Source organism: Dryobates pubescens, chromosome 22 (genome assembly GCF_014839835.1).
Source record: "Dryobates pubescens isolate bDryPub1 chromosome 22, bDryPub1.pri, whole genome shotgun sequence".
Classification (NCBI taxonomy): Eukaryota; Metazoa; Chordata; class Aves; order Piciformes; family Picidae; genus Dryobates; species Dryobates pubescens.
Window position 1 is genome coordinate 15,493,655 of NC_071633.1, and position 68,329 is coordinate 15,561,983.

At 47.0% G+C, this 68,329-nt stretch overlaps 1 protein-coding gene and 1 long non-coding RNA gene across 4 annotated transcripts; one reads left to right on the top strand and one right to left on the bottom strand.

Annotated features, from left to right (window-relative positions):
- The first annotated feature begins 17,601 nt into the window (after positions 1-17,601).
- On the top strand, positions 17,602-39,763 carry TMEM86A (transmembrane protein 86A). Of its 3 annotated transcripts, none has more exons than XM_009900024.2 (3): positions 17,602-17,698; positions 33,637-33,901; positions 38,068-39,763. In XM_009900024.2, the coding sequence occupies exons 1-3, from the start codon at positions 17,678-17,680 to the stop codon at positions 38,493-38,495; spliced, it is 714 nt and encodes a 237-aa protein (XP_009898326.1). In that variant the 5' UTR covers positions 17,602-17,677; the 3' UTR covers positions 38,496-39,763. The 3 variants fall into 3 exon arrangements, with proteins under 3 accessions (XP_009898326.1, XP_054027965.1, XP_054027964.1); XM_054171990.1 differs by lacking the exon at positions 17,602-17,698 and adding an exon at positions 18,384-18,760; XM_054171989.1 differs by lacking the exon at positions 17,602-17,698 and adding an exon at positions 18,807-18,885.
- A 10,481-nt stretch (positions 39,764-50,244) lies between these two features.
- On the bottom strand, positions 50,245-51,887 carry LOC128898361 (uncharacterized). The gene is made up of 3 exons (XR_008462818.1): positions 51,833-51,887; positions 51,323-51,506; positions 50,245-50,371 (listed from the first exon to the last, which is right to left on the bottom strand). It is a non-coding gene; the product is annotated as an uncharacterized LOC128898361 (long non-coding RNA).
- Between the last annotated feature and the right edge of the window lie 16,442 nt (positions 51,888-68,329).

The following is a 68,329-nucleotide window of genomic DNA, read 5'->3' on the forward strand; positions in this document are numbered from 1 at the left end:
GAATGGTCCCAGTCTGCTTGCTGAGCTGTTCCCAAGCCACTGATGCACTGCCCTCAGCTCAGTGTCCATTGCAAACCTCACTTGGAGCTCCCCTGGCTCAGCAAAGTGGCCCAGACCCTGTGTAACAGCCTCAGGTCCAAGAGCTTGGGTGAGGCTACTTCCACCACTGAGTTAACAGCACATCTTCAGAACTGGTTCTGAAAAGTTTAAGGATGAAAATGGCCACTGTCCACTATTGGGAAGGGGAGAATTTTTACTTCCCTGTGTAAGATTTAATTCTAGGCTTGTGACTTTGCAGGAAAAATCAGTCAAAATCACCTCGTTAGGATTCCTCTCACAGCCTTTGCTTTCTTTTCTGTCTTGATTTCACAGGCTCCTGTTTTAACAACTGTTTGCAGTTGAAATCAATGCCATGCAACACTGGAAAGGCTGAAATCCCAGCTTTCCCAAGGGAAAACATTTCCCCACCCATCCCTATGGGACTGGGCAGTGCTCAGCCGTGTGTCTGTCCAACAGCTCCGGATGCCTGCTGGACATGCTGCTTTCATCTTGCCTCCTTCCCCATGTTACTCTGCACATGGAAATTCACAGCCACAGCACATTTACAAACCTCCACACACACAGATCTGCCTGAGTGCAAGGACCTCAGAAAAGCTGAGCTACAGGGAGATGTGGTCCTTCAACACTGGTGTATGTATTGCCCTACTGGAGTCTATTTTCAGCAGCTGTGGTTGCAACCCTAAGTCACCTCTGAACTTATAGTTGCAAAAAGGAAACTGAAAAACAAATTAATTGGATCCCCAGACTGGCCCAAAAGGAATGCTGTCTCAATATTTATAGAACAAATAAACATAAACAACTGTAAAAATGTCTTTTTGTTCTCTTTGGTTAAACATAAACCTCCTCTGCTGCTGCTCTTTTGGCTGTGCAGTAAATGTCCCAGCATCTGTGCTGGGAATAATTGGTGCTGGGAGTTGTTGGGGTTTTTTTTTCTAGGTCAGTGCCACAAAACTGTTGTGGCTATTGCAAAGTGCAAGGGCTGGCTGCCAGGCTTTGCACCCATTCTTGTGGGCATGAACCTTTTTTCACTGTAGTGTACCTGTGCTGAAATGAGTTGCTCCTGATTTGCAGTGGTGGCAGTCAGAAGAGCATCAGTCTGCTCATGAGCAGCCTTCTTGGCCAGTCTGACAGTCAACCCAAATCCAAAGAACTCTCTAGCTGGTGGAGCAAGGTGGTTTCTCCTCTCAGCAGGTTGCTCTTAGCTTTGTTCTTTGCTGTCTGTGAATGCTTTTCCACAGGTCTGCTATTTGATTTTAGGTTTTCTCACACCCAGTCTGTCTGACTGCCTTTGCTTTTCCTTCACTGTTTCTCCAAAGGGCCCCAACCACCCTCCTTTGCCATCTCAGAGGAGAGGCACAATTGCATTATTGTCCCCAGTGAATGCATTTTCTCATACATGTAGCTGAATGGGAGATTCTTTAAATCTTAAGCACTCTCCTAATGGGAATGGTGACATGCTAGGAATGGGAGTACAGGAGAATTTGTATTCAGACTGCTGAACTTCAGTGAATGAGTAATCAACACTCCATCCATTCCTCTAAGGTTAAACAATTTTGTAAGCAAGTGGTTACCATAAAGACACCATTTGACTGCATTGGACCATCCATTTGACCATTGACCATTTGAAATAAGCAAACAAACAAATGGAAACCCAAGAACCTTTAGATCATGTGAAAGCTCTCCTTGCTGCCCCACCAGCCCCTGCCCCGTGCCTGTCCCAGTTGCCCAAGGATGTAGTTGAGTCTCTGTCCATGGAGACATTCAAGATCAGACTCGATATGGCCCTTGGCAGCCTGATCTAGTTGGAGGTGTCCCTGCCCACTGCACAGGAGTTGGACAAGATGTTCCTTGAGGGTCCCTTCCAGCCCAATGCAATCTGTGAATCTGTGAATCCTGCCTCTCCTCACCTAGGGTTATCTTGGTGCTGATGTCAATGCCAGAGCTCAAAAGCCAGATCAGGGTGGGGGAGATCTGGTTAAAAAATAACCCAGCAAAATATGTTTTCTTGCATGCTTGTTTGGAAGGATGCTTGGTTTCCCTTTGTGACTCATGGAAAGTCTGTACCAAGCTCTGTACTGGCACAAGAGCAGGAAGGAGCAAGGAGGAAATGCAGCAACCCAGGAGCACAGGAGGAAATTATTGCTGATACTGCTGCCCAATATTGTATCTTCTGAATCCACTGCCCTAGACCAGAGCAGCCAAATCAGCACCAGTAGTTTATCTTAGCAAGGCTATCCCATCTTCACATCTTTGCTTACAGTCTTATTCTTATCAACAGGTTGGTCAGTTTATTGCTATGGAGTCAATTATCTACAGCTATTCAAAAGTCAGTGTAGAGTCACCTATTCTAATCTAATAATTTCAACACACACACACACACTCTCATTTTCCTGTCATCATAGTCACAATAATTAACCAACACTTTTGATTACTTAACTAAAAAAAGCCTTTCAGCAGTTCTGAGTGGTTAAGCTTTGTTGCTGCTACTCTCTTTTGCATCCTCCAGAACTATCCTTTTCTTTTTACTGTTTCTTTCCTGCAAATTGTTTCTGTAATTAGTCTCACTGGGATCTATCAGAAGCCCATGAGGTGAATGCATAGACTTTCATTAGCTTGAACAGGCTGCAGATCAGGCCTCCTGTAAATGCTTTAATAGGCACAGGTCAAGGACTTGAAATGAAGACCACCTGTTTTAGCCTGTGTTTCTGCTGTTATTTCAGCTAGCTCCATCAGACTAATGGTGTTGATGGAGAAATGCAAACTCTGGTAGGCACAGCACTGGAGAGGAAAAGCCTGTGCCACATTTATTAGCACAGCACTTAGAAATGCCAACCACAGCACAGGGTACCGTGTGCCTCACTCACGCACCCTGCAAGAGACAGACACAGAGAGACAAAGAGGCAGTTTGTGGCAGAACTGAGACTTCAGGTCATGTAAGTGCAAGTTTAGTGTCTGTCCCCATCCCCACTCCCAGCTAAGCCTCCCATTCTGCTGAGGTGCAACAGCACATGTACCTGCACAAGTGCAATATTCTCTAATCACTCTCTTGGCTGATAACATTAGAGGAGGCAAAACACTAATCCAAAAGGGAGGGCTGACCCTTGGGTTGTTCTGTCAACCCCAGTGCTCTTAGCTTGCACAGCAGCACTCATGGACTCTCCCACTGACAGCAATGAGTAAGTCTTTCCAGTGTTTCCCTCATAAGAAGACTCTTCACAGAGATCATGTGTAAGTGTCTCACAGGGCTCAAAGTTTCCTAAGCCTTTTGGCATTCCACTTTTCAGCATTATCAGACGTGCTGCCACATCCAGACTTAGAGGAGAGGCTTGAGCTGAAGGGACTTTTGATGCCCAGTTCGTATTGCCCTGCTAGAGAGCAGCCATGCATGAGGGAGTGCAGTAAAACCACAAAAATTCCTGCTCAAGGTGAAGTACATCCTTGTTCCCATTAATTACTCAAAACAGAACACGACACCACCCCTGCTGGAAGCTGTGCCATGCTCTCATGTAAATGCAAAGTTAGCCTTAACTGCTAAAAGAGCTGTAGTTTTTCACAGGAGCAGCATGAACACACATGAGTTATCATGAGATGAAAAGCAGGCACTAACAGTGGACTGTCAAGTCAGCAGGTCTGGACAGACATGCTGATCTCAGCACGTTTACTTCACAGCATAACTACACAGTTGTCTTCTGACTGTTCCCACCACAGGAAACCAAATGAATGTTAACCATCCTTAGAGTCATAGACTCATAGAATGGTTTGGGTTCGAAGGCCCTTCAAGACCATCTAGTTCCAACACCCCTGCCATTAGCAGGAACACCTTCCACTAGATCAGGTTGCTCAAGGCCTCACCCAGCCTTGAACACCTCCAGGGATGGGGCACCCACAACTCCTTGGGCAACCTGTTCTGGTGTCTCACCACCCTCACAGTAAAGAATTTCTGTCTAGTATCCAACCTAAATCTACCCTCTTTCAGTTTGAAACTGTTGCCTTTTGTCCTATCACCACATTCCCTGACAAAGATTCCCTCTCCATCTTTCCTGTTTTAATCCAGAACAACTGAAAAAGCTGTAAAAGAATGTTAAAACCTAATTTTAGCAATGAAGATAAGTTTCAAATCTCTTCCTTAAGCTTCTCAAACATTTGTAATTCACCTCTTGATCTAAGTCCAGATGCAGTTATTTCTGCTGGATTAATTGCCCATTATTCTTTGGCCACTTGTTGATCCTGTCTCAGAGGCTACAAGAACTCTGGTGACAAACAGAGCTTCCTCTGTGCCAAACAGGAAAAAAACCAAACCTATTTATCTGATAGGACAATGCTGATAATAGTGCAAAGAAGCACTTTGGACTCCTCCTGAAGGGTATGCTAAGCTTCATCATCTTCTATTTGCATTTCTTTCTGCCCTATGGAAGAAAGATTAGGAGAAAGGCAGCTTAGCTCTGTGCTTAGCAGGAATACAGAAGATGATAGCTGCAAGGACACATTATTTACTTGATCAATAAGAGTGACTTTGGAGTGCAGTCTAATGTGCTTTCTGAACAATTGTCTTAGACTTCAGCTCCCAAAGGCTGCCCAGCTCTCAAGTGGATTTTCAAATGGCTTGCCTCCTACAGCTGGTTAGTAACAGGAGCAGGGATTTGTAGGCACCATCTGGATCTTCCTCTGTGAAACAATTTCTCTTTAGCTAGAAATCTGCAATAGCCTAATCACAAATTGTAGTTTAACCATCTCAGTCTTGCAGAAGGTGACACACAGGACAAGCAAAAGGTCAAATGACATCAGAGAGATTGGCTCCGGCCCAGCGAGCAAGGTACAGCTGTTGTATTCTTTGCTAAAATAAAAAGTGCTTGTCAAAAAGCTGTCTTCTTCTCAGGCAGCCAGACAGCCACCTCAAGAATGGAACCACTGCTAACCAGATCTTTATGTTTCTCAGGGCCTCAGGTTGTTTTCCAAAGACAGCAGCTAAGATCAGCGCTGCCTGTTTCTGATCTAATTTCTAATGTTCCTCTGTGTCTCACCCCCAGGCAGATGCCTGAGGGTTGGACACTTCTGAGGTTATACCTCTGGAGGAGCTGAAAAAAAAGGTCCCAAATGAGCTTAAAATATTCCATACTTGCAAGAATGAAAACTAAAGACTGAATTGCCTCAGATCCCCATGTTCCTGGGACAGAGCTTTTACAGGGGCATGCATGAGCTTGCTGATGCCCAGGGAGCATGAGGTGGGTCAGGAGGCAGCCTAGCAGCCTTGTTGTGCCAGCCTGGTGCTACCACACTGCTGCTTAACCTAAAATGTCCTCTTATTTTCACTCTCTGCTCTTGGCAGCTGTGGTAAAGCCTTGGTGCTCCAGGTGGAAAGGACTGGCACCAGCACCTCCCCTTCCCCTGAGAAGATTTGTGCCCTTTATTTGCAGCATTTGTCCTTTCTGTGCCCCTCTCAGAACCACAAACACTGAAGTACTTTGAAGTCCAATGGCTTGGCAGAATAACTGAGATGTTAAAAACCCACTAAGAGTGGCAGGGGAAACTCATTGTCTCTGAGGCTGCCATCTCACATCTTTATGGTAATAAAATGCTGGCCCAAATTCAAGGCTATGCCCTCTGGTTTAGCAGCTTAAGTCAGGTGAAGCACAGGGGCAGTGTGACTGAAAAAGGAGCTCCTCCTGGGTTTGTGTGCTGCAGCACCTACTACATTCACAGACAAAAAAGTGCTACTCCAGGTAAGAGGGCAATGCTGGTAGCTAGCCCAAGCTGCTCTCCAGATGGCTGCATGGGTCCATGTCTGTCTGCATTTGCCTGTTGAAACTGCCACCATGCTCTGCTCCAGTTCTGGCTGGAGGAGACCAGAGCAACCACGCTGGGAGCAGAAGTTCCCAGGCTGGGCCACGGCGTGACCAGCAATGCTGAACTGCACTGCTGGAAGGGAGCCCAGGGCCTGACAGCATGCCCAGGAAAAGAGAAAACCCTGAGGGAAAGAAAGCAAAACACACCAAAAATAAATGTGAGCAGAAGGTGCCTGCAAAGGCTCCTTACATGGGCTGGCTCACCCCTTTGGTCCAAGGGTTCCTGGGGGTACCTGAGACTCAGAAAGCCCCTTCCAACACCGACTCTGTCTTCTCTCCCAGCCCCAATCACATCATACAGGTTCCCACCTGCCCTGTAGGCGGTGTGTTGGCCTTGGAGAAAGGGTAGCCTCTGACATTTGGGCTGGGAATTGCCCCTGTGCTGCAGAGCAAGGTCTCCACCAAAATTCTCCAGGTGAGCAGGTGCCTCCTGCAGCGGCACCTTCCCACACGGGTCGCTCACGGAGCTCCCCAGGCTGCTTTCAGGGTCTTCACAGAGCCGTGGGCTTCATGGCAAGATCCTGACACAGCAAGTGGGAAGGAGTGGTGAAAAGGCTTGAGAGGTCAAAGCAATCAGCGTGGCCACATGATAACAGAGCAGCATTAATGCTCGAAAAAGCAAGCCCAGCTGCTTTCTCCCAACGCTTTTGCTGGATCTGTGCTGCATGGGGTTGTAACTTCTCTGTTCCTCCATTTCTTTCTCCTAAGCTTGAATGTATTGTTTCAGGATGTGATGAGGGAGTGGGGTTTGGGTTCTGAAATTTCAGGGAGAGAAGGAAACACTGTGTCTTGTCTTTCCAGCTCTTTATAATTATTTGGCTTTCTGAATCTTCCCTGGGGGAGTTTTTGCTTCCTTCTGCCAATCACATACGGAAGCTAATCACACTGATTCACATCCTGAACCCTGGCATGTGCTAATGAGTTGTCTTGTAAGGCAAGTGAGGTATGTTCTACCTAGGGCACCCTGAACTCATCCCAGACAGGCAGTTAAGTGAGGATTTCCTTTAGTGCTGAAGTTTGCTCATAAACCTCTCTCCCTTCTCCTCCTCAGGCTGCTCACTGACCCTCTCCTAGACTTCTCCAGCCCTCAGTTTTCCCTTTTTAATTCAGCAGAGCCCCACAGAGACTTCCATGAGCACAATGATGAGATCAAAGAAAGGAGCAAGGATGGCAGGGAAGGAAGTGCCTGTCCTCACTGAGCCTCTGCAAAGGGTTTTTAGGTTCCAGTGATGTCTCTGGGGCTGAAAACACAGGTTGCAAGTGCTTTGCTGTTCCCAGGTGGCAGTGATAGTGTCAAGAGCCAGGTGTGATTCTCTAATTCATAAAGACTGACCATTAAAGTGAGGGCTGTGCCACCATGTCTCATCTGGGATCAACATTCACATGGAGGTCCCTTGTGTCATTTTTGCAGTGAGTGAGAGGCCTAAAATGCCAGGTTTAGCTTTCTTTCTTATGACTGGCTCACTGGAGCCAAGCATGACCTATCCAGAGTGTTATGAACACAGCTGAGTCTGAACTGTAGGCTCCAAGACAAAACCATTTTCAGAAAGGACCTTTTTATAGCCCACACATGGAAAGAAAAACTCTTTTGGCTCCCTTCATCTCTTCTGGGTTTGAATTTGACTGTGAACAGCCTGGCAGTCAGGTATGATGAGCACACACACACGGGGGAAAGCCCCCCCGTACTGTTATCCTGCTCCTTCAAGAACTGCATAGTAGCTGATTCTCCCATATCTAAGCTTTGACAAGACTGTAGAGACCAAAGCCACCTGAAGAAATATCTGCTGAAGCTGCTTCACATCACAGATTAACCTGAGCTGCACACAGTTTTATTGCATACCCTGTGGCTGTCCCCAGCGGGCCACATGCCAGCGGGAGGGACAGACCACAGTGCTACTTTCACACTGGGTTTTGTTCCTCTCAAGCTATTTTGGGGGTCTTCACTGCTGACTTAACAGCTCTTATCGTTTCTGTCCATTATCTGTGGAAAAATTGGGTGCTGATTCAGCTGTGGCTCTCTCAGGAAGGGGAACCTGAGTTTAGGTTTTGAGGAGGCAAGGCAGCCTCCAGGAGCCTTCTCTGTTCCCAGGGGAACTCCAGAGCCAGGGATGAAGGCAAAGTACAAATTTCAGTTTCAATTCACTTTTTGGAAATGCTGCCTTTTCAGAAACCAGTTTCCATAGTGACAGGGAACTGTGGCACCATTGTGAAGGTCCAAAAAGCCCTGGCTGAGTATTAGCCAGACATTTCAGCAGTGTGGCCAGCTCCAGAGCAGCCTGCCCCCAGCCCCTGCTGCCGTCACAGTGGGGCTCTGCTTCAAACGTGTCCCTGCCCACCAGCCACACTTTCAGCTGCCTGTGGGCTGTGCTAACCCCAGAGCACTTCAGCTTTGCCTAATCGCAGGTGAAATGTCGTGTTTCCAGATATGCTGTGGTTGGGCTTAGCTGTGTCCAAGCTTACTTTGCCACAAAGAGAAAGGCCAGGTTTGCAGATAGCCTTCAACCATTATCTCCTGCTGCTGACTGGTGTGTAAAATAGGCAGTGTGCTCATGCTCACCTGGCCAGTCAGCAGAGGAGAAACCCAGCTGAAAGCCCAGGCATTTAGTTCTTATTTACCAAACACGCTGCCTCCCACCTTCCCTCCTGTTACCTGTCATACTGGGTACCTCCACCCTTCTGCATATCCCAGACATCCCAGAAGGACCAGAGAAACCTCACACAATCATATCATTCTCCTGGTCCTCGCTGTAACACAGCAGCAGCAGCGTGCCAGAGGGGCTCGCAGCGGCCGCCAGGTCCGGCTCGGTGCCAGGTGGCGGAGGTTTGCAAGCGACGGGTGCCGCCACTCATTCACACTGCCCTCATCCCTCCTTATCTGCTGGGTTGTGTTGCACTCTGTAGTATGCAGAGAAACACAACCCCAGCACGCTTACAAGTCGAGCCTCAGCTAAAATTACAGGTACCTGCCCTGTGCTTGTGCTGCTGGTAGCCGTTAGCTAATGTGAACTACGCTTGTGGGAGAGGTGGAGAAAAGAGCAGTTGTGCTCTTTGTCCTGATCTCAGGAACTCTTTCAGTAGGGCTGGCACTTATGCCTTTCCTCAGGACTACATGAGGCCGTGGACATCAATGAGGGTCTCTGTTGCCTGTGGTGACATTCAGGGTGAATAGTGCTTTTCAGCAGACCCAGCCAGCCAGCCGGGGACAAGGATGCCTGCCCGGGGGCACAGGACATAAGGGCCCCAGCAGGTACTGCTGTGCATGCAGTGATTTCCAAACAGAGAGGAGCTGCACCATGGAGCTGGCCAAAGCTCTTCTGGCTCCTAAGGCAAGCCACCAGCCACCTCCTTCAGCCCCAAACCAAGCTCTGTCTCTCTCAGTTTTATGATAAACCAACGTTTTTCTTAGCTATTTTACAATCCTGGTTCCCTTCCTGCTCCTATTTTTTGCCCACATGTCCATGTGATGCTTTCGGGGCTGAGGCCACAAGCAAGAAAACAGTAAGGCTGGTAACAAATGTAGTTTTTGTCATGTTGCTTCCTGGTAAACCATTGGAAATGGCATAACCAACCCAACAAACAAATGTCCTCTTCTGGTGCAAGGTTTTAACTCAACTGAGAAAAGGCATGTTCTGAAGGAATGAAAGCAGAGAGGCAAATTTAGAGCAGTTCCTATAACACTGTTTCTAATGTAAGGGTAGATAGAATAGAATAGAATAGAATTATCCAGGTTGGAAAAGACCTTTGAGATCATTGAGTCCAACCTATCACCCAACACTATCAACTAAACCATGGCACCAAGTGCCTCATCCAGGCTCTTCCTAAACACCTCCAGTGACGGTGACTCCACCACCTCCCTGGGCAGCACATTCCAGTGGCCAATCTCTCCTTCTGTGAAGAACTTCTTCCTAACATCCAGCTTAAACCTCCTCTGGTGCAGCTTGAGACTGTGTCCTCTTGTTCTGGTGCTGGTTGTACTGCACCAAGCCAAGGGTTGGTCCTAAGGCTGACAGCAGCTAACTACTGCAGAGCTCCAGAAGAAGCCAAGAGGTTGGATATGTTTGCTTCGTATATCCCCAGCCTCCAGCAAGCAGCAGCTCAGGGATTTAATAAGATGGAGGTGAAGCTGTGTACATACTGCCAGGACATGCTGAGTAAAGTAAGATTTATGTATGTCTTGAAAATTCATCATTAGGATTCACCAAGACTGAAGGAGTGCACCACTGTCTGATGCTTGTGAGTGAAGGCATTGTCTTAGGGAGGTATTTCCTGCAAGAGACAACATTTTCCCTCGCTTCCTCGAGACCTTCAAGTGACCCTACTGAATTGCTAAAATTCCATTAGAAAGTGGCTGCTGGGAAGATGTGCAATAAATAGCTGCTAAGATCAATGGCAGTCTTGCTGATTTAAAATCAATGTATTGCTTGCTGACAGTGCTGGCAGTGCTGTCCTCTGGGAAATGTAACAGTGACTGGCTTTAAATAAACACAGTGCTAAAAAACTTTATCTGAACTCGTTAGTGACTCAGGCTGATTTTGAAGTAAGTCAGATTGCCCGCAGACAAGACTTTGAGGTGGTCAGTGACTTTGGATGCTGCAATATAGGGTGGGCCACTGGAGAGTATCATAGAACAGAGCAGAACTTCTGAAAATGCTCTGTGGGACACAGGTACTGAGATCATCCACGGCAAGCCACTGGTAACGTCCGAAAACTTCAGACAAACAACACCAGGTTACTACAGCTCTACTGACCACCAGTCACCTTTTCCAGGCTAGCTCCTTGCTGCCCTCCTACCTTCTGGCTGGCCCTCATCCTGTGTGTTGCCATGCATTCATGATGGGATCAAGCCCACCCAAACCTGAAATGCCACTTAAAGTTGGTCTCATCAACCAGTCACCATCATTTAGCTTTGGGGAGGGCTGGGATACTCTCCTCTTTAAAAGCTATCACTCATCATGAGTACAATTCTTCTGCCAGGTGCTCAGCTAGATTGCTTTCATGAAAATAGACAAAGCATTTCCTCTGCCTAAGTTCTCTTTTGTAATCTAACTATTTCATTGTGTCATGCTCTTTCCCTACAAATCATTAATGATGTTTCACAGGACAAGCCTTCACCTCTCTTCATGCATGTTGTAACACTACAGCTATTTACACCTCCTGGTTGTAGAGAAATATATCATTAAATGACTAGTGAATTGATCACTTGGATAAATGAGAGCTCTTCTTGGTAGGTTTCTAACTTGGGAATTGGGGCAGCCACGTGAAGAACAGCAATTGGAACTGCATCAGAACTGCTGGGTATCAAATGGGAGGAGTTTGAAGCCACTGTACAGCTACAATCTAGTTGTTATCACTGAAATGTGGTGGCATCAATCACACAACTGGAGCTCTGCAGCCAACTGTTCAGAAGGGACAGGTAAGGACAGAGGAGCAGGGGAGCTGCTCTCCATCTAAACAAAAATAAAATGGATTGACTGCACAGAACTGTCTTTGAAAAGCAGTGATGAACAGGTTGAGAGTTTATGAGTAAATAATGAGGGGCCAAGCCAACAAAAGAAACGTTGTGGTTGGTGTTTGCTGCAGGCCACCTGAGCGAGGGGAGCCTGTTGATTGTGCTTGCGTGCTCTGATCCTGCTGGGACACTCCAATCACACTGACACCTCCTGGAAAAGCAGCACAGCAAGCTGTAAGGGATCCAGAAGACTCTTGGAGCGTGTGGAGAATGATTTCGTAATCCAGGTGACAGACAATCTGACCAGAAGAGAAGCATTACTAGACCTGTTGCTTACCAACCCAGATGAACTAATTAGAGATGACAAGGCTGGTGGCAGCCTAGGCTGCAGTGATCATGCCCTGGTGGAATTCACAGTCTTGAGGGATATGGGATAATGAAGAGCAGAGTCAGGACCCTGAGTTCTAGGAGAACAAACTTTGCATTAGTGAAGAGGATCACTAAGGAACAGCCCTCAGGGATAACAGAGCTGAACAGAGCTGGCAGCTCTTTAAGGAGATTCATCTTAGAGCACAAGACCTGCTGATTTCCATGTGGAAGCAGGAAAGGAAGGCAGGGGACCAGCACAGCAGAGTAAGGAGCTCTAGGTCAAACTGAAGTTTAAGAAGTCAATGCACAGGCAATGGGACCTGTGACATGTATCCTGGGGAGAATAGAAGATGCTGCCTGGATGTATAGGGATGGAATGAGCAAAGCTAAGGCTCAGCTGGAGATGAATGGGGCAAGGGATGCAAAGAAGAGTAAGAAGGTCTTCTACAGGTATGTTGGGCTGAAAAGTCAGGTTAAAGAGTTTGTTTTAAGCTGAAGAGGAAGGACTTAGACTGGCTATATGGAAGACATTTTTTAATGATGCAGGTGGTTACAAACAGGTTGTCTGGAGAACAAACAGGTTGTCTGTGGATGTCCCATGATCAGAAGTGTTCAAAGGCCAGATGGACAGGGCTTTGAGTAACCTGATCTAGTTGAAGATGCCCCCTGCTCACTGTGGGAGCTGTCTATAAACTGTAAACATTTTAGCTTTTATGATTTGCTTCCATACTGTAGGGTAGAGAATTTCAGAAAAAGGAAAAGTATTTTTCCCTTCCCTGTTAACACTTTTCCAGTATTTTACCTTGTTTGCTTTAGTGCCTTGTTAGGAACCAATCACAGAGAAGTCAAGTCCCACAGAGGACCTGCCCTCTGCATCCTGCTCAGCTCTACACACAGTAACCCTTCCCTGCACATGTACAGACATGCACACATGCAGCATTTATTAATCCCAAACAGCAAATTGATTTTATGCCTGGGAAGAAAACTTATGAATTCAAAGCCTATAAAGAGATGATGAGTTGCCTTTCTGGCTCAGTAAATAGCCTGGAAAAGTGCTCTCAGGAGGGGTGAGTTTGCAGTGTCCTCCCCTTTATTTCACTGAGATGTCAATTCTGCAGTCTACATTTAATACTTTATTATCATTATAGGAATTGCAATCATGCAGGAAGCCAAAGCACTTTTTGAGTTTCTCTAGGCATCAGGAAATCAATCTGTACAGAAAGGAAACAGAGCAGCATGTCCTCACGTGCAGGGGGAAACACCGGAGTACTTGCCACGAAAAGCATCAGGAACTAGTTAGATGACCAGTGTACCAACCACAAGCAGGCCTAGATAGAGTTGGACATGACCACACAGAAAGGCACTCTGGATGTGTCCTGCAGAGGACAGGAACGCTGCTGTCCCAGGATCTGGGTGCATTGTGCTTGGAACAGCCAGCAAGGAGATAGCTCAGGAACATAAGCTCCTGTAAGGAAGAGCTGATAAACCAAAGAGCTTAATGGTTGTCCCAAGATTTTCCTATAAACACCCATATATTCCATGCCATGTCAATATCCACAGACCCTTGCACTGCAAAGGCAATCAGGTTTGGGAGAAGTCTGCCTTTCCTGGATGTGGTTGAACTGTTTAACAGGTAGAGTTCTGAGTGCTCCTCACATATCACAGTATCACTAAGGTTGGAAGAGACCTCAAAGATCATCGAGTCCAACCTGTCACCACAGACCTCATGACTAAACCATGGCACCAAGTGCCATGTTCAATCCCCCCTTGAACCCCTCCAGGGATGGTGACTCCACCACCTCCCTGGGCAGCCCTTCCAATGATGAATGACTCTCGGTGAAGAACTTTCTCCTCACCTCGAGCCTAAACTTCCCCTGGCGCGGCTTGAGACTGTGTCCCCTTGTTCTGGTGCTGGTTGCCTGGGAGAAGAGACCAACCCCTTCCTGGCTACAACCACCTTTAAGGTAGTTGTAGAGAGCAATGAGGTCACCCCTGAGCCTCCTCTTCTCCAGGCTAAACAATCCCAGCTCCCTCAGCATCTCCTCATAGGGCTTGTGCTCAAGGCCTCTCACCAGCACTGGGCTTTGGGAAGGGAGGGACTGGTGGAGTCCATGGACTGACATTTCTCCAACAGGAGAATAAACCAGTGGGGGGAAAAATACAGAGAGGGGAAGAACAAAGGTCAAGCTATTATTGAAATGTAAAGTGGTTCATTTAAAAAAGAAATAATACACCAGCATGAGCCACAGAGCTACTGCACACACACAGAGCCACAGGGTTAAGTGCAGTAGACTGAACAAGACAGTGTCCTCCAGAAGATAAATGGCTCTGTAGCAGCCTAGCTGAAGACAGAGCTTCTCTTGCTTGCTGTTTCTTTCCTCCAAACACCAGAAACATGGCCCAGCAGAAGCATTTACAAACACAAACATGCACAGAAGTACTTGATGCTCTGTTTTGCTGCACCCAACCCCCATGAATTTATGCTCTTGTAATTACTGCCCTCTGTTTGCCTACTGACAGTGAGCCAAAAATACCTCACACCCCCCACATTAGAAATATATTCTATTTTTTGTTAAATCCCTGCATTTGATACAGAACAAGATGTTGTGATGAGCCACATGAGATCTTTCTTGCCTGTACTAGTCAGGAGAGGAGACTACACCACCACCAGCAAGGGAACCCCACCAAAACCATGGCGTGCCCAGAGCAAGACAGATTTGACCCTGTTACAAAGCCATCGATCCTCTAGTCCTTCTGTTTGCTTCATCTGTTGCTTGTTTCTACAGTGGGGAATGGATTTGTGCTCTATCAGAGCTTGCATTTAGACAAAATGTAAAAGATTTCTGCTCTACCCAAATTCTGGCCCTAGCTTAGATTAAATGCAAAATATTTCTGTTATGTAAACTGATTCTGTTCTATCCACGTTCCTCATTTATACTGCAGGGTGTCTCTCACTTACAAGGGATTACTTATTGTTGATGTAGCACTTGTTGTGACTGTGGAAAAACGGACATCATCCCATGAATAATCTTGTGCCCCATGTGAAATTAGTCTGGTATTAAAGAACAACAAAAAATTGTCACCTCCTATTCAAGTTGTAAAGCCTTTGTCACAGGAGCATCTCTTCGATACACAGAAATAGCAGATTTGCTGTTAGGGCTTCAGAATCTCTGTTTCTAAAGGTTTGTGGCACAAACTGCCTGGCAATCACAAAAGGTCAACCCCCTCTCAAGCAAAACTAATGAGATCGAGCTCCCCAGTGCCTGTTTGAGATGGGAAAGGCAGGAGATGCACACCGATCCCCCTTCACTTCTGATAGGTTTCTTTGAGCATGAAAATTCACCCTGAAGTGTTAAGGTATTTTGAATGCTTGTATCAGTATCACAGTATCACCAAGGTTGGAAGAGACCTCAAAGATCATCGAGTCCAACCTGTCACCACAGAGCTCATGACTAAACCATGGCACAAAGTGCCACATCCAATCCCCTCTTGAACCCCTCCAGGGACGGTGACTCCACCACCTCCCTGGGCAGCACATTCCAATGGCTAACAACTCTCTCTGTGAAGAACTTTCTCCTCACCTCGAGCCTAAACTTCCCCTGGTGCAGCTTGAGACTGTATCCTCTTGTTCTGGTGCTGGTTGCCTGGGAAGAGACCAACTCCCTCCTGGCTACAACCCCCCTTCAGGTAGTTGTAGACAGCCCAGTGACAGAGAAATCCCTCGATTGTGAGACCAGGCCAAGCTTCAGCTGGTAACCAGTGAAGACAGACACTGCACTAGAAATAAAGAGAATGGAGGCAAAGCTGCATCCATTCTAATATCATCTCCACTTTTGGAGCAGCAGAAACAATACCCGAATGCAAATGTGCCCCTAACCACTGCGCTGCCTGGCTCATCACTTAAATAAAGGCCAGGAAAAGCAAGGGGTTTGGCTGGGGACCAAGGAGATTTCACTTCATTTTTTATTTTTAAAGTATTTAAATGCCAAGACATAATCAAACTCCCAGAAGGATTTTCAAAAGTAATTAGGAACTGAAGTCCTGAGAGTCCTTCTGGAAATCCTCTATGCTATCAAATTAACTGCATCCTTGGACATCTAAATACCTCTGTTTCCTTGGGCTAGTTCTGCTAGGGATGGTCCTCCTCGATTGCAGCAGGAAAAATCTGCAGTTTGTGAAAAGCTGTGAAGTTTCTTCCTAGTCTTGTTCACCTGGCTGCCCTGAAAAGGGGAAGGCTTGTCCTTCTCTTCTTCCCTCATGGAAATGTGACTGCCCTGTGAAGTATTTTAACTGAAAACATTAAGAGCAGCACTCAGGCCCCTGGCAGTGGCCACACGGGCTTTTGCTGTACAGAGAAGAGTTTGCTTTGATCGGATTGAGGTTTACTTGCCACAGATTGCACTGCAACGCCTCTCTGATCTGATAGTGCAGGTTTGCAGCTTCTTATATTCGTGCAGAAATCCCCTTCAGAATGGAAAATGACACAAAGATTGCAGCATCCATCTCAGTCCCATCAGATGCTGATGGGCCAAGAGCTGCCCCCTATTTACACGTCTCTGGTGATATAAATGGGGTTGCCTGTGTGGGATCTCAGGGCTGCTGAGATACATTTTGTCCTCAGAAACATGGTACCAATCTATTGCACAAAGACTGCAGAAGTATTGCATTGTGTGAGGGTTTTTTTTCTATAAAGTAAAAAAACCCCACCATTCCTCTTGATGTGATAAATAACATGACTTTTGCTCAGGCTGTAAATAGCAGGTTACTTAATCATCTGCTGTTTAAGTACCTGTTTTGTTATGAAGTGAAACTTTTGAAGAGGATCGTATTACATGTATAGAAGCTTTCTGCATCCTTAAATATTAATCCTCAAGTGAAAACACATTGAACGTAGTCCCACGGTCACCTTAATGAGCCTGAGCTGCTGCGTCCCAGTCTCTGGTATCCCACGTAACACGTTCCTTGCCCCGAGTCGGTGCCAGCACTAACATTTTTACAGCCTCTGGATGACCTTGGCAGGAGGCTGGGGATGGGGAGGTGAGGTGGGAGGGACACGCTCCTGGGGGGCACAGGAGCAGGGACAGGAAAACATGGCTAGCTCTGCAAGGAGAGGGGCAGCAGGGCACCTGCCTGGCTTAAGATAGATGGCAGTAAGGGGGAGTTACAGCAGCAGTTGCTAGAGGGATAAGCCCCTGGAAAGGGAAAAAAGGGGAAACAGAGGATGGCCAGAAGTCAAGGTAGATGAGACAGGGTGGAAAGGTGCAAGAAACAGCATTTTATCGCAAGGAAGAGGAGCACGGTGGACAGGAAGCCGCAGGGAGGCTGGGGAGAAGGGCCCAGGCAGGTGCCGAAGTGCCGAGGGAGTGATGTGAGTGGGGTGTGTGCTGCCCCGTGCCTGGTACCGCCGGCACCGCAGCTCAGGGCGATGCCAGGGCAAAGGCCTGCCCGGCCCGGGGAGCCTGTCCCTCCAGCCTCCGAGAGAGCGGTCAGAGAGCCCTCGCTGGGGCTGCAGCGCAGAGGGCAGCGCGCCTTGCTTCGGCACAGGGTGTGAGGAGGCCGGTGTCGGGAGGGCCCAGAACTGCGCTCGCAAGGATCGGCGCAACCCCGCGCAAGGAGCCCGCAGGCCGCGTCCCCGCTGCGGCCGCCTCCGAGAAACAGAGGAACGGGGAGAGAAGGCGGCACAGGACCCGGCCGCTGCCGGCTGCCTGGCGGGCGCGATACCAGGCGACTCCGCTGACGCCGTCGCCGGCCGGGGCCGGCCAAACTGCGCACCGCGCTGCCCGCCCCGGGGCGGGGCCGGGACCGGGGCCGGGGCCGCCCCCCTCCCGCTCCCCGCAGCGCATTCGCCGCGGGGACCCCTCTCCGGTGACGTCACCGCTGCCTAAAAAAGCGGCCCGGCAGGCAGGGAGGGCAGCGGTCAGGTAGCCGCCGGAGCAGGTCGCGTCCCGCCGCCGACATGGTGTCCCCTGTCACTGTGGTGAGTGCGGGCCGCGCGGTGGGCAGGGAGGGACCGAGACCCGCGCCCCCTTCCCGAGCGGCACCTCCCCCCCTACCCGGTGCCCCCTACCCGGTGCCCCCTACCCGGTGCCCCCTACCCGGTGCCCGAGCGCAGTGGGTGCCCAGCTCCGCTCCGCTCCCGCCTCTCCCCGCGCGCCCCCAGGGCGCGAGGCAGCGACCGTTGGCGGAGCCCCGCCGCGCGCCTGACGCCTCCCGCGCCGGAGCGCACCCCCCTCCCCCCCCGGCAGCTGTTGCTCCAGCGGTGCGGCTCCCGCGCGGCTCTCCGCCGCTGCCATCTCTGTGCTTAATAACATCTGCAGCACATCTGCTGGGCACTGACCGCATCTGCCGGAGCGTCTCCGAGCCCTATGGCCGGGGCTGACGCCGCGGCAGCGCCCGGAGCATCTTGCTGCCCTGGCACCAGCAGCCGGAGGTGGCTTTGCTGGCCAGGTAACCGCTTGGGCCAGGGCCAGCGCGCCCAGCAGACCTTTCCGTAGGCTGCGCGACCTCCCACCGAGGCATCGTCGCCCCTGAGCTGCTGGCGCTTCCAGTACCTAATGCCGCTAGACGGGGATGGTGTCACTTGCCTGTGTCGTGGGGCAGTCAGGATACCCAGTTACCATAACCAGCAATAACGTAGCGACCGTCTGCTGGCCTGTCCGTAGGTGACGTAGCAGCACATCTGGACTGATGGAGCACAGCTGGTAACTGGAGTGGCTTAGGCTGGCTCTACCGGGTCCTGGCCCTGCAGGTGGAGGGGTAGGGGAGGTGATTCAGTGCTGAAAGAGGACAAAGCGCTCCCAGCCAGCTCAGCGGAGAAGCAGCGCTGTGGGACAGGCGGCTTTGTGTGCTCCTGGTTCTGGAAAGCGAGGGCTTGTCCGAGCACACCAGCATGCTGCTGAGCGCTGCAACAGCTGCGACCTGGCGGTGGGAAAGTTGTCCGGGCTTCGCTGCCGCGCTAAGGCAAATTGCTGCAGCTCCGTTATCATCCCGTTTTGAAATGTCTTGGTGAATGGGCGTTCTGCTGCGCTGTGCCTCGCAGGTAGAAATCCCGGCCTTTCCCCCTGCTTAGCTCCCCACTTGTAAATGGCTTTGCCAGTTCCGTGCAGCAGCTCGCATTGTCTGCTGCTTCAGATGCATTTTCTCCCAGTTATTAACGTGTACCTGGTAAGTTCATCAGCAGCCTGGGGCTGACTTTTATCTCAAGAGACAGAGGGAAGTAGCTTGTAAATTATAGCAGTGTGGTGCCAAACCTTTTTTTTTTCTCTTCAAAAATAACTACAGAGTTTGTGCTTCTGTGCCATAAGCTGAATTCACCCTTAAGCAATGCTTTTGCTTACAGTGAATCAAGCATGTGTACCCTGGGAAGAGAAATCTTGTGCTGGGACAGTACTGGAGTGGCTTGAAGCTTGTCAGAATTGGTTTCAGAATCCAAAGGTGGCAGTGTTTGGTGGTGAGGCTGGTGTATCAGGGTGGCTGTGCAGGGTATGCTTGAATGAGCTTTGAGGGGAGGCAACAAACATGCATGTGTTGGGAAGGGTGTTCGTAGTTCCAACTGGAAGGCTTTACCTTCACCAGTAATTATACTTTGGGAAGGTAACTTGGGACAGAAGATAAAAAAACCCTCAGGCTTTCTTAATGTGCCCTTTTGACCCTTCTGCTCTGGCTTCATCCCTGGCAGATTGACTCTTTCACTGAAGACAACTAATACAGGTGTCAAACTGTGGACATCTGGAGGGACAGCGAGACAGGAACTGCCACCAGAGCTGCAGCTGTTTACCATGGCTGTAGAGGTGGGAGGGGAAGGTGTCTGATCCTCTGAAGGGCTCAGAAAAAAGAGCTGCGAGCTATCAGTCTTCTAAGGAGCAGTTCTTTGCACATGGCCTTGAGTAGGATTTCACCTTGCTGTTCCTCCCAAGGAGCACACCATGCTGTGGCCCACGGAGGGCAGGCTGAAATGTCAGAAGGCACTGCCCGGAGCACAGCGCAGCTCTGGCACAGCTGCTGGCTGGAGCTGTGCAGAGGGTGAGAGGCAGTATGGTTATTGGGTCAGCTGGCTCCCTCCAGCAAGTCACTTGCTGAAGGGAACAGCAGTGGGCAGTTGGCTTGTCCGCCCTTGGGGCCTGGACTTATCTTGGTGTCACACTGCCTTTTGGGGCATAGACTGACCAGGAGTTGGAGCCATCATGGCTGTTGCTGCTGTGGCACATGATGAGGACATGGTCTGGGAGGGGCAGCACTGAAGGCACAATCAAATTAGCCAGAGGAATTGATTTGTCCACGGTGTATGTCCCTCCCAGTACACTGCAGCTCAGCCTCAATGAGGAGGATGCTGGAAAAGCACAGCCCTGAGTGCCATGGTTTTGCTTCCTGTTCTTACAGTGATGGCCTCTCTACATAACTGCAGCAGATGGCCCTGACTGCTCACACACAACCTGGTGTCCTGCATCTCCCCCCTGTCTTCTTTAGGACACTCTTGTAACACGAGTCAGAAACCCTGAGCTGTAGGCCTGCTGTAAACTGACAAATGGAAGAAAGCAGTCAAGGAGGCAGGGACCACAGGGAGGAAGATACAGAGAGATGCAGCTAGGACTGCTTGTTTGTGCTGGCTGCCAGGTGTGCATCATGGCCTGGGGGTTGGCATGGCTGCCCAGTGTGCAAGGAGATAACACAGCAGTGTGCAGAGCTAGCCAAGCTGCTCTGCTTGCAGCTGCACAGCTCAGATGTGCTGAGGGAGGAGCATACCCTACAAATAAACAAGGCTGGGGCCAAAATACCTTTTAACATGTTGTGCCAGGTTCTCAGGTGGAATAAAGCTCTAGGGTCCTGCTGATACCAGAGTCTAGACTTGCATGGCATGGCACTGGGCTGTGATAGAGAAGATGCATTTGTCTGCTAGCCCTGTTCCAGCTGGTGAGCAATGCTCACTCCGTTGGGAAGTCACCTTGGTGGGAAGCTGTCGCTGCTAGCTCTGCCAGGCAAGCAGGAGCACCCTGCTTAAAAATTAGTGTTTCTGATACTGCCCCAATGAAGAGATGCCTTTTTTTCTTTTCCCTGCATAAAGCAGCATGGGCTCAGAGCCTGTGGTTGGAGAGCAGTGTTGATAAATGGTGTGTTTCCTTTGTGGATACGTGAGGTGTAATTCCCTTCTTGTTCAGTCATCACTGGTGCGAGCTTAATAAAAGACCTCTCTGAGACTGCCTCCTTAATGATTTTTGCCCTGGTTTTTATTTCCCCTGCTGTTGGTTAAACAGTTTTTAGCATGAGCCTGTGGGAATTAGCCCTTGCCCTAAGGATCTTCCTGCCCAGCAGGCAGCATGATTGCAGGGGCCACATGTGCAGGAGGTGAGCCTGGAGATACACAAACATTCTGGCATTTACATAATGCTCTGTGCTTGAAGGGACTCTATTCTTTCCCCTAAAGTGAGGGCTTCACACCACCTTGAGGAAGACAGGGCATGTGAAATGGGAGTACACTAACTGGCTGAGAATAGATGTCTTTTGGGGGACACTTAAAATGATATCAGGGTGTCTTTTTTTGAGCAAGATGAACTATGGGTCCTCATCCCTACCACATTCCCTCTGCACCTGGCTTTTACCTGGCCTAGCACAGTCCTGTGTGTGGGAGGGAGGTGAAACGCCCTGTTTGGGACAGAGTTTTGCCCAGAAGCCGTATCTTAACGTTCCTCATCCCTTTCCCTTTGCCCTCTGATTTGCATTTTTAAACAGGTAGCTGGGTTGGGGAAGAGTATTTGTTTTCATTGGACCAAGCAAGTTCAGCTCTCAGCTTAGTTCCCTAGGTTGGAAGCAGCCAGCAAGCTGCTGGGAACAGCTCTTCACAACCTGTTGGATAGATGCAGGATAGCACTGTGGGGGGAGTATGAAGGTCACTGACAAGACCTGGCCAAAAATTCTGAAAGGTACCATCTGAGAAGTTATTCACCTGCAGCAAATACTAAATTGGGCTGAAGAATTGGGTGGGTATCATTTGAGCTGGAGAGGGACCAAACCATACTGATTCAGATGAATACAGAGACCTGATGTAAATAATGTTGCTTAGAGACTCTGTACTGTGGGCAGCTGCAGCAGTGGGGGGGGGTGTCTAAGCATAGTTTTAGTCCATAAGCCTCAAACTGCTGCTGAAAACAAGAAAGCCAGAGCACTCTTGGAACTATTTCAGCCTTGGCTTCTTAAATAGAGGATATATTATTTCTGCATTAATGAATGAAGGGTTAGTAACCATCGAAGTCAGAATGGTTAATTTTACTCGTTCTCTTTGTTCATATGCAAAATTGCTGGTTTTTTTTCTCATTTTTCCTCATTACTTATATACATCATAGAGGTTTTATTATGCAGGAGGCTTGTAAACAGCCACATTTATATACCACACAGACAATTATGGAAAAGCAGCACTTGTGTAAAAAAAACCCACCCCAATCCAATCTGAATGAATTACAGAAAATGTTTCTAAACCTCTGTTCTCAATGAAGTAAGAGAGGGAATCATCACCTAGGTAAGCTTAGCAGGAGCTTAGTAACATTTGTCTGTCACACTTTCTGGGAGAAGCCTAAAAGCTTTGGTTCTACTGAGGAAAAAGCTGTGCTGATTTATGCCAGAGAGAGCCCAGGAATAGTGTTACAAGTTATTTTTTCAGACTGAACTTGCACATTCTTGCTCTGACATCGAGTTCTTTGCTGTGGCTGTTGCTACGAGAGGGTGGGCTTAGATATGGGTAACTGCAGTTGGAGGCTTGGCAGTGCAGGCTTCTCTCACGCGCTTCCCGCTCCCAGCGCGGCTGCATTAAGCAGTTCGTGCTGATCAGTGCTGCAGATTAAAGGCTTCATTAACTCAAGTCTATCACTGGAGTCACACATGTCTGCTGTTCAAAGTGTGCTTTGTACCCTGAGATTATGGGTCAGTTCAGAAGCCTCTACTTTCACATAATTCCCCTGTGTGGACAGAGAAGCACTTATTCCATCCTCTTTTCAAGTATCGATATCCAAAATACACAGCGTGACACAAGAGCCAAAGTTATCTTTCTCCGTGGGTAACTGCATAAGAGTGAGGAAATAATAACTCCAGTGAAATTAGACTCAGAGGAAAGATGGCATCTGGAACTTGTCATCTGCTGGTGTGTGGAAACTCTTGAACAGCGAAAAGGTTATTAGTTATATAACTCTTTTCCCTCCCCGAGGCCTAAGTGGTATTATATTAGCACTTAACTTTTCTTCTGCCTTTCATGTCACACAATGCTCAACAGATTGTCATTACAACACAGATACAGGTTTTGCTTACTGCAGCATGCCCAAGGTGATGGGTGTTGCTGCTTGTAGCCCACTTGTGCCCTTCTTCTATCCATTTCTCATACTGCCATAATCTAAACAGCATTTAAGCTAATGACAGGTTTCTATCTGACAAGTATCTCAATCTAGAGCTTCCCTCCAGGGAATGATGAACGTGAACAAGTATCCAGGTGACCTGGAGCAGAAAACTGTGTCTAGGAGATAACATGCCACCAGAGCTCAAAGGCAGTAGATGGGCTGGGTGAGACCTTTCCTGTAAGATTTCAAGCATGCTGGGATGGGAAGGATTTCAGACACCCACAGACAGCCCTGGGGCTCACACTGCAATCTCTGACCCAGAATTGCACAAGCAGTGTCGCTCTGGGTAAGCAGAACTTGCCATAGATTCATAGAATGTTTTGGGTTGGAAGGACCTTAAAAAGCCATCACTTGTCCCCTCTTGTGTTAACTTAATGTCGCAGTCTGATCTGGGAGCTGCAAATTACCTATTAATGAGGATGGTGGTTGTTTTGATTCACCTTCCTATGAGCTTATGGAAATGCCTTGTTCCTACCAGCAGCCTAGTTTATCCCCAAGCCTAATTCATGTAGACTACTGCAAAACATTTACTGTCCAAGACTGAGGAGAGATGAGGCAAGCCATGTTACTGTACTAGCCTATGGACTTTTGCCAAGTTTGAATGGTGAGGTTTCAATTTTTCTCTCTCACCAGCTTTGAAGATGAGAAGCCAGTTGTCTTCTTGTAGAACTGCAAGCTTTTCCAGCCCCTGCCATCCGCCTTCCCTTCCTGTCCCAGTTCTGCTTCCCTGTTGCTATTGCAGAAACCTCACCTGCCAGGCATGCACGGATCTCTTGTGTAAGCCAGAAAGGTGAGCTGCAGAAGTGCCTTTTGGATGCTGGAGGCAGTTGCATCCTTGGCATATCTTTGTGTACAATGAGGTCTCTTATGCTGAGGTTGTTCCTGGATGGAAGGGCTTCCCTTCCCTCCCAAATACCAATCCTTTCTGGGAAAGCAGCACGTGGCAGGGTAGAGCTTTGCCAAGTGCCTGTTCTACACATCCTCACAGTGCAGCCTCGTGATGGGCAGCTGGGGGACTCCACCAAGTACATAAATGTTGTGGGGGGCAAATAAGGCTGAAGATAGGAGAGTGAAGGCAAAAGGTGGATTTCAGCCCTAAGGACAGTCTGTGTGTGGATAGATCCCTCACTGCTGTTACCCTAGAGACTGACAAGGAAAGAGGTAACAGTTCTCCCAGGAGCATTTTGTTTTGGGTCTGCGCCCATCTCAGACTGGAGAGAGGCCCCAGCCTTGCCACACAGCTTGGAGGGCAGATGGCAGCCTGTTGCCTTTGAGGGGCCTGCAAGAGGGTGCTGCTTTCTGCTGTGGCCTTGTGCCCCACAGCCAGCACCTTGGGCTTGTCCAGGCCATCGAAGGAAATGCTCAGAGTAACAAAACTTATCACTTCTTTTTCCTAGGTAACAGAAATCTGCATTCTCTTTCACAGAAGAATGTGATACAAATAACATGTCTCTTGAGAATGTGTGTTTGCAGCCTGGAAACCATCCCTAAGATGAGTTGTGGAGACTTTTCCATAAGTAGGAATTTTTTTTATCTGGATTTTAGTGTGACAAGACAAATAAGTGTCCCTTCTCATGCTGAGAGCAATTGCCTGGGACAGCCACTGACTGCGCAGTTCAGAGTGCTGCTGGCTGGCTCCTGAAGCTCCCTATGGCTTTACAACATCCTCCCGAGGTCCTGGGCAGCATGAGGGGACACAGCCCCCCCCGATCTTGCTCTCTGCTCTCAGGGTGCCTGCCTGGTAAGCAAAATGAAAAGACAGATCCATTGTGGTTGAGGTTTTAAAACATCTGCAAGGGGTTCTTCTGCGAGTGTTTACAGCAAAGGAAATGTTCAGAGAGGCTTGCTTTCTGCCACACACAAAGGAAGATCTGGAATCCCAGGAGGGAAAAGCAATCTCTGCTGACACAAGATGCTCTCAGGCAAATGCTATTTTTTTTGCTTTCATTTCTGAGAGCCTATGGTCTACCCTGAAAGCATTAGTCTGTGGCAGCTCCTACAGCCTTGCAGACATTTGAGTTCTCGACTGGTTTAACATTGTTGGTCACTGGCAATGGTGCATTGCTAAGTGTACTCAGAAGGCAGCTGCAGACAGCTATAGGATTGCTACCCATGTGGTGTCAGTCTTTACTGCTGCAGCTTAAGAAAAGGTTTTTAAAGCAGCCCTGCTTGTGGTCCTGTGCTGGTCCAGTAGGCAGGACAGATGATGCTTGGTAATGAAAAAGAGCAAGCCCAAACAAAACAAGACCTAGCAAAAGCTGAGTCTAGTTCAGGGTGAAATGTGTTCATCTGTAATTTGATTTCTATGAGCTAACATCTGCTGAAGAAAGGCTTCCCTGCAGTCCCAGAAAGCCAAGGGCAGATGCCCCAGTGACTTTGTAAGGTTTTAGCTGGTGTAGCAGTATCTCACTTTGTCTTGATAGCAGCAGGTCCTGCATATGGAGGAAAGTCCAGAGGCAAGTGTCCATAGCTTGCTGACCACATTCACCTAAGCTAACATGATTTCTTCTATCCAGAACAGGAGATACCTTTATGGATGCTGTGACTCTGTGAGTTGCTGGAGGGAACATTGTGGTCTGGTGTCTCAGAACAGCTTTGGGCAGTGTTATGGTTTAAAAGACAAGAGGCAGGAGTGGGCTTCTCATGCAGCAGGCAGTGCCCTGATGTGGTGGTAATTATCTCCTTGGCTCCAGAACCACCTGCCTCTACTGCAGGCTGTTATGGGACTGTTCCCTCACATTTCTAAGGTCTTTTGCCAGGAGTGTTTTGAAGGTGAGGCTCCAGTTTCCTAGTTTCCTCTGCCCTTAGACATCCCAGGTGTTTGCAGATAATTTGTTTTGTTAGCTTGTGAGTATAGCAGTGGAGAGTTGCAGTGTCCAAGAGCTCTCAGGTCACATTGGCTGCTGAGCCCAATTGGCCTTGTCAGCAGCCCCATGAGTGCAGTCAGCGTGACTGCTCAGCACCCACTGCTTTTCAATTGCTTCATTAAGCACCTGAAGACAAGAGGACTGCTGTTGTATTTGTATGCCATAGGCTTTGCTGTGTGAGTAGCAGTGGTTCTCCTGCCTTAACTTGAAAGGGGCTGAAGTGAAGGTTGCCAGCCCCCTTTGCTGTTGTCTCTCTCCCTGACCACTGCACAGGGATTCCCACTTGCAGGTATTCTGGTGTCCTCTGGAGAAAGCCCCAAAGCTTGTCTAATGTTTCTGTCTTTTACCTTCCTGAGCCATTTATTTAAGTATCCTTTGTACCTCGTGTTCAGTGCAGTTTGCTCCTGAAACCTCTCCTAGACAATCCCCTTCAGAAGCTGACTCCCATACAGCAGAGGACAGGGGTTAGGTGGAAGATCACAGCATGGCCAAGGCAAAGCATCATGTAGCACAGCCTTCTCTGGAGCAGCGCCTCTGTGGCTGGGGACAGACAGCAGACGCTGGTGGAGACATCACACTCGGAGAGCAAACGTCAGCCGAGAGACCTCTGCAAGAGCCGCGTCTGCAGTCTGCTGAGCCTGGCTCCCGCGCTGCCCAGCTGGCTTGGCACAGAGCGCCTGTTCGCGGCTGTCCTCGCCTGCCGCCGCTCGGCCGGGTGGCCACGCCGTGCCCCGCTGTGCCCGGGCGTGCTGCAGGGACCGGAGCTGCGCTTTCCCCTGGGAGAGGCTGGGGCAGGCGGCCGGTGCCCTGCTGCCAGGCGGCCAGTGCCCTGCTGCCGGGTGGCTGCGGGGAAACCGCTGCTCCCCATTTCCTCCCTTCTTCCTGCGTCTGGGTGCAAGTCGCTGAGAAGGTGCTGCGAGGTGTTCGCCCCCCCTGGTTAATCTGTAGGTTAGGTTGAATGTTGATGTGACTGCAAGCTGGGCAGGACTTTGGCTTGAAAATGAACATTTTTGTTGTGGTTCTCTCTGGTTTTTTTCCTCTGCTTGCAGCTGTGTGTGGAGCAGCCCAGCCCTGCACAGAGGCCCTTGCCAGGTGCCAATCTGATTAATCCTCACCCACTGCCTGCTCTCCTGTGCCTCTACCAAAGGGTGACTTTTCTCATGCCAAGAACTTGTGCAGCAATACAGCTGAGTTCACCACTGTGTGGACTGTGAGGGCCTGTGCCAACATTTAAATTGTATTTTTCTGGCAAATAGCCAGAGCTTGGCTTTAAGGAAAAGAAATGGAATATTTCTAGCTCCCAAGCCTGTGTCAGCCCATTGTGGAACAAAGCTGGGAAGTGTGGCTGGAGCTTATTTTGTCTAACTGGGTGAAGGAAGAGCATATCCAGGCTGCTGGGGTAGAGGGTAAGATGAGAGAAGCCAACAAACTAACCCTGATCTGCAGGAGGAGCTGAAGAGACCCTGAGGGTAGAAAGAGCTGCCTTGGACCTCACTGCTCCTGCCACATATGTCTGAGCTGGGAGGTTGGTCCTTTTGCAGGTGGGAAGTGTTCAGGACAGGCCCCATTAATTCTGGCTTGCACACAATAATGGGAGGCTCTCCTGACAGATAAAGCCATGGTTTTCTGACCACTTGTGAATGGGGCTGGCTGGGCAGCCAAGCATGAGCCAAGTTTCACTGCATTACCCTTGTAGGAGGACTGGAGGCCCTGAGTTGTGCTGGCGAGTGCCAGTAGCTCTGATAAAGCACTACAAGGCTTGGCAAAACTCATTGCATGAAGGAAGCATGATGGAGACACAGGATGATCAGCAGACACATTTTCCCAAAGGCAAATCATGTGCCACCTTCTGGATGATTCTTTTACAAGTCCGTTGTAGATGGAACCTCTATGAACTTGCCTCTGCTTGAGGGGAGGAGGGTTTGTCTATCACCTTGAATTTCCTGCAGCGTGTGGACTCCATTCAGGAGCCATCTGCCTTGGATGCCTGGCCCATGGCAGCTCTCACACAAACCTTCTTATTTATTGCACAAATACATTGCACCAACCCAGTATTTCAGGCAGGTTGATCAGCTGGTTCAGTAACTCTTCATCACCCTCCATACACAAGCACCTTTTCTCACACTTTACCTCAGGAACAGCTTGGCATGTACCCACCAGTGCCTTCCTTGACAAAAGGCAGGTGCTTTCCCCCCACTCATTTTGCTAAGCACAAAGATGGGTTTTCTGTAGGCTCTGCCTGATGGGGAATTCTGTTGGTTCCTCATAGTTCTGTAGAGGAGAGCCTGTGCCACATACTTGCAATGTCCTAACTGCTTTCCATCCCTAGGCTGAAGTAGCTCTCCCTCTGTGACTCAGACTGCACAGGGGACCCAGAGTGCCTTGCAAAGAGCCACATATTCTGGGGAATGAGAAATACAAGCCAGGGGATTGCAGTGGCAGCATAATACCTGGCAACAAAGCCACATAAATATTTATTGGTGCACAACTTGGGGTAAGAGCTATTGGCAGCGCAAGGCCGAACCAAGGCAGGGTGCAGGGTGCCAAAACCCAGGAGAAACAGCTCAGCTGTGGACACACAAAATGGTACTTGGCCAGCCAAGGCTGCTGGGAGGAGTGGGTGGAGGACAACAGCCCAGGCTTTTTTTTGGCCTGTGCCCACAATTATGCTCAAGTGTTGCTCAGTGGAGTAGCTGGGGCATTATATCTAAAGCACTTTTCCTGGAAAGCAGCATTTTAGAGCCCAGTGAGCAACCTGCCACAGCAGGTTGGCACACAGCTTTTATGTGGAAGAGGCTATACACTGATTTTCTGTGCAGGCTGGTGTAGGACATCTGTGGAGGAGAGCACTGTTGGATACTCCATGTTCCTTCCTGGGACCAGTGTGAGGCTTAGGAACAGTGAACATTGCCCTGCTTTAGCACGTCAAAGCAATCAGCTTCCAATGTTCTTCGATACCTCAGGTTCAAGATGTCTCCCTCCCTGTGATAGCTGGAATTTCTTCATCCCAGTTGCCATGTAGTTAAAGACAACTGGCTCCAAAATGTTGAGGAGAACCAGAGCACTGACTTACAAACAGCCATGCCTCTGTGGATGCAGCTAATTCTGGGGTAGAGGAGCTAGCTGTGCATGTTTTGGCTCCGTTACGTGCCTGCAGCAGTCAGTGCGGGCTGACTGTGGTGCAGAGGAGCAGCACAGATGTTCTCAGGTCATACCCTGTAGTGAGTATTGGTTTACACAGATGTGAATCCTGAGCATCTCCCAGTGCTGCATAGCAGGGAAGTGCAAGAAGAGATCATCCAGCAGGGACCCCTAGGCTCTTGGCGAGCCACCAGTAATTAATCTGCAGATATAGCTTACAAGCTATTGTCTGAAGGGTTTGGTCATCCTCGTGTGCTACATCTTGTGTTTTGCACACTGGGAACTTCTGTCAGTCCTTCTTACCCATGGTTACTTCTTCAGGTCTGCCATTTCTTCTATAACTCTGTTTCTTCATCAGTTAGCCTAACCTCTTATGATGTCTTACACCAATACCACATCACAGCATGATTGGAATACTTATGTAATAGCATCATCTGTCCTGCTGAACAACAGCAATGAGGAGTATTTCAAACTGGAGCAGAATGGGAACAGACAAAACAAGCAGGGATACTGTAAACCTTTGAATCCCTAGCTGGGAGGTGGATATGCAAGCCCTGAGCCTCCAGAGAGCTGCATGTGCCAGTACCAGTTTCTGCCTGAAGATCACAGAATGGTTGAGGTTGGAAGAAAACTCTGAAGATCATTTGGTCTAAAACCTCTAGGTGAGAACCAAGACTGAGCTTCCTCCTAGTCTGCCTAAATCTTGGAGAGTTTGATTTGGTTGGATACAGATAATTTAACAGATGATACTTTCACTGGAATTCCACAGAGGTAGTGGCTTTACAACCATGTAAACTAATTTCTAAAGACTTAGTAATGTAGTCCTAGCAGTTGAGAAAATGCCTTAAATTATGCTCAGTTTAGAAAGTCAGAATTTGGAAATACTTGCCATTGCATTCAGGATGTTTTTGTGCTGCATTTCAGCCCAGAGGAAAGAAGCAATAGGAGAAGAAAAGGAGTAGGAAGAAAAATGTGATGGAATTTGTAACAAAATGGCAAAACCCATCTTAAAGCTATGAAAATCACATGGATTAGCAAAAAGGACCTTGTCACCTTCCTTAATGGCACAGCCCCATCTCACATTCTGTCTTGGGACAGAGCTGCAAAAGGAGAGGGGTGTTTTGATGCAGCCAAGAAATAATGTTCCCTTCCCTGAGGTACAGGCAAGTCCAGTCATGAATGATGTGCTTGGCTTTCCTCAAGCCAGCCTCCACTCACTGGTACATGGTTTCCCTATGCCAGCCTTAACTTGTCCTCCAGGTGGCAAGTTGCCCCATCACCTCTTCCCAGGCCTTGGCCACGTATCCAAACAGAAGTAAATCCTCCGGCTTCACCCTCTGGTTTCCTCAGTTTTTCTTGGGAGACTTCTGAGTGTTTCCAGTGCCACACCATCCCAGCAGGATGGGCTGGCCAGCACTCAGCTGCACAGGCACCTCTCTCTGGGTAAGTGGAGTCCCTCATGGGGCCATCACTTGGGTTGGAGTCAACACAAGGGCTCCACTGAGCTGCAGCTGATCATTCAGTAATGGCAAGGGCAGGTTGGGAAATAACTCATTTGATGAGTACTTGTAGAAAAAAGTGTCAAGGATTAAAGCATTAATGAGTGGATCTATGAGGTTATTCTTATGCAAGGACTCTAACACTGTAAATTCCAAGGTTATGAGTGAGTAACTGAGACTGGAAACTCCTTATGCTTGAAAAATTCCTTAATTGTTATTAGAATGGAAATACTACAGACCATTATTTTCAAATACTGCTGGCTGAGCTTGGAAAATTCATATTCAAATAGTAGGAAATGGTAATTTTAAGGTTAGCAAGCAACTATAATCTTTCAGCACAAGTGCATATCTTATAGCCAGTAAGGCCAGGCTCCTGGGGAAAATGACAAGTGTAATTAAAACCTGTCTCATCATGCATGCACACAGGGGAGGGCAAGCTGTGATTGTAATGGTGACTGCTGCTAGCAGGTGTTTTGCTTTTAATATGAGGTATTAAATAAAACTTCCTGTGTTTATTAACCCAAATACTCTCCTGTATGCTTCTCCCGGTGCCTTTGGGACGTATGGCAGACAAGGCTGAGCTTGAACTATATCATGCAGCATAAACTTTTGTCTTCAGAGGTACAAAACCACCTACCTTATCTGGGACTGTTAGAGGGACCTAGAGCACTATTGATGCTGAAAATGCTTTCACAGTTTGTAGCTCTGGAGGTTGTTAGTTTTCCTTGCAGAAGCTCTTGGGCTCATTATGGCATGGTGGGGGAGAGGAGGAAACCCTGCCAGAAGGGCTGTCATCTGTTGCCTGCATCTAGAGAGGATGAATGTGATCAACTACATTCTTAATGAAAAAGAGTCAGAAGGGGAGGAGGCAGAGCTGGAGCTGGGCACAGGCTTTGGGTAGCCTAAGCCTGACGCATCACTTCAGAAGGGCAAGGTGCTGGCTCTGAAGGAGGAAGCTTGGCTCCACCCTTTCCCGTATGATATTTGATAGTTCCCAGGCACCCCCTGTGCTGTGAGACTCCATGGGCTTTTATGACTTTTATGTCAAGTTCATTTGTTATTTGTTGCCAGAATTCTCCCAAGGAGTGTAGAGAAGAAGTGGTAAATGGTGATTAATTTAGACAACCTAAGCAGAGGCCTCACGGCAGGCTCCCCGTGTAGCACAAGAAAGTTAACGGCTTGCTGCTGTCCCTTTGTGAGTGAATTGTGTAGCCTGCTTCTTTAATGGAGTGTTTAAAAATTGTGTTGGCAATAGCCTATGAATAATGTATAGAGGAATAATGAAATACCTTCCTGCTAAGAAACTGCTGGTGTGCTGGGGAAAATTCCATCAGATGTGAGAACAATTTTGAAAGCACTGTCTGCTTGGCATGCCCTTTATTTGTGGTCTTGTTTCTTCAGAGATTGCATTCCCTTTTTAGATACTGCATGTAAAGGTGTCCTCCACTGTCTCTGCCCCTGTCTTCCAGCTTCTCCAGCTCTCTTCTCTTGTGTCTGTAAGAGCTTCCAAATTTTGATGAGTTTAGGCTTTCATGACTGCATGCTGTAAGCGTGGAGATATTCGATGTGCAGTCTTCAGCTATTTGAGTATCTGCACCAAGGCACACTGCATCAAAGGAAGATGGAAGCTGGTTTTGTGTCACGGCAGTATCTCATGATGCAGGAAGCAGAAATGGGGCCAAGTGACTTGGAAAGAAAAGACCACTGCTTCTTTTGCAAGTTTTTGGAGCATGGGCTCCTTGCATGAGCATCCCAGAGTGTGACACACAGGTGTTTGGATGTGATGGACTTTGCAGTGTGAACCCAGCTCCATTGCCTCTAAATTCTGCACCATGTCCTCCTCCAGTGCATGAGGCCTCTGTGTGCTTTGGCTGTGACTAGTGGGAAGCTGTTGTGATGCTAAGCAGGTAAACCTTGATTGAGCAATGAAATGAGAAGATTGAAGCAACCTGTACTTGCAGGGGAGTTCTGGAGGTCACACTACCTTTTCTGCAGGAGGAAATAGGCCTCCTGAAAGACCCCAGGGCACAGCTCAGGCAGGCACCTGAGGCAATCCCAGTCTATTCCTTTCTTGTTTTGGCCCTCAGCTGCACTCCAGGAGAAAATAAAACCACAGCTTTGTTTTTCCTGCAGGGTTTTCCCTACCTGCACTAAAATGCAGAAGTATCACAGGGAGGCAGGTGAACACCATAGGCATCTTACCACTGCCCAGAGTGGTCTCAGCTAGGTATATGGTAGCAGGCCAAACTTGTGGAGTTTGTCACTCTGGTCCCTGCCTCTGCTGTGGTTTTGTTACGAGCAGCCTTGTGGTCAGGCTGCATTTCTGTGTCCGGATTTACACAGCAGAGCCCTGAGTCAAAAGGCATCCTGCAGTATGGGCAGTATGTTATTAGTGTATTGCTAGAGCAAACCAACACCTGATGGATATTGTTATTAGTCAGCTGAGGAGGTGGTATACTCCCCTGGGAGGCTGATGGGGTTTGAAGGCATGTGGTGATGCCAACAGCAACCTCCAGGCATGAGGCCATAGGGAAGAAGAGAAGATAGCAACTGGCTAAGCAAGAGGATTCACCAAATGTGAGGGAAGATCTGCACTTTTATTGGCTTGGCTGCTGGTAGATATTCCTGAGGAGTGCAGTCTTTTCACAGCTACAGGACAGGAGGGTGTACAGAAGGGGTCAGTCCAAACACAAGAGAGATGGCAAGGCCCACCAGAGGAGTTTGAGTGATGGCCTAGGTGTTTTCAGCAGAACAAATAAAGAGCAAAGGTATCCACAGCTTCCTCCATCTCCACCACACAAACCCCATCCTGTCAGTCAAGAAGTGTTTTCATCAGAGATCACAGAGGTCTAGGCTGGAGATTGTGGTCAAGTTCAGTGAGCCTTTCTGAGGGCAGAAATGCTGCTAGCTGGCAGCATACCTGAAAGAGCAGGCTTCAAAGGAAGGAGACAGCTCCATTAGGCAGTTTGTTCCACGGATGCTCCTCATGACCCTGGTAATTTATCTGTTTTCAATGTTTGTTTCTTTCAGGTGAAGAGTGAAGGCCCCAAGCTAGTGCCCTTCTTTAAAGCCACTTGTGTCTATTTTGTCCTCTGGTTGCCAACTTCCAGCCCCTCCTGGTTCAGCGCCCTCATCAAATGTCTGCCCATCTTCTGCCTGTGGGTTTTCCTCCTGGCTCATGGAATTAACTTCCTAGTGTCGCACCGGAGCGCCAGCCGCATCCTAGCAGGACTCATATTCTCAGCAGTGGGAGATGCCTTTCTCATCTGGCAGGAGCAGGGCTACTTCATTCATGGTGAGTGTGGTGTCAGTCCTAAAGGGGTAGCACAGAGGCCAGCTGTTACCCTCTTTATTTAGTAATGAGTTACTGGGCCACATGCTTTGTTTGTTCATGTACAGCTTAAGCCGCAGGCAGTGGGAAGCACTCATCCTTTGATTACAATCCACCGTGGCTAGAGGAGTCACACCACGGATGAGTCTTTCTCTTGAGGCTAGAGAGGTAGCTGGGGCAGGTTTGGTTCCCTGGCACGTGCTCACAGCATCTTAGCTGGCTGGAGCTGGGAAAGAAGCATGGCCACAATTCCTGGGGAAGAGAAGGGAACGCTCATGGCACTTGGCAGCTCCCACGAAGCTACAGAAGTATCTACCTCCTGTCTCTCTGCAGGGAGATCTGTCAGCCCCTTGCTACAAGGATCATAAATAGGACACACGGTGCAAAGGTCCTCAGTGGAGAAGAGGTCTCGTTTTGATAAAACAAGCCTATAGCCTGGAGGAAGTGTTTAAGTGGATGTTAGAAACCAAAGCAGCAGAAATCTTGTCCTACTTGCAGGTTCATCAGGATGAATCATGCAGCTTGTTGTACAAGAGATGTCTTGCTTGCCAGACATGTAAATGTGGTTGTGGTAGTTATGGTTGGACTTGATCTTAAAGGTCTTTTTCAACCTTAATGATTCTATAATTCTATAAATGATGGGGATTCAAAGACAAACCTCACCACAACGGCCTGTCTTCTCCATCTCTCTGAGCCAAACAAGCTTGTTCTATGCTGCTAGTTGCAAACCAGAACATGATGATTTAGATTAATCATTTGAAGCCATGCTGAACCTGCAACTCCCTGGCCTTGGACTGTCACAAGAAATCAGCAGCAGTTGGGTCCTTCACTAAACTGACTGGTGGGGGTTCTGAAGTCAATTTAGCCAGCACAGGAGCTCATGTAACACCCACCATTAACTGGCTGCTGTGACTGTCCCACTGGAAAATGTGATGAGGGAACTTTTCTGACTTGTGCTGTTGTCAGCTCTGAAAGTCAAAGGCTTATTTTCTCCCCCTCTCATGAGGTCAGTGTTTGGTTTTATTCTGGGATTGCCACAAGCTCAGTCTTTATGAGAGGGAAGTGTGTGCAATGCCCGATAGAAAAGGCCAAGTGCTCAGAATTTGTTTTTAATCCTGCTTCCCAAGAGCTCATCCCAATCTCACTAAAGGCTCATGTGAAATATTTTACTGATTTTTGATGGGGTTTAGATTAGCCCCTGAGCACTGGATCTATCTGGATGAAGCTTGGACGTGGTGCTGAGGAGCTCCAGGCTTATCCTGAGGAGCTCCAGGCTTATCCTGAGGAGCTCCAGGCTTATCCTGAGGAGCTCCAGGCTTATCCTGAGGTGCCAACCCCTCTGTGCTGACTGTTGTCATTCTCACTGGTGGCCTTCCTCTTAACAGAGGTGTCTGGCTCGTGCAGGTCCCCTCAGCCTGACTGCCTGTGCTCCTGTTTTGCCTCCTGCAGTTGTTTCTTGAGCTGTGGCTTGGAAAACTTTCAAGGCCTGATCCTTACTGTGACCGTTTTTGTACATGGACTGTTCTGAGCTTCTCCATTCCCATGTAGCTGGGATATCTCTGAGTTCCCTCTCCAGTTTAGTGCTACAGGGAGGTCAACCAGTCCCAGCAACTCAGTGTCTGGTTCATGTGTTCTAATCTGCAAATAGGTTGGATTTTTCAACCCTAGTCTTGCAACTAAGCTGTTGCTCTGTAAGTTTAGACATACTTTAATTCTTAAAGAGAGCCAAAGCACTCTTGGAGCATTTGGAAAGTCACAGCCTTCATCCTGGCTGTCTCCTGCCTGCCTCAGTCCATGCTAATCTGAGCTACCAGCTTCTGTAGTGAAGGGCTAAGGTTTGTGCTTCAGCAGCTGGCAGATAAAGCACACCACCCTGCTTTATCCCTCACCTCTCCTGCAATGCATGGTTTCTCCTGTTTAAAACAGCAGACTGCTGTTGTTGACAGCTGACAATGTTCAACCTTTTGACATCATTGTTCATAGGAATTCGAAAATTTAGGAGAATAAGAGGAAATCCTACATAAAAATGTACTTTTTGTTCAATTTCTACAGCTTTTGGGCTGAAGAAAAGGGTTGGGAACTGAACTGGTTTGAATAGCTTTTGAAACAATGAGTTTATAAAAGGGCAGTTGTTCATTATAGGGAAGTGAGAGCCTGGGAACCTGCTTCTGGCACACTGAACTTTATAATGATTTTTGCTGTTTCAGTCAACTAATGACACACTGGTTTTTGTATCTCACTGCCTGTAGAAGACACATTACAGTGTTAATGTCCATCTCCATTGATAGTGGGCACTTAAAAACAATTTATACATTGGGTGAAGAAGACAAGGACTAACAAAAAGGCCTGAGGGGGAACTCTAGGGGCAGAGAGGGGAAAGGAAACACAGGGGAAGGAAGCAGACAGAGAGGAGAAGGGCTGATCTACCTTATGTGGTTGTGAGGACCATGCCAAAGGTTGAGAAATGCAAGAGAAATTCACCTGTGATTCTATAATTCCCCTCCCTGGGCTTCTGCTTGGCTACCACATCCTGTTCTCTTTTCTTCTTCCTCCTTGTTGCCAGCTGCCTGCATGGGAGACACATTCTTCAGTTCCCCATCCCAGAACTCTCCTTGTGATGACACTGAGGGACAAAGCACTCTTCACTGCTAGGGTGAAGTAACCTGCTTCTTACTGCCCCCAGGGCTCTGCCCTTTCCCACACTGTAACACTGTGAACAGCTCTTGTCCTAAATCCCTCCTGGTTTCCTCAGTGCTGCGCCCATGATGTGTATGCAGTAGCTCTGTGAAACATCATCTTCTCCTTGCTCTCCTCTGCATTTCTCTTCCTCCCTCTTCAGGCTGTCCATTTTATCTAGTCTCACCTTGCAGACCAGGTCCCCACCAGCCCCTTCCCTGCTGCTCTCATCCTGCCACAGCAGAGCTTTCAGTGGATGTCCTGTCTGGTCCTGCCCAAAAGTGGGGAGACACTTCCCCTCCTTTGAGCTGCCTCAACGCAAGTGTTTTAGGATGAAGAAATGTCTGCCAGCAGCAGGTATTAGTGACTGCCCTTTACACCACAGCATCATGCTTTAAGTGTAAAGAGATGTCCTGCTGGAGGACTCAGCTGCCAGCTCCTTTTTCTCATTTCATGCTTTAGAGCTGTGTGAGAACTTCCAGCTACTCCTATAACCCTGCCAGGCTAAAGTGGGATAGCCTGGAGCTGCACCGTGTGTGGATCTAGGAACCAGAGCTCCAGAGGAGCTGGACTCAGTTTGGGGCCCATTATCTACAGCTGACATGATGACAATTTTTTGTCAGATGTTTTAGTGGCAAGTGAGTAACATGTGGGCAGTACCTTCCAACACCCACATCTGGCATTTCTCAGGGGTGTTTTGCTTCAAAGGGAAGCCGGCATTTTGTTTTCCCTGATTGATTCCAGCTAAGGTTCATCTGAATCTTGGAAATAGCCATAAATTGTTGGCAGATCACATTGGTGTAGTCCCTGAAACATGCCAGCTGCTTCTTCCCAGCTTGGGTTTCTCCTAGCTATGGGCAGAGATGGAGTAGAGGCCAGATTTAGTCCCTGAGTGCCTTTGGGTTTGTGGCTAAATACGGTCAGGCTTTGTGTCTGGGTTTGGAGGGACTGGTGGCTTTTTTCCCAGTTTGTTCCTGCCCTGCTCTGATTCCAGCCTTCCTGTCCCTATGAGCAAATCCCTTTGGATAGTTAGAGGGCATGATGTCGCCCCCATCCTTCTCTCCAAAGCAGGGGACTGGAACCACCTGAAAACCAAGCTTTGTTCCTTCTGCAGCAGCTTAGTTCACCTGGTCTCTCAGGAGGAAGGCTTGCATCACACCAGAGCTGTCCTTGGCTGCAGCTGTAGGTGCACTGGGGTTTTTCTTAGGCTGGGAGCATGGTGCTAAGGCTGAGCTGCTCTGCACAGGTGTTTATGTTAAAACAATCCCAAGTGGTCATTGTGGTTCCCACTGAAAGTGATAAGGGTTGCAACACTTCAGGGCACGTAAGGATGTGCAAGGACATCTAAGCTTGTGTTTGTTTGCAGCATATTTAAACCCCACATGTTTTGTCCTGCTACCAGCTGCCAGTCACTGATGAGAGGTCACACTTGCTCTGTCACTGCCTCTTTGCAGGTCTGCTGATGTTCGCCATCACACACATCCTGTACTCTTCAGCCTTCGGCATGAAGCCTTTGGACCTCAAAGCCGGCTTGTTGATGGGCCTTGTTTGCAGCTCCTGTTATGCCTTCCTGTACTCCTACCTCTCAGGCCCATTCACCTACCTGGTAGCTGTCTACATCGCCTTGATTGGCTTCATGGGCTGGCGAGCAGTTGCTGGCATGCAGCTGTGCAACGACCTCTGGACATGGACCAAGCTCTCGGCCTGCATCGGTGCGATGCTGTTCATGGTGTCGGATCTGACCATTGCACTTAACAAGTTCTGCTTTCCTGTGCCCTACTCACGCTTCATCATCATGGCTACTTACTATGCAGCCCAGATGCTTATTGCACTGTCAGCTGTAGAGAGCAGAGATGAAGAGGACTTCAGAAAGAGAAGCTAGGTGGAGTGCCAATAGTCTGTGAACAATGTGGGTTATATCTCAGGTGCTGTAGCTGCATTCACCCCTGAGAGAGATCTCCATTTCTCTAGGCACATTGGTGATGTTGATTTTGCTTCTTTGAAGCATTACCTTTGGGGCTTTTTTTTTCCCTCCCCCCAATGGCTTTCTCTGAATACAGCTTACTTCAGTGTGGAGCCCACATCAGGAAGCTTAGACTGTCCCTGCAGTAGTTACTCATTCGACTTTTCCTCCTTGGAAGTGCTGTACTACTGCATTTTACTTGTTAGTCTCAAAACTGATGCTGAATGTCTAGGGAGAGAAGAGCTGACAGAAAGGAGGTTGTCCATGCACTGTGCTAGAGGACTTGTTTTCAACAGTAGGCAGGCAGGCAGAGATCTCTGCTGAAGTCATTGGTAAAAATCAATTTAACCAATGTTTGTCTCCTTTTTTTTTGCATTACAAACTCAGTACACAAACTGGAGCTCTTGCCTCTGCTGAAAGAAATCTGGAGGTAGAGCAAACCCAGCATATCCAGATGAGGGATAAGCTTTGGAGTCAACAGCAGCATGTGGGGCAGCCCCAGCAGAACCAGGATGAAAGTAAAACACCAAGCAGAGAGCACAGGGCAAGAGGTGTGCTGACATGCAGTGCTGTGTGCTTTGATCGAGGCTGAACGCCGCTCCAGGGCAGGTCTGTAGGTGCAGGGCTTCCGCGTGTGGTGGAGTCTGGTGGGATTGTAGGCATCTAGGTAGCCAGGGCAGTGTGTTCTCCTCCACCATGTGTACTGAGAGGTACAAGGTGTCTGCAGCCACCAGTGACAGCTGAGATGTAATGGGCACGTGAAGAACCTTGATTTTTACAGGAGGACTCAGGAATCTGTCTCTCCCAAATGTATGTCCTGATTGCCCTTAGCATGGCAGGCAGGAGTCTGACCTTGAAGCTTTTCTTCTCTGGTATCCTAACAAATAATATTCCATCCACTCTTCAAGCTGTGGAATGCTGCTGCTTGCAGTGTCTCTCTCGACTCTTCGTGTGAGCATCTCCTGTGCTCAAGGCCCTGATTTTGGATGTAGGTCATTATTTTTTCCCCATCTGGTGGCAAATGATGGGCTCTGCACCACTTCTTTTTGGACAAAGCCCTTTTCAGCAGAGCTCCCTGCAAAGCACTGTCCTGTGCACCCTAAGTGCCTGCTGCTTCCCTCTCAGACTGAGGTGGACGCAGTGAGAACGCGCGTCAGGGCTAGGAAAGCCTGGTTAGTTCTGATTGTGTGCTGTCTGCCCATCTGCTGAAGCAAGATTACTTCCAACTTCAGACTCTCTTAAAAAAGATCTAAGCAGAGGTTGCCCTGATTTTGAATCCAAGCTCATTTGTGACCGGACGTGCGTTCCCCCTTCTTGTTTTTATCTAGCAGCAATCTCTGTTTCTGTTTGGAACTATCTTGAATGTGCTTTTCCCTTCTGTTCCTCCTAGGGCTGCTCCCCATGAATCCAGATGCTCCCCCAGTGGCTTTCCCAATGGCTTGTTTTTAAGACACTCAGGTGCACAAAGGAAGCTCACTGAGGGTTCTTGCATGTCTTCAGCCTTGCAGTCAACCAGAGCAAATCTACAGCTCAAATCCATACACAGCCCAACAGCCCCCTGCACACTCACATGGGCAGAGGGAGCGGGAAGGGCAGTCCTCCAGACCAGCCTTGTGGGCTAAAAGTCACCACACTCTCCATAGGCAGTGTGCCCAGATTGTTGCAGGTGAAAGCCCGGCACCAAGTCCCTGGCAAAGCAGGGTCTCTTCTTTGTGAGGAGTGCAGCAGGGGCAGCTGAGGAAACCCTGCTAACTCTGTTAGCTTTGCCCTTGGAGCTGAGGGGGCTCCTGCTCCTCCCCCTTGCATGCTGGGAATGGGTGGGGAACAGACTCCCATAACTCCTGCATTAGTGCAAATGCCAGTATTACAAACACCTGGGTTAGCCATCCTGACCCCCGGAGTCATCTGCTGCTTCTCAGACTGAGATCAGAGGGGTCAGCTGCAGTACTGAGAGGGAAAGCATTGTAAATAGCACAGCCCCATGTAATCTCTTCTTTTTAATGCTGTTGTGTAATATTGTCAGGATTCCTTCACTGGTGCACTGGGTCCTGCCTGGAGTAAACTGCTAAGGGGATTTAGAGCCACAAAACATCTTCATTCATCAGCATTGCTTATCTCCTGGCCACAGCTTGAACCCTGCTCTTCATGGATGTCACGTGCTGTTACTCAGCTTGACTGTTTGCAAATCTCCCCCTGCAACAGATTTACCCAGCCAAGAGGAAATCTAAGCATTTGGGGTGAACCCCACTGTCCCCCCAGTGTGTGAGGAAAGAGCCATTTCATTCTGATTCACGGTACCTTGTCATAGGACAGTCCAGCACTCAGTCCTTAGCAGGCAGAGTCCCCTACACCCTGGGGTTCCCTTTGCTTTGAGGGATGTGTGTGTGATAAATCCAGCTCTCTTCAAAAAGATTGGCTGAGTTGCTTTTATGCATGCTTTTTCATCTTGGCTTGCTTTGTTACCCTGCTCCACCACCAACCACCGGCTACTTGGAGGAAAGTATCCTCTAAGTGTTGTTAGGAGGTCTGCCCTTTTGTCTCCATAGAGAGGCAGTTTCTGGCGGCAGATGTCTGTGGGTAGCTGAGACAGCAGAAGCCTCTGCAGCCCAAGCAGGCTCTTGTCCCTTCACCTGGAGCGTGCTGCTGGGACACATCCTGGGACACACTGCTGGCTCCCTCCCAATGCTACAATGGCTTCAGCCTTCTCAGCATATGAAGTCAGGGAGATTCCTGGCTGCCTCAGAGGTTTGCCAGTGAAGGCTCTCAATCTTCAGAATCTCTCTCCTGCTCTGTACTTGTCCTTTTAATCCATAATACTCCAATGAGACCATTTTCCCAGAGGCTCTTTCCTGCTGGGAAGAGACCAGATGCTGTGGACACTGATTTGACACAGGTCTGAGTCTCATAAACCCTGAGAAACACTAAGCAGTTGCTGACAGTCTGTTAAATACCTTTTATGGGGATTAAATCTGTTCACTCATCCCCAGCAAGGTCAGTCTTCACTTTGAAAGGGAGCAAACGTGCCCTTGAGGATCTTCCTGTTGTCTCTTTACACTGTAAAACTGTGAGGTTTGATCCATTCTTCCCCTTTTCAAGGGTACAGTCTCTGAGAAGCACCCAGTCTTTGGCCCAGAGATGTTACAGAGAGAATGAAGCATCTAGTGCTTGGTCCCCCCAGCACCAGCTCCTTTACTTGCCAAGTAGAGAGGGTTTTGTGTCACATTGCTCTATTCAAACACCTCTGCAATTCCCATCTGTGGTGAGTCAAGGTTACACACATGGTCTGATTGCTTTTGCTTTCTTTCCTTTCTGTAGCTGCCACCCTTTTGGAGATCCTTTGGCTCCTTATTTGGACATCTAAAAGATGAAGCACATTTATTTCAGCCTTGTATCTCTTTCTGTAGATTGATTCTCCTCACACAGAACTTCCAATGAAATCAAAGAAGCAATACTCATTGCAACCGGTTTTAAGTGCTAGTAATGCTTCTGAGCTGTGCCAGTCACACCAGTGGCAGCAGGGTGAAGCTGCTGTGGAAATGGCAAGTTGAGAACAACAAAGCCAGAGGATTTTAACAGCTTTACTCCTACTCTACCAGGAAAATTGTATTTGTGCTTAATACCTGTCCATAAGGAGGCAACTGTAAGACTAATTGGTTTAAGAATTACTCTAATGGCTTTTAAGTGGATTGCTGAAGGCTTCATGCTGTAACCAGTGAAGACAACCGACAGATTTTTACACAAGGATAGCCAATTCCCAGGGCAAACTCTGCAGGATTTTTAGTGGCTTTTCAAAACTTTCCAGCCCCATAGTTTGACACTCAGACCTGGGTGTTTCCAGCTTGCTAGCGTGGTCATTTTGGAAGCTGTTCCGGAATGAGCAGATCAAAGCAAACAGCAACTGTAAAGCTCAGTGGCAGCTGCCTCTTTGCTTGGTTTGTGGATGTAGGCAGGGGCTCTTTTAAGCAGAGGCATCAGAACTATTCTTGGAAAAGGATGGGAAGTTGCTGACTTCTCATGACAGAAGTCCTCCTGGGTACTTCTGACTTTCATCCCTGCTTGCTCCTTTTGTGGCCTTGAGTAAATCAAATTTTCTGGGGCCAGGTGCTCATCAGGTGGAAAAAGGCACAGCTACATTAGGGCCAGTGCTAAGCCAAGTTACAACAGCAGGAGACCAGGCCCTCGCCCCATTGCTCAAATGGGGATATTAGCACTTACTGACCCCACAAGGATGCTGTGAGGATTAGTGCTCATATGGCACTTGAAAGATGTACAGTGCTATATAAATCTCAAGTAGTATCCTACCTTAGTGTTCAAAATGCTTTTAGGGATCTGCAGGGCTTCCCTTAAAGCATGGAATGTGTGACTGCCTTCTCACTTTGTAGCAGATGGAAAGCAAAAGCAAAGTATTTATTCATACTGGTTAACAGGGTGGGCTCGGCTGCACTTGAACTGTGAGGAGAGTTTAGCTTAAAAATCTGAACTCTAATTTCAGTTTTGCAAAGGGTTTTTAGTTCTTCTAAAATCCTTAACCAAATCCTTAGACATGAACCTGGCAGCCAAATTTTGCAGTCTGGTCTTCTCACTGACTGGTAGCTAGGGTAAATCTATTCCAGCCAAAACACAGTGCTCTCATCACAGTCTGCTGGGGCTGTTGAAAAGACTGGGACAGAAAATGAAGTCATTCTGTTCAACCTTCCTTCTGCAGAAGGTTGGCTGGGTTTTATGGGACAACTTGCAAAGGGGATGTTTAGTTTCTGTCATTTTTACTGTCTTTAAAATAAGCAGAGAGGGAAGGCCTTGATGGAATCAATAAGGTCAGCACATCCTCCTTGAATTACTCCCTTCCAGCTGAATCAAAGAAAGAGCAGGTTCTGTAGTGAAGGAAGTGCTTGTATCACCAGTCCTAGGGCCCAGGACAAAAGCTGATCTAGACATACAGCTCTAAACCATCACCACCTTCTCAACTAGGATCAAAATGCCACTGTTCACTGATTTGAAATCTGGACTACAGGTAGCAACTACTTAGTTCTGGTAGCACAAACTGCTGTTCAAACCCCAGGCGAGGAATTACACACCGAGGAACGGGAGCTGTGCACCTGTGAAATGGACCAGAATTCTGAAGCAGCTGCAGTAAAAGATTATCTTCATATGAACTCAGAAGCAAACACAATGCAAATTTTTATGGTTTCTTTAAAATCTTTGTTGGGTTTCAGTTTTCTTAAGTTTGGAGGAAATGTTCTTAATGTTATTTTATTTTTGCTCTTATTGTAAAGAATAAAAACATACAACTCTAGATAAACTGCAACTGAGAAAAGGTGGCAGGGATGCCAAAACTTGGGTGGCTTGTACTGTTTCTGTGGTGACATTATGCTGCTGCTGCAGGCTGAGCTCTGCTGGGGTGGTGTGATGGCTCAACAGTGAGGCTGAAGCGTGAGGCTGGTTTCGTACAAGAGGGAAGCAGGGGGCGAGCTACAGTGAGAACACAACTGGACCAGTTCAGCTCAGTCAGAAGACTGAGAAAGCATCAGGAAATGGGAGAAACATTTTCCTGACAGGTAGCAAGCAAGAAACCAAAGCCAGCCCACGGGGCGATGGTGCTGAATCGGGACAAATACGCTGATCTTGACCTTGCTTGTGCAGGCTCCTGCTGGACCAGGCCTTGCTTTTATTCACCTGGGGAGGCTTGCTCCAAGTCTATGGTGCTGGCAAGGTCAGGCCAGCAGAACCTGACACTTGGTTAAATAAAACTCAAAATCCTACAAACCAAACAGAACCAAGGGAGGAAGAAGCAAATGCCATTGGGAAAGCAGTCGTGCTGCCTGGCTGAGCCTGCAGCCTGACTGCTCTGTACTGAACACTAATCTCCATCTCTTGTACCCCTGCAAGCCTCTCGCTCCAGCCCCTCTCCCACCCATTCCAGTGAGAGTGCACTGAAAGGTGTGACTGAGGCAGCTGCTCTCCCCTCTGGGGAGTCAAGCATTTTGCCATGTCTGAAAGTCTCTAGCACTTACTTCCTTTACTGTGATTGTAAAGGTCACCAGGTGCAGTAGGGCCACTTGGTCTGGGATCCTTCCTTAACATGGTTATGCTGATTTTACTGTTTTAATTCTTTGTTTGGAATGTATTTTTTTTTTCTCATTTCTTCAGTGTGTAACAGCAATTAAAAACATTAATTTACCAGGTGTTTTTACTGTGCAGAGATGATGTCTCCTTGCTCCTTTTCTCTTTCTGTGACAGCTTCAGCATGCAGTGTGTAGCCAGCTGAACCTAATAGGCAGTTTTGTGCCACTTTTATGGCCACCAGTTGGGTGTGGCTCTGCCCTGCAGCTACCCAGCACCCTAATGAATCTGACTGATGTTGTCACAGCCAGCTACACCATTCCTGTCTGGGGAACCCTGAAACACAGACACACACACCCCAGCTCTAGGAAGGCTGCTTGCTGCCCAGAAATCCCAGACAAATGGCCAAGCCTTCCTTCACATCCACCCCAGCAATATTTCCAGGAGGAAGAAGTAGGATAGCATGGACAATTTTCTCTGGTTGAGGATCTTCAGCTGTTTGATGCAATGGGACAGATATTTGGTTTCATTAATGCTGAACCGGGCCATCTGTCACCAGCAGAACAGGTTTCAAGGATTTATAGCATGGAAAGTGGGAGTGTGTAACTGCTCCCAGTTTATTAAATGGAGCTGCTCACAAGCTTAACAGAGACCTCCTCAAACTCCCCTTCTGAAGCAGTTCCTGATGTACCCCTGATGGACGAGTACCAGCTAGTAATTCCTTTCAAAGTCCAAAGGGGTTAACAACAGGGTTAACAAACTCCTGCTTTTTTCCTCTTTAATTTTGTCTTTCCCAATTCCTTTCAAAAACTTAGAGGCCTGCTGGGAGGAGCATCCTGTTTCCTCACACCTACCTAGATCCAGATGGAACAAAGGTGACAAAATATTCTCAGACTGAGTGTGTGGCTGACCCCTGCTGTGCTTTTATTCCACAACCAGCTCCCGCAAGGATTCACTCTACATTCAAAGAACCAGTGCCAATATGTGTATTTATCTGTCAATCTGCTGATCCTTCAGTGGTTCAGAGATTCTGTAATTCCTTATGTAGTCTTGGCCACCAGCACTGAAATTCCTGGACCCTCCTGGCTCTCAAATTTTACCCTCTGTGGCCCAGTTCTTTCATGAAGCGACTCCCCCACTGCAAAGCGACAGACTGTATTTGCTTTCTTGGTACTGCAAGGATGTAAGTGTTTCATGTTTATGACTGTGTTTATACACCATCTCCCACCCAGACCATCATGGAGGTGCTGCTGGACTATGTGGGGACATGGAGACAGCACCTGAGTCTCCTCTGGACCTCAGAAGCAGGATTCTCATTGACCAGTGCAGGAGCAAACTCGGGGAACAGCACTCTTTGGCTTCATTTACTACCATTAAGATTCTTTGTCAGATGGTATTAGAAATACCATCTTTATCATGCACCCTGCTGTCTGAAACCACTTAGAGGGAAGGAAGCCAGAGACATCAGAAGCATCCCTGCCAAGCAGAAGCCCCACTCTACCACCTGGTTTAACTGACCATTACAGAGCCAAAGGAAGTGGCATTTTGAGCCACACAACCACAGCAATGCTGCTCTGTGTGCCAGACCAGGCAGAGCTGCTTCCACTGGTTGTGTTTTGACTTCTGCAAGCTTTCTGTCACTGTGTTCCCGAGGCTTTTAGCACCTTTTTCTGAAGGAAAACACAAACCAAACCAAAACAGGACCAAATGTTGGTTGCTGCAACCAACCCTGTGTTTGTGTGCAAGTCTCACAAAGTTCTGGCTAAAAAGCTTTATAAAGCTTTCCACTGTATAAAGGAAAAGGTTGTCTGGTCACAGTTTTCATAAGAAGTGAAAAGTTCAGGTTTAGGGAGTTGTCATTTTCATTCTCATTTCCCCTTCTTCAGTGCTGTGCCAAAGAATTCACTTTGAGTCTTAACAGGCTCTATGTTCTCTGCAGCCTGACACCTGCCAGCCTAAGGAAGGAGCTGCTGCTGCCTATCAGAGGTGGAGCAATGCCCTGTTTGTTTTTGCAAAGATCAAGAAAAAGACTAAATCTGATAACATGGCTAAGTAGAAGAGAGCAAGGAAGAGTCTTTACAGAGGAGAGACAGAAGAGCATAGATGTATTGGGTTTGTATGGCAAGGTTTTGGTAGCTGGGGTGCTACGGGGGGGGGGAGGGGGGGGGGGCTTCTGTGAGAGCTGCTAAAAGCTTCACCTGTTTCTGAAAGAGTCAGTGCCAGCCAGCTCCAAAATGTACCTGCTGCTGGTTAAGGTCCATCAGCAACAGCCTAGTGCCTCCACAGAAACTTGTTTAAGGCAGAGAAACATCTGTGTAACTGTAGTTGCAGCCAGAGAGAGGAGTGAGAGTATGTGAGGTCAGTGAAGACAGAGGGACACGAGATGCTCCAAGAGCAGAGATTGTCCTGCAGGCCATGGTGAAGACCACAGGAGGGCAGGCCAAAGGGAAGCATGAGCCCTAAAGGAGGTCTGACTCCTGATGGTCCCAACCTTGCTTAGCTGCACATAGCCTGAGAAGCAGAGAGACTCTCCCAAGAGACTGTCCAGGCCAAGGTAAGGAGGAGCCCTTGGAGGCCTCAGAAGTAGGTTCCTATAAAGGAATCTCAATATAAATTAGCATCTCACCCACACAGTGCTTTTGCAAGCCTTATTCCTCAGCCAGCTGTGCTTGTAAACAGGCTGCTTTAACTGCAGAGGTATGTTCCCATTGTGACAGCTCTTACAGTAACAAGCTCAGTGTGGTAGGTTCTACTCAACAGTGAGAGATCTCCATGGGATAAAAAGCTCTTCCCCATGTCCCTCAGGCTTGCCCAACCTCAGTGCACAGCACTCCCAGGGTTGCCCTCTTGTGTCATCCTGGCTGGCAGATGCCAACCAAAGCTCCCACAGAGTTTAGGGACTAGGAATGTGTCCTCCAGCTCTGGCTTGAAACTGGCTTCAGGGAGGAGTGTACCAGGGAGCATGGGAAGCAGGAGATAAGTAACACTAGAAGTTCTCAAAAAACAGTAGAGCTGCTATCAGTCTTTCAGGCAGGCAGTGGGTGGCTTCAGGGAAGGAAGTGTTGCATGTATCCTACAAAGACAGATAAGTTTGCTTGAAAATCAGAAGAGGAAACAGTCTGTGCATCCTCTCCCTCCCTCCACTGACCCACAGAGAGCTACTTCAGCATTAGCATAAAGAACCAAGCCCGGGGTGCAGGAGCTCAGCAGTTGTCTGCAGGCTGTCCAGAAGCAATGATCACAGACAAAAATAACCTTAAAAGATCTTTCCAAATATAGTCCCTCATTATTGGTGCTGTATCAGTTTCATTTCAAGCTGTGCCTGGCAGTATCTCTCTTGTTCCCTTTAAGAGAACACCAACAGGTCCTGAGTCACCGGGGCCTGTCTCTAGCAAGGGAGACTGAAACAAACATACTTCAGTGTCATAACAGCCAAAAGAATGGAGAATGCTTAACCTTCAAGGCTCCCCAGTTAACCATAAGAAGGGTGAGCTTACCAGAGGCTGATGAAACTCACAGGACACAGCTGTTTCAAGGCCCTGCTGTACATACTGTAAGACCAACCTCTAAGTTTGGGCACAGTGACACAGGAAGACCATTTGTGGTTACTGTTCCTAAAACCTCATCCCATGCACCTGGAAGTGGTCAGACTCATAGGACCAGTTTGAGCCAGCTGGAACCAAGCTGCATGTTACAGCCTGACTGAAAGCTTCACTGAATGGGAGCTACTGGCATAGAATAAAACAGGGAAGGGAGTGGGGTGTGAAATGTCCCATTTTCTTCCTTTTTGCCTTGGAAATGTTTACTAGCTTGCATACAATGCTGGCAAAATCCTGCCATTTCACACAGGAAGAGAACAGATTTACCCAGTGCAGCATCTGTGGTATGCAAAAAAAGCACAGAGCTGTTGTCAGACTGCATCAGTTGCCTCTTGGAGGTGCTAAGTACACCATGGGTGCAGGGCAAACTTGATTAGGGACTGAGAAATGGCTATATCTGCCTCTGAGCTAAGGAATTTGTGAGACCTGCTAGCCAAAATACACCATTTCAAGGGACCCAATACTGCTTCAATTAGCAGAAGACAAAACTCAGTGTCTTCAGAAGAACACAAAGTCAGAATTCAGCTAGTTTTTGACATGAAGGTAAGTTCTTAGAACATGGCTCTTGTGGCTCCAGCTACCCTACCTACAGTCTGAGCAATCTCTTCCTCTGTGACAAGGATGAGAGCCAAACTGTCCCAGAGAACTGTGTTCCACAGTGCCAGTCCCAGTTAAGTGCACTTGTCCTGGGAAATAGCAGGGTGGAAACTCCTCAGATATTAAATATATGGCTATTCAGCCTGGAGGGAATTACCACCACCAAATCACAGTGGCTGCAAAGCTAACTTAGATGATCAGCTTGCAGCTGGAAGATGAAGGCATCATAAGCAGGCAGATGCTGCTTGTTGAGTTGAACCACAAATTAGAGTTGGATGCCAATATTGCCCTGGTACAGGGTCACTGTTGAGCCTGGCAATGAGAGCACAACTCATGGTGCAAGTTCTTGCCATTACCCATGCTGTGGTTCCTCAGTGGCATGATGAAGCAGGAAGCACAGTCCTTCCTGGGATACTCCACCTTGAAATCAAAATACTGCTCAGGACAGAGTCCCTGTGGGCTGCTTCATGCTGCACTGTCTGTTGTACACACAGACATGCAAGCAGAGAGCCAGCACCCCCAAGATAGAGTCTTCTGCCCAAGTACATATCCCAAGAGCTTGAGTATTGGGAAAACTTGGGGAGGAGGAAGACTTGAACAATACACCACCTTACTCTCAGCCTCTGGCCAGCATACCTATCTCACCATGTAAACAAATACAAACTGAGAAGCATGAAAGGAAGGAATCAGAAACCTCAGTCTCCCATTAATCTATGCAACTGTAAGCAAGGAATTAATTTCTTTCTTGGTCTGTAAATAAAGTGTCAGATTTTGGCTTCATGGGGATATATTGATGCCTTCTCATTAATGCCATGAAAATCTAGAATACTTCTGGATTTTTGGCTCCCAAGGCACTTCAGAAAGGCATGCTAATGAGACACCTCTATTAGTGATTACACCTTAGCAGCACACTGACAAAGGTGGTGTTTACCCGATGGGCTTCTAGAAACTTCTTGTAGGTTCTGCCCCACAAATGACTGTTACACAGTCTTCTACATGTGACAGATGTATTTGCTTTTCCTTTAGGCAATAAATGCCAGTCAGAGTGGAAATATGCTCAAAGACACTTGTAACATCAATGTTCTCTACGTCGGGATGTGATAATGTCACCCTCCCTGCACACAGCCCCTGCTGCCTTGAGTCCTAGTGTAAACCAGCATCTCTATGAACTGCTGTGCAATGTGCTACACACACACCTAGGGAAAGGAAGCCCAGGCCTGGAGAGACTGCCAACATATGGATGGGATAAAGCAGGAGGTATTCTTGGGACTATTCTCCAGGTGGGACCCGAGCTTGAGAACAGGTCAATGATATACCCAAGGCCACAGGAGCCTGAGCTTAGTCCATAGTCTTTCATATAAGAACACCCAACTTCCTCCAGTGTTGTCATGAATTTTTATGCTTACCTTCACCTTTGGAGGTGTATCACTGCTCCTGTGAATCTGGTGTCAGTGTCCCCAGTGTCACTGCAGGCAATGACGCAGAAGTATTTCCTCCCTGGGAGCAGGCCTGTGACAGTGCTGTAGAACTTTTCTGCAGCTGTGAACCACAAGGTGGTACTGACATCACATTTCAGCACACCATAACCAGTCTACTAGTTGTCTTTGACATCTGAGCTATGTCTTAGAGTCAGTGTTAGGGACTTCTTCAACCAGCTGCAGATTAGTGAGTGGCTTCTGCTGTTAGGGATCCTCTATCTGTCTTTTTCTGGGGAGGGGGGAAATTCACTTCAGCCCCTCCCTTCCAAAGTCCCTGTGTGTCTAGGAAAGTACTTCTTTCCTTGCTTTCCCCTACTATGAGCAACCTGAGGACCAACCTGCCCTATGCATGCAAGTCCCTTCTGACAAAAATATAAGGCCCTCTCTGAAGAGATGACAAGTACAAAACACACTGCAAAGGTCCTAACCCTCACCAGATCTTTACAGTAATAGAAGTCTCTCTTAGAAGGAAGCCAGTCTGCCTCCACTTGGCCATCACAGAACCACTTCCAATGGAAATTATGTCACCAGACTGCTGAGGGGGAAGACACTGCTGTGTGTTATGGGGATTTGCCTGATCAAACCATGGCATGAAATACAAGGCAGTATTTGGGGGTATCTGGAGAAGTAACTGCTTTGCCCTTTCCCTCTACATTGGACAGAGCAAGCAAAGCCCTAACAAATACCTTCCTTAACCCTCAGCTCTGAACCATGCTGCTGCCCTGCTTGGCTCAGGTCTGAGTTAGCATGGGACTTGGAAAACACAGTGGCAACTGTGGAAACTCCTCTTTGACCAGGGAGTCTCTCTTCCCTTGAGTGGAAACAACAGTTTCGATTGCTCCTGCAGCATGTTTTTGGACAAGGGACATATATGATTTGGATTGCTTTCTTCAAGAACAACAACAACAAAGCAACCTTCTCAGCTGAAATGGTGTGAAGTTTCCATCAGCAGAAGAATACATACAGTCAATAACCAAGAGACTAAGATGCTCAAGTTTGCTCTATACTGTACCTGCAAATTGCATCTGAATGTCATAAAAGGCTCCTCTGTAACTATTCTTGATCTCCTCTGTAACTATTCTTGATGATGACATGGTACAGGTCAGGAACAGTGAATAAGACTGGGAATGGTTCTTGTCCTCCCTCTGGTTGGTATCCTTTCTTTTTGCCACATCATGGGTATGAGATGGTGAGCCCTGGCCAAGACAAATGTGGTGATACAACATTCTGTTTCCTGACTTGGGTGATAACAGAAACAAACCACATCTCTGAACACAGAAAGGAGATCTGTGTCTGCAGGAGCCACTTGGTGGGAAAATGTCTCAAGGACAACAATCAGAGATTGCTTCAAGCTATAAAAGCAACAACAGGCTTTGACCCCAGTGATGTGTGCCTGGGTGGCTTGGGCATCTAAACCTTATGCTACAGTTCAGTAGATTAATCTTGAAAGCTGAGAAGAAACAGCTGGTGTGATCCAGATAAACTGGTGTGGTGCAGTTTGGACTGGGAAACATATTCTTACCCTGGTGCTGATTCTGCAGGGTCCTGTAAAGACTCAGCTGGTGCAGTAGTCTAGGGTTAAAAAAGAAAAGCACAGAAATGGCTCTTAGCCTCCACAGACATGAGCTCAACATCTGTAAATAGAAACTGTACCTCCGAAAGGACAGTGCTGGCACCTCGAGCATCGTCTTGACAATCCGATCGCTCCCCTTGCTCACGCAAGGTTTAATCAAAAAGGATTTCACTTCAGTTGGCATGACCTGCAGTTGCATGCTTGAAAACTTCTGCTTCTCATGATGATGCAGAGAGCTTACCAATGTTTTATGGTTTGCTGACCACACTTACTCCGGCTGCAGAGAGCTGGGTTGTGCAGCTGACAAACCTGTGCAGAAGCCCCTCTACACTTACCACCACAGGAGAGGTTTATCAAATGACTGGCCATGAAAACAGAGTGAGCAGTCATACTGGCCTTCATGAACCTCAAGTTCTGCATGAGTCTCCAAGGGAGAGCTCATGTGGTAGAGGCCAAAGGATAACTAAGGCCTCCGTAGCCCTGCAGTATTTCACCAGATGCTCAAGAAAACTGACTGCAGGATATCTCCTCCAACAGGACACCACAAAGAGTCTCACAGGGAAAGATGTATGAATGCATGGTGCTGTCCTGGCACAAACCACCATGTGACACTTCAGCCTCACAGTCAGATCAAACCTATGCAAAGGATAAAAGGAAAACATATATACACACACATATGGAGACAGAGAAATTAAGAGAGACTGCACAGAAAAGTAAAGGCATACTTCAGTCTGTTGAGTCACACCTGGAGACTGGAAGAAGCAACCTTCCAACTTGCAGCAGAATGCAGTAAGTGTAAGGGTTGCAAGGTTGCCAGCCCTTTTCCACATACCACCAGAAAGGAACATTAATGCCTCAGCAATCAGCAGCTTCAGGGCAATTTCAGGTGAGGTATGGCAGCATTTTAAAATACCTCATGTATAAGAGCTATTTTTCATGTCTGTTTTGTGAACTATTCATGTCAGGTGAATGACAACAAGAAGAGGCAGGCCAGTGAAATGCTGGAGCTGGAAAAAACAAATCCACCTTCATCACTCCTGGAGGCTCCGTGACAGCAGCAAAACTGTGTCATGCCACTCTAGCCACAGGCACACAGGTGCCTGTGTGAATACAGAGCTGCTCCTGTTTCCAGGTGCTTGAACCTGCAATGTTTTAGCATACAAGGAGCCTTAATAAACACAGAGCAAGTTCTTTCCAGCAAAACAATGCAGTTCCTAACAGGGACCTACATGGAGACTCTGTTCCAAGGCTGGCCATTAAGAAAATTCCTCACTACATTTGACACAGGACCATTTGAGTTCAGCTTGGAAAAGGCACCTTCTGTAAGCCTAGGCCACCACTTGCTTTCCATTCCATGTGTTTGGATGAGGTCTCTTCCTAGCTGACTGGTGAGCTCTGCAGTACATTTCCTATAACCTGTTTTGTATGGCTTTGAGTGCCTTGTGTCTGCTCTTGTTAGTAAATCCCTCTTCCAGTCCTGTGCAAAGTGCTCAGGTGCTACATGGACTGCTTGGATTAGTGAATTTGCTTACTGGCTTGAAAGATCCTCTTCGTGTTCTTGGAGTTTATTTGCCAAAGACTATTGGTACCTTTAATTAATAGCTGATTTTGAACATAAAGATCTTGCTTTTTGCTCTTTAGTCCACCCTGCAGCAGTCTAGTTAGATGCCTGCAATACCTATGACCAGGAGAGGGAATATTAAAAAAAAGAGATCTGGGTGTTTTTAATCAAATGAAGAGGCAGTTGTGTATCCAAAGCCACATTCTGCTCTGAAAATCTCAGCTGAAATACAACCCTCCCCCACTGCCTCAAACCAAAAAAAGCCAACCAGTGCAGCATGCCATGACAAACTTGATGCTAATGGCTTTTATATGGAACACTCCTATGGGCACACAGGGTCATAAGGAATAGGGTGCATATGGACAGGACATATTCTCCTAGGCATAATGTGAAATAATGCAAGTCTTCAAATAGGAGAGGAATGATGGCTTCAGGCTTTAAAATTGGTTTTGTGTTGTCTTCTGCTGTATAGGAATTTGAGTGCTTTCCTCTCTGAGTAACTATTTAACCTCAAGGCTCTTCTCTACTACACAGAATTCTCATTTTTTTAGCTATCCCAGTTTCCACACTTGGGCAGTTTTGTTCTAAATTATGTGCAGCTACTAAAGCTCACTCCTGTATCTATTGCAAGATCTCATCAACAATTTAAGCTGTTTATTGCTGGTCTCTGATAGCCTTTTGTTTTTAAAATGCTTTGGTTATCTGGTTGTGTAACGGTTAAAATTCCCTATAACTGGCACAAATCTGCCTATTTCAGCATCTCTGAGGCTACTGTAATCCTTTGGAGTGTGTCTGTGGTTTTGATCAGTCCAGACTTAGGCACAGATTCTTTGCTACTAAAGATCCAGTGTGAAAATAAAACAATGTGTAAGCAACTTTCATGAATTCCACAGAAGTTTTCTCTTCTTGTAAAAGCTTTGATGGGGGACTGGTGAAAGGAACATTGTAACATAAACTTTGTCACACATTAGGGCCTTTAGAGTTGAACATTTGGCAACTTAGATTTGAACATTAAGTGCTAGGAGTATCTACACCTATGAGGGCCTTTATCATGATGGTCTCTGTTGTTTGCATATGCTCAGTTTCCCCAGGGTGGACACCTCTTCCTGTGTCCTTATCTTAAGAGCTACACATTTTAAATGAGTAATGTCACACTTTCAGGCACTTAAATTAGAATTGCATTTATAGCCAACAGCATTGAGGCCTTTCCTTCAGTTGAGCTGTAAACACAAAGCAGTCCATCGAGCCAGATTTCCTCAGATGTCAGTCATAAATGCATCCACCTGGTCATCACACACAAGTGCAGGAAAACTGGATACTAAACAGCAAAGGAAACTTACTGCTGAGATCCTTTGCATTGAGAGGTTGAGGGCATGCTGAGAAGTCCAGGGCCTGCACCATTCACAGCTATCACACAGAAGTCATTTGGTATCTTCCAGAAAGCTGCCCCATTGGAATCTGGTACCTAGAGACACACACCTCACAATTACACAATACATCACAATTACCCAACTCTCTAATCACTCTTAAGTCTCTTCCCAAGTGGTCAGGAATTTTATTTTATTTTATTTTATTGCTTTTTGACTGAGATAAACCAAGAACAACTATCAGCTCATAGACTGCTAGAGAACAGAATAAAATTAACCAGGTTGGAAAAGACCTTTGAGATCATCAAGTCCAACCTATCACCCAACACCACCTTATCAACTAAACCATGGCACCAAGTGCCTCATCCAGTCTCCTCTTAAAACACCTCCAGTGATGGTGACTCCACCACCTCCCTGGGCAGCCCATTCCAATGGCCAGTAACTCTTTCTGTGAAGAACTCCTTCCTAACATCCAGCCTAAACCTCCCCTGTCTCAGCTTGAGACTGTGAAATATACATTTCAGGGATTCAGGCAGCACCTTAACTAGGTCTAACCCTTTACTTCTCCCAGTGGCCTGCTCCCTTTTCAATTTTCTCTCCCTAAAGAGAAGATGGAATTTGAATGTATGTAAGGGGAAGAATGGATTGCTATCATTTGTTTATGGTCTTTAGCCTGGTTTATTCTTACATGCTGGGGGAAAACTATCTTTATGTCTTGCTCCACTGACTTCAGTGGGATTTCTTATGATGTAATAAACTCAGAGTGAGCAAGCCTTCCCCAGACTAGGGGAAGCAAGGTTAAACCTCCATTCAATTTGGAAACAAAACAACACCCACAAAACCAAACCAAACCTCAGGAATTGAATCATTTGCCTTAAAAAGTGTTTCCGTTGTTTACCATGAGTAATGTTGGTGCCTAGAGGAGGATATTTTTGGATAGCATGATTGATTGTAGATTAATTAACATCCAAGTCCAACATTTTGAATGAGACAGAGGAAAGAATCCAAGAAAGAACCAAAATATTAACAGAAAAAGAAAAGCAGAAGTCTCGTTAGTCAGATGCTGCTGCTGATAGGAACACTCCCATGTGTTACACAAGCTGTGCTAAGCAGGGATCACATGGTTGCTATCTGAGGAAGACAACAACATCAGTCACTTGTTTAATGCAGTTCTGGTCTAAGTCAAGTTTAGGTAGGGAGCAACATAAAATAAAGACGCTAGAAATTAGGCACCCAAACCCACAGGTGTGACTTTCAGAGGTGCTGATTGTTGCTCGTGGGTATCAAGCCTTTTCCTGTTGAGGGCTGAAAATCTCACTTTGAACAGCACGTGTCAAAGCGTGCACCTTGCTAGATGTGATGATGAGATGTTCCTTGATTAATCAATACTCCATTCTGCATTCAAAGTTTAGCTAAATCTCATGCTGTCTACAAAACCCAGAGGATAATCTTGGTATCACCTTGGACTGGCTCCTTGATGACTGGGCTGCAAAGATTGCTGCCCTTCTCTTTCTTCTGTGATGCAATCTTGCACTGGGGAGCCTTCATTCTGGGCTGGGGAGTTCCAAGTGATGGAACATCTACAACTTGATACTGAGACATGTCTCAGAGGACCTACATAGAAGAAAATCAAATTAGCACAGTACCATCAGAATTCATTGACCCAAAATTGTGTGTGCGTGTGTGTGTGGCACATAAACATCCACATGTACATGTGTACAGCAAGAAGCTGAGGAGGGTAACTTGTATGTCTGGGTTTACCCATGGCCATAACCTTTCTCTGAAGACTATTTCTTTGCCATCTACTTCCCTTTGTCATTTCAACTGTTGGAACATTTCAACTTTGTGCTTACTCTGCTCTTTCTGCAATGCACTGCAGAGCAGCTCGGAAATGTCTTCCTATGCGTTAGGGAAGTTTGGACAGAAATATGCATTTTAGATTAAAAAAAGCCCCAACATATATTACTCCAAGTTACTGATTTGCTTTCTGAAATGTTTCAATAGGCCAGGCTTGCTCTTTGCACTGTATCTTCTGTGGTACATTCTGGTCTTGGGGAAAGGAGAGTGCAACCCCCCTTTCATTGGGGATCTCAATCCATCAAGGAGAAAGAGAGACAAGAGGTACCCAAACTATAACTCCTAGAAGATAGCTTGGCAGTGTTTTCCAACCAAGTTAGTTCTTGGCTGACATAATTTATTTTTTGGCTGCAAAACAAATGTTTTTAAGCATTCCCTTTTAAATTATCTTCTCTCCTCCCCCACAATATTTTCCAGAGAAAGCCACTTTTCATCTCTGCTGTATCTAAGCTTATGTAACTCACACCAGAACAGTGTTAGTCAGCCCTCTCTTGTGGCTGGTCCACACCAAGGGGTTTCTGTGCCCACAAACACTTGCAGTGAGCAGGACCTGGGTATTTGTTTGATCCTGGTTATCAGCTTGAGCAAAAAGCAGTTTTGTCCTTCGAATTTGCCCCCTGAAGCACACAGGATAGTGTTCATCTGGGGACTAACATGGGGGAAAAGGACAAGAATGATGAGAAGCTGGACTGCAAAACCAGATTAAAACCACCTGGCTTACAGGTTCTCCAGCAAAACCTACTTCTATTTCCAGGGGCTCAGCAAGGCCCTCCGAGTTGATGGTATGCATTCTGAATTAGATGGCTTTCCTTTCCTTCTCCTTTTCCATAGCAAATGTGCTTTCTGCCACCCCTATTTTGATCCACAATTTTTCCTCCAGCCACCCTCCTCTCAATGATGAAGTGAGTCACCTGCTTTCCTTCATTGCCTTTGGGTGCTTTACATCTCATTTTACATTTTCTCTCTGTGTTGCAGGAACTCTGCTTTTCCCTGTGGGGGATTTGGATTGTCTGCAGTGTGAGCAGCTGACTACAGTGACATGGGAGGCTATTATTTAGAGTATCATATCCTCTCATAGTGTAAACTAGTGTAGATTAGAGCAAAACTGAACTGGTTTGAATCACTTCACTTGGTAACTCTGATCCACCTCAATTTTTTTTTAAGAGAAAGTCCAAATTACAGTGTCAGTAATCAAACACATCTACCAGTGTTTATCCTGTCATAAAGTGATTAATTGAGGACCTACCAGTGAAGCTGAGGTAAGGATTGTCAGAAGCTGAGCCACAGTGATTTTTCAGATTCAGCAAGATGGCTCCACTGTTTTCTATCACCCAGGTTTTGATTGTGATACAGTCACTGGCTTCCTCCATCACCACTTTCTTTTCTTCTGTCACTTCAACACCATCTTTGGGCACTGGCTTTGCCTTGAGAGGAACCTTGATGCTTGCTGCATGCTTAGTCTTCACAGTAACACTGTATATAGCAAGAAGCTTGAGGACAGGTTCTTCAATCACAGAAGAATCTGGAAAGAACAGAAGACATTTGAAAGCTATAAATATAGCTTGACATCTTTCCTGTGTCTGAGAGCTCCCAGAAGAGACAGACCAAAGCAGGGCCCTTCATACACTCCATGTTTTCATTATAAGAATTCTGTATTTTGTGGAAGTCCTCAGGGGCACTCAAAATCCCCAGCATGCTTTGATTCAGTTAATTAAGCTCTGTTTCCCGTACAGGGAGCTGCCTGCCCTCCTTCAGTTGTTCATCTCTGCAGAAAAAGAGGGATCTCTGGGAAACAGTAAGCTTCTCATTTCCCTAGGGCCTAGAGTTTTGATTCCAGGTAGTTTCTCAGTTTTGCAAGGCACAAGAGGAAACATCAGCCCTTTGTGCTGTTCTCCTCTAAGGGCACACTGGGATATATATCTATTTTCATGGTAAAGGTAGTAGGATCAAAGTTAGGGACTGCTTGTAAACAAAATGCTCCCTCATTTGTTACAGAGTAATATGGGGAAATGATAAGGATATCCTACACATAAGAAAGAAAACATACCAGGTTTCCTGACATACTTTGTGTTTTATTCACATGCAATGTATATGCTACAGAAGGGCGTTAAAAAGTAGCTCTGAATGCAGGAAAATCATCTCTCCCTATACCAAAACATTGCTGTGGATGGGTTTTACTGCAACACAGGTATGACCAGCACTGAGTGTTGCAGATGCAGCACCCTCACTGCAGGGTCTCTCCCCTTGCCCTGGTTCCACAGCCTCTAAGAGGCTGTTGCATGCAGCAGGCAGCCTGAGAGCCCAGGCAGCGCCATCTGCCCGCCAGGAGCTCAGTAACACACACTTAATCTGTGTGCAGCTTCAGAGAAGGTGGTGTGCTGGTTGCTCTTGACAACGATGTTTGAAGGAAAGGCTCTGCTGATTTATGAACACAAACCTCTGCTTAGTCACCTAAAATCAACCAGTACGACTGTTCAGTTTTCTCCCCTCAAGGAACAAAGCAGAGAGAAGAGGTTTTACCCATGCACATAGGTAAGCCTCTAAAATGTCCAGGTCCAGGTAGGGAGACCTGGTGGAGCACCCATTGTGCAAGTATTTGTGTACACCTAGTGAAGAGCAGTACAGAGATGGGGTGGCTACCTCCAAAAGCAACTGTTGCTCCATTCTCTGCCTCCTTGGCTCTGCATGTTCACTTCATTCCACATTCCTCTCCACTGCCGATGATGAGCTTGTTCTTGGCTCCCCGTGGAAGCAATAAACAACCCATACTGTAACAAACACCATCTCCAGCCCTGTCTCTGAACCCTCTGATCAGAGTTACCTGCTCTAAGATGACTAAGTGCTCAGGATTTGTGGCTCCTACTCTGGCAAAATGCTCTGTGATCTCTGGACAAAACAAGTTCAGCATTGGGCGCACAGAGCGATCTGCCATCTGCCTAGATGTGCCACACAGCATGCATCTAAGGGCATGCACTAGCATGAAAAGGATACATTTACTGATTACTCTGAAAATCAGAGACTGGGAAAGGGAGAAGGGTGGGTGGTGAGAAGCCAACCTTGTGGGAAAGACTGCGAGGCTACAGGCTGAGAAAGTGGCTTAGCAGGTGTGAAGGCATCTTTCACGGGAGACTGGGAGACTTTGAAGAAGTTGGGATCTCAAGCCAAAACTTAGTAAGACTGAGGCTGTATCAGACTGGGAAAGATTGGATCTGTTCTTGTCTGATTTTTCCATCTGTCCTTAGTCAAAATCCCTTTATTACTGCCAAGCCATGTCCCACAGTAGCTTTTGGAGAAAACTTTCCACCTGAGTTTTGCAGCCTTCCACTGTACTGAGGACACCATGGGTATTTCACGGATTTGCCTCCCTTAGGCCGTATTCCTTCCACTTTTGCATCATTCAGGATAACACAGAGCTTGGTAGACTCCCCAGTTAGAACATGAACATCTCACACACACCCTTCATGGCTGCAAATGTCTCTGGAAGAAATTCCAGTAGAAGGATGTGAGCAGAAAAGCTGCAGAATGATTGTCAACTGAGCACTTCAAACACCATGGAGGTATGCAGTGGCAGGAAGGCTTCCTACCCAAATGGACAGGCCTGCAGGATGAAAACAGCCCTGTAAATTGGACATCCTGGGAACAAAGGGCATTGAAGAAAGGCTGCTCCTAAGGAGTTTTTGTCCTTCTTTATTTGTGTTCATTGGAGGGAATGCAGCTACAGGAACCCAAAAGCTGAAGCAGAACAAAGCCTCTTGGCACTGCTCCAGAGGAGCTATCAAACCAGCTGGATGCTTCCTCTGCTGCCTATGTAGTATCTGTAGCTGAACCTGACCTCTGCATGGGGAAAGCTGAATCTATAACTAAGGCACTAAACTGCAATTCCAGAATGTGCAGGAGTCAGAAGCATTTCAGACATGGCTTTCCAGGGTACCTGTGCCACAGAAGTGGCTTTTGTCCCAGAGGAGTGACCAGAGAAGGCCCCTGACCCACACTGTCTCTTCAGACCATCCTGGCCATTGCCCGCAGAGGGCACTCACATACCAGAGCTACTACCCATCTCCTCCAGGAACCAGAGCTCAAACCCTGGCCACAGAATCCTCAGCTGGCTGCACAACTGGAAAGCCCTGCCAAGGGCTGTGGATGCCACCAAGAAACTGCTCCTTTTTGGCCTGTTTTGGAAAAACAACGAGAAATACATGGCCAAAATGCAACTAATGGAGTGACCTCCACCCAAGTCTGAACACCAGAATAAGGCTTGTGGGCATCATCTGACAGAAAATGCAACACTATTAGGAAGAGCCCAGCCTCAGAGAGACAGGGGTGGGCATTAGGGCAGATCAATCTTCCATGTGGGAAATACTGCCTGACCTCACAGCTGAGCTTCTTTTAGCCCCTGAAGTTTCCTTTGTACTGTCCTACCAACTGAATATTCACCTCATCCAGAACCTGTGAAGGACACACTTAGTACTATTTTATTCTCTGTTCATGCAGTCCACTTTAAAATGGTCCTAAAATGCTGCACTCTTCTTGGAAGGCACCTGGGCATAGTTCAAAGCATAGAAAGAAGTGATCTGAAATACTAAAATCCACATCAAAATTTGAAATTCTTCTCCAGCTGATGTTGAGAACTTGCAGCTAAGCTTTCCAACTTCTCTTCCTCCTCTTAACAGCCATGTGGCTTTCTGTAAAGATCACTGACTTAAGTTTACCCCATCAATAATGCTACTGCAAAATTAATTCACCAAACAAGTGTGGTATTAAATATTCACAAGCTGCATGTTGTGCTGCTGGTCCTCAGCAGACTGCAGTCAAGCATCCCATGGGTTGCTTTAAAAGAATCAGGGTAAGAATTCATTAGGGCAACCTTGATTAAAATTACAGTACACTTTACTAGGCTGGTTAAGGTGACACATGCAAGGACTTAAATGGTAGATCTACTGCCTTATGCTTCTACTGCTCTACACAGCATGCTACCAAGAGAAGGTGCAGACCGAGGGCTTATTCCATACTAATAAATAGCCTGCACATCAGTTTCCTAGTGTTACAGCAAAGCAGCACTGCTCCTCTGCAGCATTCACTGAACAACAACATAAAATCTGCCATTCCTCCTCCTCTTCCTCTCTTGAGCCATTCACACTTACCTTCCAGTCACGCTGGCATTGCTGTACTGTTTGCTAGGGTCTCTGTCTTACATCGCCTAGGATGACTGTGCCATTTCCTGAGGCACTCTGCTCAGCAGCATTAATTGTAAGCTCTGCTCTTTTCTTCATGATGTACTCAGGAGACCTCTCAGTCACTTGTTCATTCTTCATTCCCCTCCGAGTGACATCCTCAGAAGTCAGCATACACTCCAGACAGGCATTTCCCTTCTCTTTCACTTAGGTGTTCTTGAGATTGCTGATAAACTGACTTGAAACCCCTGGGAAAGGGGATGGCAAGAAAGAAATGGCACATACATGGAAGCAACTTATAAATCAAACCAGATGGCTTTGCCTTTGCAGGATATAACATGGGCTGCTATGCAGGTTTGGAACTTGCAGTGTGAAAGGGATGTTCTGATGCTCCTCTGCTTGTCCATCCGCAGTCTAATTGAGACTGCAGCTTCCATTCTTCTCAGACCAAGCCCTAGGGGTTTGTGTTTTGCTCTGTGGATTTTACAGCTTAAACCCTGCTATCTTGTGTTTGATCTGCCCACTGCCCAAAGATGCTTATCTTGCATTACTTTTGATCAATGAAGAGTGGGGTGTTCTGCACTAATCTCTAGTCTCAACACCGAGTGCTTTCCAGTCACTGGACTGCAAACCCTTAGTTTTCCCAGTGCGAGCCAATCCACCACCAGATGTGATCATTTCAGAATTATCATCCCTCTTCAGCTCTTTCCTATTGAACTCCTATGTGAAGTTTTGCACAGGAAATCTGCTAGGCAGATTTCAAACACTGCTGTCTGACTTCCAGTGGTTTCAGTTCTGTCAGGAGTTAGGGACCCAGCTGTTAAAACACTGAAAAACCCCCCACATTCAGTCTGTTATTTTTAATTCCTGATCTCCAATTTCCTACACTAAATAGCAAGATGTCAGAGAAGCAATTTTGATTTCTTTCTTGAATGGTAGCAGAAAGATCAATTCCTTCCTTCAGCTCCAGTGGAAATTAAGCTAACTACAGTTCATAATGCTCAGTAAAAGTTGCACGTATTCCTACAGAGCTGCTTACCAACAGCCACACTGCTTTTCTGTTCATCTCCTCTTAGTTCTGCTTCTCCCCACCCCCCCTCTCTTTTACTGTAGATCATTTTAAGTAGTAGGTTTCAGGCATCTGCAGATGACATCTATGAGCATACCTGGAACCATCTGGCAAGCTGAAAGACTACATCTTCCTGCATTACTTGTCAAGAGTGCTGCAGTGCCTGGCACAGGAGCACTATTTGGCTTCAGTAAGGGACCTACTACACTACCAAACAGCCTGTGCCCAAGCCCTGGTAAGAGCTTTAACAACAGCAAAGGAGTATTATACTTAAAAAATAGTACCTATGGCAAAGCTTATCTTTAAGAGATGGACCTACTGCAATAAAAGGTAAGGCAGGTGGACAGCACCACTTTTACTTTGCTGTATACAATGTGTTTGGGTTTCTTTCAAACAGCAGGCACACATCTGGCTGTTTGTAGGAGCATATGTAGATGAAAACAGATCCATTTATGCCTGGGCCCATCCACTCACTCTCAAGTCCCATATCAGCAAAGTTCAGTCCCAATAAAAATACAGCACCAAGGTGCATTTTATCATTCCCCTTTTTCCCACTAAACCTGGTCCAAATTCAGCAGTGACTCACACGTCTGCCACACTGACGTCAAGTGAAGAATTTGGCTTATTATGTGTAATAACTAGGCTTCAAACTGAAGTCTGCTATCTCATGAAAGGTGTTTTCACATGGGGTCTCTGGTAATGGTGGGTTGGTTTATGACTTGTATAATGTTAGATTTCAGTTTGAGCCAAAAAAGGCCAATGAATCATGAGTATTGCAAAGACAGAAGAAAAGAAAGTAGGTCACAGTTTGGCCCACCAACGTCCCAAATGTGACTCTCAACTGTTTGCCTGCAGATGCTGACACTGTACACAGAACCTCATGTATCTGCGAACAATGCTTACCTCTCACTCCTAGCATAACACTTTGTCAGCCATAAGAGGTGCCCAGGCCTTTCCCGTTCACATGGGTGATGCACAGCAAGTATTCTGTACAATAGGAAACTGGATGAGGCTGGAGCCAACTTCCAGAGCCCAAAAGGCTGCACTTGAAGCATGTCACATTGTCTGTTACTGCTTTCCACCACAACTTGACCTGCCCATCTCTCAGCTGTGGGAAAGAAAGAAAACAAAATGATAATCAGATAAGCTTCTGTGCTTAGGAACACAGATGCACCATGAATCAATCCATGGGCACTCTGCAGAGATTAACTTCACTCATCACATGCAGCGTGGCTACCACAGCGTATTCACTGTGGCTGCTATTAACAATTAGCACCCACGCACAAGGCAAAGCAGACCTCAAGAACAGGCTGTCACCACCACTCAATTACCTGCAATGAAGACTTGGTGCAAGTGAATGGTTAAGTTCAGTTTCAGTCATAGAAGACAGACTTGGACACATTTGACTAATTGTTTTGTAGGTAACTGAGTACTGCCTATGTACTTTTCTCAGCTCTTACTTCTGGTTTTAGGTGTCTCAGGGAGTTATAGCTCAGAGTGGTACTTCACAAAGTTGCTTTCTTGGAAAGAGAAGGAAAAGCAAAGCAGACAGGGGACTAAAGCTACTGCTCTCACACAGCCTATTTCTACCATGCCTGCCCACAGCCACAGAACTCAAAGCCTCAGGACATCTTGAGAATATGTATACTTTACCTTTTCTAGTTGCTAAGGTCCTGATCATTCCTACTAGGAGACTGGAGCTTTCAAGACCATTACTGACCTTCGGTGTCCTTCAGCTCACACAAGTCCTGCAGACTGCCGCAATCCTAGGAAGATGCCTGGGTCCCTGAGCCTGGACAAATCAGTCTGTGGGTAGTTCAAAACTTAAATAAATAGTGGCCTCTTGTGGGCTGTGTTGTTACATCCTTCAGAGAGGCTTCAGCACTTTCCCAGTCTTGGAACAACAGGATGATAAAACTTCCAGCTGAGGCTAAAAGGAGTATACTTCTATGATTAATTGTGAAACCATTTCAAAATGTTGATCAAACTATTGAACAATTTAGCAGTCTTGTTTTTCATGTTAGGAACAAAATGCATGGGTCCAGGTTAAACAATGAACAAATCCTACTTTGGTGTTTAAGTCACTCCCCAGTGCTCCTTGCACACCTCGGTGAAACAACCAGGCTTCGGCTTTGTTTGGTTTCTTTTGTTACAGAGACAGAAGTTTTCACCATTTCCAAGTCCAGCCAGTTGATTCAGTCACTCAAACAGGGGCCAGACTCTTAAGAAAACCAGTCCACAGCTTCAGAATTCAGAGGTCCTTATTTAATCAGTTCTCTTCTACTCATTTAAGGAGTCTGAGAGTCTGTCACCCCTCTTCATACAGAGAAGGATTTCATTCACAATGAGCAAGGTTCTTCTCAAGAAGAGAAGGGATTACACATCTCAGGCTGTGTATTTCTCTCTCTTTTACTTTACTAGTGTTCAGAGCAGCAGTGTTGAAATAGTGTGGGTACAAGAGGCCACTTTATGTGTGTACAGGTCTATCCATTCTGAAGGACACAAACTACATAGCTTGCTTGCAACGTAGGCTGAACCAGAAACAATGAACTGCTTCTTTGAACTGACTGCATTTGATTTCTGTTTGGAACAGACAGCTATTATCTACTCTGTATTTGTGTTAAATTTGAACAAAAAGGAAGTCTAGGGTAGGGGACACCTGAATTATACACTGCAAAACACATGAACTTAGGAGATCTAAGAACATCAAAATCTAACCAACTTCCAGGGGCTGAGAGGAATTCTAGGGGTAAACTCTGGAAAAAAGCAATGGCAAAGCCCAACCCCTCATCCTTTCCTCAGGAACATACCACCTTTCCTGATGATTTGAAGATGATTTCTGCTAGTCTAGGGGAGAAAGAAAAGGATAAGAAAATGTTACAAAAATGAATTAAAAAATTACCCAGAGGTTGAAACACTGCCAATTCTTCCAGTGAACAACATATACCATAGACAGCAAAACAACCCCAACAAACCACATGCCACAGTTCACGGGCTAAAGAAGGGTTCCAGTAAAAAAAGCCCTGTGCTCCCATCTCTGCTGTTCTTACTAACAGAGATGCATTTATCAAACCAGGAATGTGTGGAAATAGGATTGGTCATGCTGTAAAGTGGATAAGGTATTACTTATTGCTTGCCTAACAAATCTGTCAACCAACCAACCTTCACTTACCTCTACAATATTCTAATTCAGGAACAAGAGCCCAATGCAGATAGGGAGAAACCTGGTATCTGGGCACGTTTCCCCCAACAAAAACAAAACACTGCCAACCCAATCCAATTCCTCCCACCTACCCAAACTGACTCAAAAACTAGGCAGTCTCTTTCCATGTTCATTTCACAGTGCTCATGAATCCTCCCTCCTGCTTCTGTTCCTACACCAGCTACTGTGGCACACTGAGTGGGCATGTGAGTACGCACACACATGCACACACACTGCTGTGGGGGAAAACCGCTGCATAAGAATGAGAAGATCCTTAGGTTTGGATCCATAAGCCTGGCCCCAATGCCATGCATAGAGGAAAAGTTACTCTGAATGATCTCTTCGTTACCCTGACCTTTGTGATGCTTCAGTGTTTGCTCTCCATATTCGTCACAACGCCCAGAAGACTAAAGATACAGTGGATGCAGTGGTTTTCCTTGAGACAAAAAGAGTCAAAGCTAATTTAGAAGAGGAAGTTTCTGTTGTGCCTTACTAGTCTTGACTTACTTCCTGACACTCTTCCTTGTGTCCACGTCAGAGGCAAACAGGCTAAACATGTCAAGGAGAAAGAGCAAAAGGATCTATGAAGGATGTTTTCCCCCTGATCCCCAGAGAAAACCGTTGCCTTAGCCTTTGAGAGGAAAGTAGCCACTTAGCAGCTACTGTCTAGCAAGACAGGCTTTCTCCAAGGGAAGAGATGATCCCAGGAAAACACTGCCTATCAACATATTTGATTAAAACTAATGCAATAGTTATCTAACTGTGTTTTAAGCCTAAGAAGCAATAAGCAGATAAGAGATGAAGAAGCAACAGAGAACACAGAGGTTGATTATTGTGGTCCAACAGAAAGAAAGGAACCACAACACCTGAGTCCTTTGCCAGACTCTTTAAGCTTTATCTTCTTAAATGCTCTGAGCCAGACTGCCAGCTCTGGTGCCAACATGGCTTTTAATTTTGAGTAAGTAATTTAGCCTTTCTTTGCATTCAGTTTTGCTACCAACTGACTAAACCTGACACTGCTGCCTGCTGGAGATTACATGGCAGATAGGCTTGGGCAGGTCTTCTGCACCAAAGTTAATTGTAGCCCCCTCTGTGACTTTCACATCATGCCACGAGAATGTGGCATCTGTTGTATCCAGGTGCTAGAGCCTGATCTGTACCAGTACTCTTAGAAAAATGGACTCTGTTCCTAGTGTATAACAGAAGGAATTCTCCTCTTTGTGAATATGTGAAATGTGCTTTGAGACACTACATCTCAATGCTTGTGTTGTATACAGCATGTGGTTCTTTGCCTGCCTGTCCCCTACACACAAAGCTGCAAATGCTGATTTCATTCACGTATTTCTTCTGTGCTTTTGAATGTAGCAATCATTTTTGTTGCAGGACTCTTGAGCTGCCCAAGCTGACAGTCACTCTCACATATTTGATGCAAATATGCATCTACAGCAAGGTTATCACCCAGTGTATCTCACCCAAAGGTGGAAGCTTTCTCCCTAGCAAATATATAAAGCATGTTTCATGTAAAAAAACCAGAGCCACAGTTATGATTATCAAATTGTAAATTTACCATTTCCCTTTGTTTAAAATAGTTTCCAGGGAAAGACTGCATCAAAAATAACAATGCCAGTCCACTTCTAAAACCTGCCAACTCACCAATAGACAGATCTGCACTGTCTAAGGCCACCTGGGTGGAAGCTGCATGGTTCCTCTACCGCAGAGACAGCAGGGAGCGACAGGAACCCAGGTCCTGTTTAGTGATCTCTTCAGTCTGAGGTCCTTTAGCAACTGCAAATTCACAGGTTAAGCAGACTAACTGTAGAGAAAGCAATCAGAATTGTTAGCAAGCAACTCTTGAAAGTTTTGCAAGTATGTGTGACATTCTACTGTACACAAGTGCTAGGTAGTTGATGTTTCAGAATAATTACACCAAGTAATCTTTACCATCATCCTTAAGAGTCAGACACATGGGGACAGATCTTATCCTCAAGTGCAATCTTTGTTTTTGCATAACTTTGTATCTTGCCATTAGTCTGTTACTCTGACAGAAACAAACAAGGTAACACTGCTTTAGTTGTGATGGCCAAGGACCAAATGACCAGCACGGACAAGTGGGGCACTGAACTAGGCTCAGTCCTGTTCACCAAGTGTGAACCATCTTGTGAAACAGAAGACATCACAGTTGGTTCTAAATAAAACAAATCTCAAGTTTGTTACGTGCT

Bases quoted from the DNA above. Each gene is read 5' to 3' on its own strand.
- TMEM86A (XM_054171989.1), top strand. From the start codon at position 18,853: ATGCATTTTCTCCCAGTTATTAACGTGTACCTG. The intron at 18,886-33,636 runs GTAAGTTCATCA...TGTTTCTTTCAG, and splicing joins CAGTTATTAACGTGTACCTG to GTGAAGAGTGAAGGCCCCAA. The intron at 33,902-38,067 runs GTGAGTGTGGTG...GCCTCTTTGCAG, and splicing joins GCAGGGCTACTTCATTCATG to GTCTGCTGATGTTCGCCATC.